The 70,150-nt window shown below is 43.9% G+C and overlaps 7 protein-coding genes and 1 pseudogene across 7 annotated transcripts; 5 read left to right on the top strand and 3 right to left on the bottom strand.

The window, feature by feature from the left end:
* Window positions 1–840: 840 nt before the first annotated feature.
* LOC112984347 (olfactory receptor 5AP2-like) lies at window positions 841–1,748 on the top strand. The gene is made up of 2 exons (XM_064513455.1): window positions 841–1,234; window positions 1,276–1,748. Exons 1-2 carry the CDS (start codon window positions 841–843, stop codon window positions 1,746–1,748), a joined length of 867 nt encoding a protein of 288 aa, XP_064369525.1.
* Window positions 1,749–8,800: 7,052 nt separating this feature from the next.
* On the top strand, window positions 8,801–9,757 carry LOC135328551 (olfactory receptor 5J3-like). The gene has a single exon (XM_064513310.1). The coding sequence runs from the start codon at window positions 8,819–8,821 to the stop codon at window positions 9,755–9,757; it is 939 nt and encodes a 312-aa protein (XP_064369380.1). The 5' UTR covers window positions 8,801–8,818.
* Window positions 9,758–13,921: 4,164 nt separating this feature from the next.
* Window positions 13,922–15,423, bottom strand: LOC135328575 (olfactory receptor 5AR1-like). The gene is made up of 2 exons (XM_064513454.1): window positions 14,503–15,423; window positions 13,922–13,942 (listed from the first exon to the last, which is right to left on the bottom strand). Exons 1-2 carry the CDS (start codon window positions 15,421–15,423, stop codon window positions 13,922–13,924), a joined length of 942 nt encoding a protein of 313 aa, XP_064369524.1.
* A 3,562-nt stretch (window positions 15,424–18,985) lies between these two features.
* On the top strand, window positions 18,986–22,041 carry LOC135328574 (olfactory receptor 5F1-like; annotated as a pseudogene).
* Window positions 22,042–27,545: 5,504 nt separating this feature from the next.
* LOC135328573 (olfactory receptor 5AR1-like) lies at window positions 27,546–29,675 on the top strand. Its single transcript, XM_064513452.1, has 2 exons — window positions 27,546–28,523; window positions 29,604–29,675. Exons 1-2 carry the CDS (start codon window positions 27,546–27,548, stop codon window positions 29,673–29,675), a joined length of 1,050 nt encoding a protein of 349 aa, XP_064369522.1.
* A 6,923-nt stretch (window positions 29,676–36,598) lies between these two features.
* Window positions 36,599–37,546, bottom strand: LOC135328572 (olfactory receptor 9G19-like). Its single transcript, XM_064513451.1, has one exon. It carries the CDS (start codon window positions 37,544–37,546, stop codon window positions 36,599–36,601), a length of 948 nt encoding a protein of 315 aa, XP_064369521.1.
* A 4,672-nt stretch (window positions 37,547–42,218) lies between these two features.
* Window positions 42,219–43,154, bottom strand: LOC135328550 (olfactory receptor 8U3-like). The gene has a single exon (XM_064513309.1). It carries the CDS (start codon window positions 43,152–43,154, stop codon window positions 42,219–42,221), a length of 936 nt encoding a protein of 311 aa, XP_064369379.1.
* A 6,043-nt stretch (window positions 43,155–49,197) lies between these two features.
* On the top strand, window positions 49,198–57,546 carry LOC112981358 (olfactory receptor 5AS1-like). The gene is made up of 2 exons (XM_064513308.1): window positions 49,198–49,785; window positions 56,689–57,546. Exons 1-2 carry the CDS (start codon window positions 49,198–49,200, stop codon window positions 57,544–57,546), a joined length of 1,446 nt encoding a protein of 481 aa, XP_064369378.1.
* Window positions 57,547–70,150: the final 12,604 nt, after the last annotated feature.

Below are 70,150 nucleotides of genomic sequence, written 5' to 3'. Positions count from 1 at the left end.
AACTTTACAACAATTCTCGATTTTTGCTTACTCCAACTCCCAGAAGGCAGCCCATCTCAAGCCTTAAGAAAGTCATAGCTCCAGACCTCTAATTCCCTTGAAATCACTAAGGGAAGTTTCCAATTATATCTGGAGGGGAGGAAAAACAAAAAAAGGGATTGGCCAGGGGTATTGTGACCAACAAGGCCATTGGCAGCTTATGCCAACCATTTAAGCTAGAAAGCAATAAATAGTGGAGAGAAGAGCCCCTGAGAGGAACATCCGTACATGGACATCCAACAGTGTGTAGAATAAAAAAAAAAGAAGAAGAAGAAGAGTGGGAGAGAGAGAAAAGAAAAGGAGACTTGGAATAAATTTCCTTCTCTAAAGCTCTGATTTGCAAGGCAAGCTAGAAAGTGGACAAGTACTTTTTTTCTTTTTTCTGGTAAAGTAAATGATGTTTCTGTGAGAGAGAGTCATCCAGACAGGTAAGAAACATCTCCTGGCTAGAGGCAATGTCAAAGAAAGTTTGTAGCAGTAATGAATACATGACTGTAGAAAAATGTGCAAAGCTTGGCTGAAGTGTTTGAATGGCCAATGTAGTTAAGAGACATGGGTCTGGAAGTCCCAGGTAGCTGCATGGCCTGGTGTTTGTGGAACAATTGAGCAGCCTGCCAGAACACCTTGGCATTTTTTAAGCAAACAGCGTTTGGCTGGGAAATTTCCTCACTACCTACAGAACACAGGATAAACAGCATTAATAATAAGCAAGCAAGCAGGCGAACAAGCCAGCACCTTAAATTAACTGATTTCACCAAAACTGCATTCTTGTCTGATAGCAAAATGTCTCACACATTGACGATGGCTTGGGAGAACTGGACCACAGTGACAGAATTCATTTTCAAGGGATTAACAGATCACCCAGGCTTCCAAGGCACCCTCTTGACAGTTTTCCTAGTCATCTATGTCACCACAGTGGTGGGTAATCTTGGTATCCTTATAGTAGTGTGGCTTGATTCTCACCTTCAAATCCCCATGTACTTTTTTCTCAGTAATTTGTCCTTCTTGGATGTGTGTTACTCCTCAGCTGTCACACCCAAAGTGCTGGTGAATTACTCATTAGAAAGGAAAACGACTTCTTTTGCTGGCTGCCTCATACAGCTGTATTTTTACGCTGCTTTTGCAACTACAGAGTGTTATCTTCTGGCCGTGATGGCATATGATCGGGACGTTGCCATCTGTATCGCGCTACACAGTCATCATGTTCCAAAAGGTCTGCGTTTTTCTGTTGTCTAGGTCATGTGGTTGCTTTTTTTAATCCACTGATACTCACAGGCTCTGCATTGAGGATGTCCTTCTGTGGTCCCAACTTCATTGACCATTTCTTCTGTGATGGGTGCCCACTGTTAAAACTGGCCTGCTCTGGCCCTCACCTCAGTCAAGTGCTGATGCTTGTTTCTGGAGGGTTCAGTGAGGTCTCCACTACATCAGTCGTCCTCATCTCAAACTGCTGCATCCGAGCCACTATCCTGAGGATGGATTCTACAAAGGGCAGGTACAAAGCCATCAATACCTGTGCCTCCCACCTGACAGCTGTCGCCATCTTCTGTGGGACTCTCCTTTTCATGTACCTGCGACCCAGCTCCAGTTACTCTTTGGGCAGGGATAAAATCATTTCTGTGTTTTATGTGGTGGTGACCCCCATGCTGAACCCCCTCATCTACAGCCTGAGAAACAAGGAGGTGAAGAATGCTCTGAAAAGAGCATGAGAGAAAATAATCGCTTCACAGCGAAAGCACTAAGTGGTTTGAGATTTAGACAGTGACGGGAATGTGGTCTGTGTTTTGTTTTGTTTCTATCTCCTGTGCATTATTGGCCATTTTGTATTATGTCTGGCCCTACAATGTGGGATTGGTTTGTTATACCGTTGCATCTAGATGGTGCATTTCATAACAGGAAAAATATACATGTGTGTTCATGGAAGAACTCCAAAGACAGATTTGTGAACAAATGTACTAAATGTCCAGTTTGCTGCTGAATATTGGGAGGCAAACAAAAGCACTAAGTTTCCTCATGGACCTACCATTTGTTAGGCAACCCCAAGTCACCTATATTTTGAAGGGAAACATGAAGACAAGGCCCAGCACTGTAAAACGAAAGCCATTTGCAAAGGATTTCTGCCAAGAACTCAGACCATTTTCTTTACTTCTCAGTCTTCTTCTTTGACCTGAATCTACTCAGGGTCATTCTCTCCTTTCTCTTCTGTGGATGTTGTTGATCAGCGCTGTGGAGTATTCCTTAATGAGTTCTGTATCCATCCCAGTCAGGTTAGGGACTCTACAAAATTAAGGCTAATTTCACAGCTGAAACAAGTGTTTTCACAGCTGCCAAAACTGGCTGGAAAAGTGATGGTAAATGTGTTCTGATACAGGCTCGCCAGGATATCGGTTTACCTGAAAGATGCCCAAGTATCTCTGCTTCAGCTAGGGAGTGAGACCAAATATGCTTTCAAAGTCTTTATGGTCCTTTCAATGGGTTTAAGTCACACAGAAACCTTAGTAGAACGGGACCCAGGTTACTACCAAGGAATCCCTGCTACCGATGGGAGCGTTCAGGCAAACACACAAAGCAGACCAAGGCATTTCTAATGAAAGAGAAGGAAATGTTTCCCCAAAGCTGCAGAAAAATGGGAAATTCAAGAGAAACTTCTTGGTGAATCCTCTTTCCCAATGATCCATGAAAAGCTGTTTAAAGACGTACTTAAAATTACTCTTTCTGCTGCACTTTAATTCTTCAAAATGCTTGTTAGAGTGAATAAACGTTTCAAATGAGGGTTTAATTTTCGAACCCAGAACATTAAGTATTGGACAGTGACAATTCCCAAATGTGCTGCTTAGCATTGTTTTTCAATATATATATTCACATTTGAGGATGGGCATTCAAACCATGGTGCGTTAGTTGCAATAAAATTAAAATTTCTAATGAACTCTTCTTCATTTTTCTCATTAATTCTCTCAAAACGTGTAATTATCTCTATCTGAAAGAGAACATTAGTCGTAGGATTTAGCTGACCAAATTTAAAGTTTAAAACCTAAACATCTACATCTGATCTCTTCGTCTCCCTCCATAGCAGGAGGAAAAGTGCATGATTCTTCTCGTCTTAAAACAGACACATGTAATCACTCAGATGAATTCTAAGGCTTAGCTTTCTTGCATACAGGCTCAGTTCTCTTGATACAAAAAACATAGCATGATTATCTCAGCCTGACATATTTAACTTCAAGACTTCTGAGCTTAGGCTTGCTGAAACCCACCCAGCCTACCTGTCATGTCATTTACATATTTGTTAGACATAAGGATATACTCCCTTTTAGTTGTATGCGAAGTGTTTTCCAGATACTCATTGCAACTCTTCCTTTCCATTTGTACCTCCATTTGAAGGCAGAAGTTAACAGGCCAAAAATACACTTACATACAGCAACACAGCTGTGTAACTGACACAAAGTAGATAATGAATTTAGGGATAAGCATTTCAGAAATTTATATATAATCACCCAATAATTATACATGTAACCATTCTCTACATGCTAAATAAATTGTTCTTCCTCATCTATCACTCCTTATTTTGTAAGAAGCGAAAGAAGAGCATCTTTTATGCAAAACTAGGATGTATATTTTATGTTTTCAAGAAGTAGGGAGTATTTCAAGTTATTTTATCTAGAGGAGGAGAATAAAAAACGTTGAATTTACAGAGGTGTAGGTAATACAATGGGAACAAAGATTCAAAATAATGGTGAAACTGTTATCACCTACAAAATTCCAAAATGGGTCTTCAAGCATGACCAATAGAAACCACTCGGTTACAACTTTGCTATTTGCAGTGCCACCTATCGCTCAGCAAAACCACCAATATCTAGGTCAGCATGGCTATTCACATCGTATGTATATATACTTATAGCTATAGATGTGGTGTCAGTATTTGGGGTCACTGATTTACATAAGTTTTTAGGATTGTGGCTGTGGGAAGAGCTAGAGAAGAGTACTGGTCTTTTTGGAAGAAAAGGAGGTAGTATGGGGAAGGGTTGTTTGCTTAATCTGCCACAAGGCCTGTGTTTGGGCTCTGAGGCTTTGGGCAACGATGAGTTGTTCCTCAAATAGACTTTTCAACTCCCATTACGCACAAGGGAGATCTGGCAAGGCAGCGAGCGGAGGTTAGGTGAGCCATCTAACCAAGCACAGGCATATGCTCTGGGTGAGTTGCTTAGCTCTCTAGCCATCACTGAGTTGATTCTGGTCTCTGGTGCCATTGCAGATACCCGAGAGCGTGCCACCTGGTCTCCAGCTGCTCCTCCAGTAGGGCATGGGTTTCCCACAAGTCCCGTGTCATTTCTATCAGACCCATACCTACGTTTGGGCAACGGAATCACAGCCTTGAACTGCACGAACTAGAAGAGAAGCCAGGACACCTATGGCTCATGTGTAGGTCCCTATCTCATAGACGCTTGAAGCAAGGTGGGCTGATAACCATCCCACTTGTCAACCTCTCAGCCAGTTCTCTGGACTCTCAATAATATTGATGGAGAGCTAGTCCATTTGGGTGGCCAAATGTGGGTGTCTCCTTTGGATGAGGTGAATGACTCTCTGAGCTCCCCTGAATGTACTGACCTGCTTAATTCCATTTGAGATGTCATAGGGCATCCATATAAGACTGCCAGACATGACACATGGCATAGGAAGACTTGTGCCCTTTCAGGCCAGCAGCTGAAGAACAAGAGAGATGTACAAAGGATCTCAAATAGTCCTAGACACCTATGTCTGAACAGCTGAACCAACAGCTACATTTCTACTGACTGTAAAGAGAGTCTAGGCAGTTGTCTCATGTGGAGGTACTTAATGCTGTTGACAACTGACACATGAGAAAAATCCCACCTATGGATGTCAGAAATCCAAATATGCATCTCTATTTGTAGGGTGACTCTATCCCTCTTTTCAGTTTAAGCTGAAAGCACTGGGTTCTATTACTTCAAGGGAAAATTGTTTACGTTGTAAATTCCTGAAGATGTTTCAGACACTGAAAGAAATTCGTATTCGCTGAGGGTGCTGAACAGAGGCAAATACACTGAAATTATTGTGAACATGTTATCAACATTCCTAAGCAGAAAATGAGTCTTTTGGCAGGAAGACTTGAATTCACACCATCTCTTTTCAAAATATCTCATGTTGTGATAAAGTAGTTCTTGATCTTTCAATAGAGATAGAGCAGGAGAATGATCCTGCTGTCCATATGAGGTGGGGGGTGGAAGAGGAAAGACAGCTCAGATATTCCTGGGAATCTCTGGAGTATAGAAAAAAGGTTTAATGGACTATTGCTCTCAGTTACGTTCCAACAGGTGGATCCCCTAGAGACCTCATTGTTCTACTGATAGTTATCAGTAGTATGGAAGCACTTCAGGCTCATTCATTGTCTGGCACCTTGGGTCAGTGTTTATCTCCTGTAATTCCAGCCATCCGTGTTAGGTGCCTAGCTGATTACTACAGCCTAAGCTGCTTACAACATGTGTTGAAGATATGGGGAGTCAATTGCCCTCTGGATGCACCTTCCCATCTCCCCCTTGATTTCCAGGGGGAACTTGTGGAGGCTAACTGATATGATTTTGGATCTCTACCTTTTCTCGCTCTTGAGGTTTGCAATGATGTAAACAGTTTATCAATATTTGTGATAATTTTGCTGTAGGCCAGGAATTAACAAAGAATTTGGCACCATCCTACATACATCACTAAGCCCTTATTGGTAGTTCAAACTCTTATTAGCTCATACAGATTGTCATTCAAGAGCCAGCAGTATACAATCAAGATTCACTTCTCCTCATAGAAAACTGAAATGTAGCCAAAGACATGACAAACACTCGCTCATCATGACATCATTCTCCCAAGCAGGAGGCCTTTTGCCCCCAAAGACCTGCAGACATGCCCCTATAAAGGCAACACATTGCTGTCAGTGAAGAGCCTCACCTGATGAAAACATGCATTAGGCTCTAGAGAGCACAGGAGAGACATTAGTGGTTACTGGGAACCTGGGAGGATGGCTTCAATTCCTCCAGAATTACTGAGCCTGTAGTTTTCTCCGAAATGGGAGGGAGAGACTTCACAGCCAGTAAGACAAGGTGACCTTCACCCACAGGTAGGTGTGACTGTACCCTGAAACTCATAAGAGTGAGCTCTGCTGGGACTCTCCTCATCTGGTATAAATCACTGCAGCAGCATTATTTTCAGTGAGGCTGCTCTGATTTACACCAGCTGTAGGTTTGCTCCCCTGAGTTGGTTAAAGATGATGAAATCCTTCTACCAGACTTGGGATGCACTCCAGTACTGTGAATCCAAAAGTCCTCATGGATCAGGAATCGTGGGGCTTATGGTGTGTTTAGTGAGACTGGTGAGAAAAGGAGGGGAGAAAATCCAGAAAAAAAAGATTAACTCCATCACCACCACTGCCAACTTAAAACAAAGTGCATACACCTATCTGATAGAGAATAGTTCTGCAGTGATTCTTCTGCTTATAGCACTCATCTGATGAGGTAAGACTTTGACTCTAATCTGAAATCCATTAAACATTGAATTGTTTTCTTCTCAACCTTCTTGTTATCAGGAACTGGAACACATGTTTCACACTTCCTTCAGAGTGACCAGCTTAACTAGGTGCCTAACTCCTAGGCAATAGCAATTAGGCTCAGCACAACTCTCGCCTCGCCTGTGGTGTTGACTCCTATTTTAGTTAAAGTGAGAGACAGGAACTGCTGCAGGGAGATGAGTTCTGCCTGCTGAAGAATGGGATGGGAGAAGTCCTTGGGAGTGTCTTGACCGTCAGGATATTTTGCCGTGCCACAATAAAGTTTCCTTTGACCCATGAAAGCTTCCACAGGACTGATTTAGAAGGTTACCTCTTAGAACAGTGACTCCTCAGGGACAGGTTGGTTGTTTTGCCTTGACTATTTCCCTCCTTTATGCCTCCACTTGATGTGCCATCTCCTCACAGTGCTTTTGCTGCCTCTTGCTGCATCCTCAGCTCTGTATGGGGCTGAAGCTGTACCTTGTTTTCACCTGTAGACTAGGTGCAATTCACACGTGGAAACTGCTGTCCCAGCACACCGGGGAAAGCATGAGGTGTCACTTTATGTTCCACCAGGAACCGATAGCCCGTGATAACACTGTGGACTCCACTTTTGCTTCAGTTAGTCAGTACAATACAGAGAGTTCCTATTCGTACACACTCACAGCTACCTTTAGTGGCATTTAAATAAATCACTTCTGTAAATCAGATTTCATATTTCAGTCTATTTCTGAAAATATAAGGCATGATTAATTGATCTTATCCGCATACTGTGAAGATCAGTGCTGCCTGTCATGGCCTATTGAAAGCAGAGAAAAGGGAAGTGATAAACAAGTACAAGGTGGGCTCTGCTGACATGCTGAACTCTGTAACAGCTTGGAGCATTGATTGGAAGGCCTATTTATTCTTTATTAAACCCATGTGAACTGTCTGTACCTGGTACCTTCATACAGAGAATAACGAACCTGCTCTGAATGTCGCAGGGAAATCAAGATAGATTTTGTGGTGTTTGGCTCTTAATTGTACAGCCTCTTCGATCACACTCGGCCACTGAAAACCAAATAGGTTGGCTACAACTTAAACAGTGCTTCAGAGAGATTAAACACAGGCTAAAAAGGATGGCTGGAAGGAGAGATTCAGGGACAGGGAATGACAGAAGAAGGGTCAAGTGCACAAGGGTGAGATGAGCCATCTGGAGAGGCTCGACACAGCTGGACAGTCATGAGTGGAAGGGCAGAGAGGGGAACAAGGTAAAGAGAAAGGCAGGGAAGCTTAGAGGAATTAGATGGTGTGAGGGGTAACGACATAGACAGCAGAGGTAAAGAGAAAAGCTAGCAGCGTGACAGCTGAAGCTTGAAGCTCTCAGCAAGATTTGAGAAGTGGAATATGCCTAAGCTTTCTGTGTGTTGTCATGATCAGTTTCTCTTCTTTTGCCTTCAGACCCAAACTGCCCTCACGGCCTCCCTTCCAGACTTTGTCTTCCTCTCCCCAGTGTTTCTGAGACTCTAATATTAAACTCCTCGTTTTCTGAATGAGTCTTAGGATAGTGTAATGCTCCCTTGCTCTCATCCTCCTTCCTCAGAAAGTCATGACTCTTTCTCTTTACCTCAGGGTTGTTTCCAAAACTAATGAGGGAAAGCTACAGTATTTCTACTCTTACTCTGAAGTATTGCAGTACTGACCAGGAGCGCCTCCTGAAATCAAAGCTATATTCTTCTGGGCACTGTATCATGCTCTGCTTGAGAAAGGTAGAAAGGGAAAGAGATGTGGAGAAAATCTGGATCCCAAGAGGTCAAGGGCAGAGCTGATAATTCAGTCTGTGTCCAATCCCATTAAACTACAGGTACCAAAATGAGATACTGAGATGGAAATGAACCTACCCTAAGCTCTGTCCACAGTCAGGGAAGTGAGACACCTTCAGAAGTGATTCCCTGTATGCAGAGACAAGTGTTTAGGAAAGCTGGGATGCTTTCCGTTCACAGGATGCCTTTCTCCTTCCTCGAACTATAAAGGAAGACTAGCTTAGACTAGACAACTAACTTCTCAGTGGCCAAAGTGCAGTCAGTCCCATTCTAACGCCCTAGAAATGAACGATCAGTGTGCCCTGTTGGCACAAGATGTAAATACACAAATTATCCCATTTCAATTTAAGGAGGGGGGAGGGGGAAGGCATGGTTTCCATTGTCTTAAATTTTAATGCTCTCTTCCTCCTCAATAGACGTGAGACACTGAATGGCACAGGAGAACTGCACCTTGGTGGCAGAGTTCATTCTTGAGGGCCTCAGTGACCACCCGGAGATGAAGGCAGCCCTCTTTGTGGTGTTTCTGTTCATCTACATGATTACCCTTTTGGGCAATGTGGGGATAATTGTAGTCATCCGAGGTGATGCCCGACTTCACACATCTATGTACTTTTTCCTGGGTAGCCTCTCTGTTGTTGATATCTGCTTCTCTTCTGTCATTGCTCCCAGGACTTTGGTGCACTTCCTGTCACAGACAAAAACCATTTCCTTTGCTGGCTGTACAGGGCAAGCCTTCTTCTACATTGTCTTTGTAACAACTGAATGCTTTCTCTTGGCTGTAATGGCCTACGACCGATACGTGGCCATCTGTAGCCCACTTCTCTATTCAGCTGTTATGACTAGGAGGCGGTGCATACAGCTGGTGGTAGGGTCATACTTAGGGGGTGTCGTAAACTCTGTCATACAGATGGCCTTCATCATCAGGCTGCCCTTCTGCAACTCCAGGGTTATCAACCACTTCTTCTGTGATGTTCCTCCCCTCCTTGCTCTGTCCTGTGCCAACACCTACATCAACGAGATGATCCTCTTCTCCTTCGCCGGTGTTATTGAGCTCAGCACCATCTCCACCATCCTGGTCTCTTATGTTTTCATCTCCTTTACCATCCTGAGGATCCGTTCAGCTGAAGGCAGACAAAAAGCCTTCTCTACCTGTGCTTCCCACCTGACAGCTGTGAGCATGTTATATGGGACAACCATCTTCATGTATTTGCGTCCCAGCTCTAGTTACTCTCTGAACAGTGACAAAGTGGTCTCCGTCTTCTACACAGTGGTGATCCCCATGTTGAACCCCCTCATCTACAGCCTGAGGAACAAGGAAGTGAAGGATGCTCTGAGGAGAACAGCAGAAAGAATTGTAATTATGCACTGAGCAGAATAAACACAGTAATGGAGGCACTGAAAAATTGCAAATGCACTGAATATAGCTTCACAAAATGGGACTCAGCTCACCTAACTTTAGACTGTCTCAGACGCCTACATCTCCATTTAAGATAGCCAACTGAGTTCTTTATGTAGTTGCTGGGGAGAAGCTCACCTTCAAGATACCTGGCTTATTTCAGATGTTCACTTCAGGATATAAAAACCTGTGAAAGTGACTCTTGATAAATCACCCATGACAGTTAGTCTCACTGTAGCAGCTGAACTGGGCACTACAGGCATGCCCTCCTCATTATGAATTGACAGAGGAATGCACAAAGTTAGGAGTAACTGGGAATTTTGCTCTCAGAGGTTGTGGAATCTCCATCCTTGGAGATGGTCAAAACGTAACCGGACAAGGCCTTGAGCAACCTGATTTTGCTATGAAGTCAGCCCTGCTCTGGGCAGCAGATTGAACCAGAGACCTCCTGGTTTCCTTTTTGACCAGAATTATTCTAGGGTTCTATGAATGGCAAGCTAGAGCATTATATATCTACTGTAAAATACAAGTTTATATTATACTACATGTTTATACACATTATGCAATATATTATTATGTTATGTGTGTGTAGACATACACACTTATCCTGCTGGTTTCCTTGTCATTCTCTAACCCCAAATTCCTTTAATACAAAGCTAAAGCCATCTGCTCAGTATATTAAAGGATAGGGGACATGCCATTGTTGGTTTTAGTAGATAGATGTCTCTATCAGAGAAAATGCCTCATAGTTTCCCAGAACATACAAACCACTGCCTGTCCGTGCTACAAGGCTTTTTGTTGAGATTAGCACTGCATAGTGAGTTGGGATAAGCCTTTCTTCTTCTTCCATGTTCTGCTTGGATTTGTACTGCAAGCAGTGAGACTGCCTACAAAAATATGCACCTAGACATAGAAATATGCCCACCTGTGTCTGTCTCCTGACAGTTGTTCTTTACAAACTCCATCGATACATGATCATTTGTGCTGGCAAATGGAGAATGGAGAAGTAGAAATGCTCATCACTTTACTCCTCTGTGTGCCATCAGCTACACAATTTGTGGCAGTTTATCCACATGATTCAATGGATGATGGCTCTTGTCCTTGGGACTAACCCATAGGTTGACATTTTTGTGGTAGGCAGGTGAAAACAGCTCTGTTATCCAAAGTGTTTCAAATAGTCTGCACAAGCCTCTTGGCTAAGCCAAACACTACATTTTGCACTTAGGGTCGCAATGATTTCTGGGCCCGGCACCTGAGATCCAGCTTCTCTGAAGCTTTTCCTAGGAAAGATGGAAACACAAGATCTAAATGGATAAACTGTGAAGCTGTCATTTGATGAAAAGGGGATAAGGTGAATAAGCCTACTAAAGAGGAAATACGAATTTTTAAATAAGTCTAGCCTTGAAACCCAGCCATTGATTTGCCAGACCTTTGCAGAGTTAAACTGATCTTTCCTTGTTAGCTCCTTTGAGGCCCCTCCACAATACATCTCTCTCTGTTTTTTCTTTCACAATTTCTGCAATTAAAAGTGTTGAAACAAGGCCTAATTGGCTTTCTAATTTATGCCCACAGTGGTTTGTTAAAAGCAAAGAAAAAAGAAAACACATTACCAGCACAAGCTGCATCCAGAGAATTTGCACTTAGGCATGAGGCAGTGGGGAAAAGGAATTTTAAGAAAGAAAAGAAAAAGAGAACGAAAACCAAAAAATGACTGAGAAAAAGAAAACTTGGCCCTACTTCTTCCTCTGCAAGAGCCAGCTCCTGCCAGAAATTACACCTCCCACCTCTCACTATATTCTAACCAGAAAATTGCAGTTGCTGTGAGGGTTCATTGCCACCAGGAGGAACAGTAGCCAGAGGTTTGAGGTTCTCTTCCCCACCCAAAGAACGTCTATTTCTCCAGCATTTCATCAGTCAGAGGGTAATAGGTGTCCCGGAGAACAGTGTCTTAACAAGCTCCTCTGGGAGGGGATTTAGAAATCATTGCCCAAGACTCAGAAGGCTTGCATGAATCCTGGATGAGGTTTTGTACCTGAAGTTACCTCTTCCACACTGTGGATGGATGTGAGTTTAATTGTCAATATTGGACTGTTTCTCTCTCAAACACACTGAACCTCAAGGGGAGCATAGGCTTGATGGTCCCAGTTCAGCAATTCAGTCTAGCATTTAAGACCAGATCCAAAGGAGAGTTTTCCAAGGGCAAATGTATTATGAATCCAGTGGCTTTAGGGGTGATGATAGGCTTGAATTCTGAGTCACGAAAGGCTGTGGCTTTCATGCTTGTTCTGCTCTAAATTACTGTTGAACAGTTTTCTTGCTGCCATGAGCAAAGTGGACTATTTCCAGTTCTTGAAAGCTGGTCATTCCCCTTCTTCCTAATACGCTCCTGCACTGCTTTTGCAAGCCTAAGAATAAGGCTGTGGACATAGGAAGAGCTGTGGACCATCTGAGTCCTTGATAATGCAGACATTTGAACAAATATTATGGTATTGCCAAATACTGAGATATTAGCAAATGTCTTGAATAATGGTCAATGGGATTTTGAGGCAGGGACAAGTGAGCATGGGATGGGTCTCCCATCTTCCTACTTTCCAAGTGGACTAACCTTTCTGCAGGGCATGCCCTGGGGGAACATCATCCCACCGTGAATGCCGCACCAGCTGAAACCCTGCTAAAACTGCTACCCTCTATTTTGGTGTATGACAGCCACTAACCCAGGATTACCTCCTCCCTCACTGGCTCCCCCTCCCATAAACCTGCACTAACTCTACAGACAGAGGAAGGGAAGGAGGGGAAAAGATTCCCCACCATAATTGTGAGGAGGCAGGTTGGGGAGTCAGGGTGGAGAGACAGAGGCACACGTGGGGGCAGACAGGAGGGAGGATAATGTGGCGTGAGGCACAAAGTCAGCATCAATAGCACAGTCACATCAGCACTTCATCATGTTTTTACAATTGATTATCACTCACATTTCAAATCTATCAACATATTGCACATTTCAGTCTTGTCTTGTTATCAGCATTTAAGAAGTTACTGACCATCAGCTGAGCCAAGACAGCAAACCTTACACACTGTACATGGAAAATAAGACACACACACTTAAAGAAGGGTCAAGGAGCATAAGGATCTGGGCCTAATCTATTGAGTGTATGTAAGAAAGTGGTGTTGCTCCAGCTGGAATGACTTCCCCAGCTAATCAAAATGCCTACCTCCCTAGAATTTAATTGTTAATCACTAAGATATTTGAGGACCAGATGGATCCACTGCCACCACCTTCTTGCAAAGGTTCTTCCACAGGCTGGAAGCCACTGTGCTCTGCTTCAAACCTCAAGCAAGCCCCAGGTCTCCTAAAACGTATGAGGCAAGAGGGCAGTAGGGAAATGACGACAGATACTAATATCTGAAAGTTTCCTAATATCTGATAGTTTCCTAAACTGGGAGCCTAGTCAGTCCAGACTCCCCTGTAGCCAGTTGAGGAGAATGGATCAGATGCGTTGTCCCTTGGAGACACCCTGGTCCTGAATCACTCTCTGGAAGCACCTGTGATTGCATTGAAATGATGACATACTTTAACAGGGGGACTGCCTGTAAACATAAAGCAGATACACAGAGAGAAAGAATATGAATGGGTAGTTGGACAGAAGATTGAGGGTGTGGAAATGCATACACAGACAAACATCTCAAAGATAGTTCTATTCTTTTAATCTTTGCATTTTTTCTTTGCATTTTATTTCATTGCTCTTCCCATATGTTGCTGCTACCAGAAGAAAATAAGCCGTTGTCACACATGAAAGAAATCAAGACTTCCAGAGGTCCTGAAGTCTGATAAAGCATCACCAAACCCAGCAGGGGATCACCACTTCTTCAAGACAGAGACATATATGACCTCCATTATGATGCGATAAAAACAGTCTCCCTGGCTGCAAAAAGTGGTTGAATTGTATGGCCGACACTTGGTTTCTTTGCAACAGCTTTTATGTAGCTATGCAACAAGGATGCTTCGCAATTCTATGCACAATACATTTTTGGAATACACATGAAACTTAGATGATTGTTTGGAATTGTGATAAGGCAAACTTTTAACTTGAAAAACAAAACACACTTTGTTTCTCTTTTTTTGCATTAATTTCTTTAAAGCTAACTCAGGCAGCTAGGGATAATGCAGTCTGGAATTCAGTTCACCCTGTTTTCTCTTAAGAGATCTACCAAAGGCTGGGGTGAATCAGCCACTGCAGATGTCTGTGTCTCTCTGCTAAGCAGAGTAGAGGTAAACTGACAAATGTAGACTGGCTGTCTTATTTTGACATGGTTTTGATTAGGCACCCCAAATTCCAGTCTAAATGCAAGACTTAACATTAAAACTGTATAGTGTAGCTGGAAACCCCAGTATGCAAGGGCTATTGTCTCAGCTGATGTCTACATTAAGGAAGGTGGCATAGCAACTCCACAGAAGAGTCAAGCAGCCACTGTCTTATACATATATTTAACATAGAGAAAAGTCACTGTATTCAAGACCCTTCCTCTGTCTTTCATTTGCCATTGTTCTGTGTGAGAGAGATATTGGACGTCTTTGCCACTGAAAGTTCTTCACACTTGTTTGTGACATTGTGAATCATAAGGGTGCATTTCCAGAGGTCTGGATACTTCTCTTCCTCTCAGATTTGTGTTATGAGTGCTCTAAAACCTAGCGACATGTACAGTCATTGGGAGGAATTTTGTCTCCTCATGACTCTCCCCAAAGCATCCTTCACCTCTGTGTTCCTGAGGCTGTAGATGAGGGGGTTCAGCATGGGGATCACCACTGTGTAAAAGACAGAGGCAATTTTGTCTGTGTCCATAGAATAGGGATGGCTGGGTCGGCAATACATAAAAAGGATGGTCCCATGGAATAGGGAGATGACCATTAAATGGGAGGCACACGTAGAGAAGGCTTTGTACTTTCCCTCTTTAGAGCGGATCCTCAGCACAGCCAGGATAATGACAGTATAAGAGGTGAGGATGATTATGATCGTGCTAGTTTCCACAAATGTAGCAAAGGTGACAAGCAGCACTTCACTGACATGTGTGTCAGAGCAGGCAAGAGCTAACACTGGAGAAACATCACAAAAAAAATGGTTAATGGTGTCAGGTCCACAGAAGGATAGTTGAAAGGCAGAATAAGTGTGTATCAGTGAACATATGATACCACATACATAGGATCCAGCTACCAAACAAATACAGAATTTTCTGGACATAACAAGCCTGTAAAGAAGCGGGTTACAGATGGCTACGTAACGATCATAAGCCATCACGGCCAGTAGGAAAGACTCTGTGACAACAAAGTTGAGGAAAAGAGACATTTGTGCTGCACAGCTGGAGAAGGAAATTGTTTTTGTTTCAGACCAAAAGTTGACTAACATCTTAGGCACGATCGATGATGAATAGCAAATGTCAACAAGGGACAAATGGCTGAGGAAGAAGTACATGGGGGTGTGTAGACAGGCTTCAGCTCTGACCAACAAGATCATTCCCAGGTTTCCCATCAAAGTAGCAATATAGACCACGAGGAACACAACGAAGAGAGGAACCTGCAGTGTTGGATGATCTGTCAATCCCAACAGAATAAACTCAGTCACTGTGGTGTGATTTTGTCTATCCATTCCACTGGTGCTTGTACATTATCTGCTTCTGCATCGCTCAGGAAGACCAAAGGGTCTGCTGCCTTTCATATCAACAGCAGTTAACAGTAGTCCAGAGAAAGGCATTGAAGAAGTTGTTTATGAAATTTCTCTCTGGAAAAGAAAAAAAGGTTTGAAATGACACATTGCATCACAGAAATGCCTGTGTTTCCCTAGTAACTATGTAAGATGAGAAAGTCTAATCAGAAGGATACTGTAGACTGAATAAAATAACTTTGCATGATTTCTTTTGGTACGGATAGCCTCTTACCTGAATGGATAGGGCTGTCTTGCCTGAACAAGATGTGAGTGACTTGAGGATATAAATGGCCTCAACAACAGGTCCAGCCAACCTATCAGGAAGTCATCTTAGTAAGGTGCTACTTCTTAAAGGTCCAATGTGAAATCAGGTGCATCTTTGTTCAGAAAGTCACGACAAATATCCTTTTCCCAGCCTATGTTTTGATCCATGGCACCTCTCTCTTTGTGTTCCTCAACTGCTGTCGCATTTTCCGTGCCTCTTACTCCGGCTACAAGCTGCATGGCCTTCTGATACTCTCTCCAAGCCACCCAATTTGCAAGTTTTCATTAACTGTTTGTTATCTTTATGAACTACCGAGCTTTGTTTTAAGCTGTTTCGCTGACTTGGGAAAACCTGGCACATTCCTTTCTCTTAGTAAGGGAGAAATCCATTTTAAACCTCCTCTGCTGATTTAGAAAAAAAAAGTTGCTAATGATTAATATTGAGGCTTGACTACTGACCAATATCACATTTGCTTGTACTTTTCTGTTTCTGTGAATCACCCCTTGTTTCAGATTTAAAGTTCCGTGTGTCTCTTTCGTTCTCTAGCACCAAGAAAATGGATTCTGCTACACAATCAGGCCTGTTAGGAGTTGTTTTGACAATAAAGTGAAGATCCTTTGAGGTGTGATATTTTTAAGAAGCTAGAATCTAGAAAATTAGATGTCTCACTGATTCCAAGGCTTCCAAAATCCCAACTATAACACCCTCCCCACACACACATCCAAAAAAAGTGTCATGGCTGTTGCTTGCTTGAGCAATTAGAACAGGGCTAAAAAGGAACATGACAAGAATCAAGTGGAAGCTATGATACGCAAGAATTACAAGGACAGGGCTCCAGAACACTCATTTTTAAGAGGTGTTTGGTTGTATCTGCCAAAGACTTAGAAAGGAGTGCCTTTCACCTGGTATCTAGTTTCTAAAAACCTGTGGCTCTGAAAATAGCTTCTACTGTCTGAGACTGTTACGACTCCTAAGAGTTGGACTAACGTAAAAATGTGAGAGACAAGGCAGCCATCTAGTTCCAAGCTAATTTTTGTCTAGATACCAGTTGTCACCAGCTGAGACACTGGAATGTGCTGCCTTGATATTTGTTCGACTTTCTACTCCAAGATGAGAGGAGCTGCATTACAGAAATGCCTGTGTTTCCCTATTAACTACAAAGAATGTCTCGGTAAGTAGTTCAGGTGCAGATGTCTGCCTTACAGATAGGCAGAAATTGATGTTATGAATACCTTGGCCAGGGCTTAGTACTTTGAGCAACTGGAGCTGATTACAAAAATAAGAAAGAATACCAGGATTCAGCGCATAAGGAGAATAAACGCTTGAACAGAAAACTCTCTTGAAGCTACTACAGAGATTGTTTCATCATAAGGAAAAGGTTGTTCTAAGTGGTCTCCACTGAGAAAGAGAACATTTCTTGGCTGAAATACGTGGACTAAGCATGAGCTACATGGAGTGCAAGGTGAAAAGTAATCAAACCCACAGCCTTCTAACTCACCCATGGAAGAAAGGGCAAGCCTCTTTCTCACTTGACTCCAACAGCTCACACAGCAGAGGCACCAGGACTTTTACAGGTGGTTTCAAGACTCAAGGGATCAAAGACAGGGACTTTGATCCCTGGAGAACTTGAAAATAGCCAGGAGGAGGAGGAAGTCAAGAACAGAGGAAGAAATTAGGTACATAGCATGAGGCAGTATTTTGATACTTAAAGCAGCAGCAAGGCAGACTGCACAGTCACTTAAGTTTCACTGTGCTCCCCTTACCTTTACCCACTCTCAGTATTGGTAGTTCCTTCTTGCCGGCATGTCAGTGAAGGGCTGGGCTGCTCACAGGACCCCACAGCCGCAGCAGCTTCACAGCTTTTGTTCTGATGGAAACACAAAAGCTTTTAATTTTTCACTCCATTCAAAAGACAAGGTGTTTGACTTCTCTGCTTTGACTTGCAGCAGGCATAGCAAAAAAGAGCTAAAGTAAGAGCTAATTCACCTAGCTTGACATCTAAAAGCTAGGGATTTAGTCTCTGCCAGGCACCTGTGTTTCCTCTACAGCCAAAGATTAGGAGCAGGCATTTTTTGTACAGCAGTTAAGGCAGAGGATGATTTATACTTCCCATCTTCATCTCAGTGACATTCAGCGAAATGAATCCCTTCTGTAACAGCTCTTTTTGCAGGTAGACATACAAGTTCACGTTTTGCTTTTGATTTTAACTGAGCTGCCTGGGAAGAGGCATCTCACGATCTGAGCTGAGGAGCCAAAGGCAATCGGTCAGGATTGCAAGATCCCCTTGGTGCAATCAAGCATATAACGTGACAAGTTTTAACCATGCTGCCCCAGTGCACCACTTGCCTTGAGACACATTCCCTAGCTGCTGCAGATCAGATTGACATAAAGACCATCAGGAAGGACCAAACATTACTACTTATTTTAAAGAAATATTTGGGTGTTACAGTCTGCTTGTGTCAAATGAAAAATTTCAATCTACAGACTTGTCAGTTCAGTTGAACTCTACCTTGTGTTTGCTGTACAGCTCTCTTAAAGTCTTTAGATTTCTAGCTCACCACCAAATGATCTCAGTATTTTCCACAGGAAATCAATAGTGGTGGCCCCATACCTCTCCCATGACCACAAAAGCACAAAACCCTTCCTAAAACATGTGACCACGTAAGCTTTTATAGGGTCAGGAATGAGGAAAGGAGAGCTGCTGCCTGGACAAATCCATTAATTGGGCAGAGGGGAAAGAGCGGGAGAAGTGACTTCCTCTGTTGTCAAGGGGGTTCTGGATCCACTCAGTAACACCAGTGTGTTAGCTGGAGCCTGGCCTGAGAAATCTGGTGAGGGTATTGAGGAAAGGGCTCATAATGCTGCCAATTAATTTGCTGTTTGTGCAGGGGTGTGATTTTTTTTCCCTCTGTTTTGCTTTCTGAGTTCTTGAAATATGTTGTGCATATTTGTGTTCTTGGTATGCATGCCTAAAGGGAGGTGCGTTTAAGCAAAAATGATGCTTGAACTGTGATTGTGATGTGAGCATGATTTAATTTGAGAGAGTCTGTGACAGATCTGAGGCTATAAAAACAAACCTCACATCGAGGTATTTTTATCGTCTGTGGAGAGAAACTGGCATTTCTGAAATGTGATTATTCCATCCTGTAAAAGTAGGCCAGGTGAACTGTGCTCTAGAAAACTATTTCTCTCCATTGATTATGGCCTCATAGTGTGTTTTTGCTCGGAGGCACGGCTACAATGGAGATGTTCAAAATCAGGTAAGTGAAATGAATTACATTCCTTTATAACTCAGGGGAAATTTTAATGTTGACCTGAACGGAGAGAGTCCTTCACTCGTCTTCAAGAGGCATGGAGATTCATCTTACCCAACTTTACACTTTGAAATCTTAGGCACCTTGGGCTACATAGTGCCAAAGGCTGAGCATTTATCTGTTACTTTCATTTCCCCCTTATTTTCTTTGTTTACATGGAAGTGCACAGGTTTACCCAACAATTAAAGCCATTTTCAGCCTGCTTTCTAGCTTCCGACAGGCCAGCAGGACTTCCTGCATAGCAAGTGTAATACAAGGACTTAGGCAAGCTCCAGTGTTCGATGGAGAGAGGCAAGCAACTCCAGAAGGTGACTCGTTCCCGGTATCACTCTCTACCGAGAGAGCCCAGGTAACTGTCTAAAACGCTGCTCTCCTTGTAACTCTGCAGCAAAATTTAGCTGCTGACTATATTTTTGTGTTCTCTTCCAGCAAAGAAATCACCAGTTATTCTTCCAAAACTTGTCTGCTGTTCCTGTGTGCCTGCAGTAAGTCTGTGTGAGGATTCTCCAAAAATGGGTTGCTGCAAAAGCACAAGACACTGGATTTTAGGACTCTTCTAAAGACATTCGTAAGCTTAAATGATAGGGCCCTGAAACTCCGTTTCTAATTCACCCTGAATCCAGGGATCCTTGCTATCTTTTTTAGTCTAATATGCAATTTTTAAAAATTGTCTCTCTCGCTTCTGCAACAAACTTCTTTATGACATGGGTGACTGTAGAACATTCTTTATGCAGATTTCTCTGCAGTGTAGTTTCAAATTATTTTCAACACTTAGGTTCAAGCAAAGACATGTTCAAAAAAACATTATGCCAACATGTGAAGGTCCCAAAGAAAGCCCAGCTATCACTTAGACAGATCTTTTGCAGAACGTAGGCCAGAAACATTTACTTTGCCAGCACTCTATCTTCTTCTGGAAAGGTTATGCCCTGTTGCTTGAATCAATATGAACTGCTCAGCTCGTAGAAGAGTGTTCGCCCTAAATCCTGAGACTCCAGAAGGTACTTTGCATTTATTTGTTTTCCTTGAACCATAGGATTCATCCCCACGTAGGATCCTTTCTGCAAGTTCAAATGCAAAAGGTTATAACATCTTTCTTGACCAGGTCACAAGACAAGAAGTCACTTAGTCTTCCCAACTGTTATTGTGGAACTCCTGGATTTACAGGTGTAAATGGCTTGAGAGAAGCTAAGAGAAAGCTTTGGAAAGCTTGTATTTGTGCCAAGCTTTTTCAGCATCTCTCAGCATAATCAACTGATGTGGATGAGAAATGTCAAAACAAGAAAACCTTGTTTTGGTATGGTATATCCCACCTTCACCTTCCCCCTGTTTTCTTTCTTTATAGTGTGAAATGTTACTGAAAATTTTTCTGGAAAACTAAGGGGGGAGTGAAAGAAAGGAAGGAACACAATCAGCTGCTTTAAGATACCCTTCAACATCGAGCATATCGCTGATGGTTGCATTGAGCTAAGGCTGAACATGGAGACCGGCCTTGGGAACTTGGAGTTTGCCTCTCTCTAATTTACCTTAGATTTACTGAAAACAGAGATGGAACTGATAGACAGTATTGCCCATTGTATTAATGACTGCCTTTTGATGATATTCCTGGTAATAGGGGAATATTAACTGAATCTTCCAGTAGTTCTGTTTCAGTCATGAAATAACACCACATGACACACACTGTGACAGTATGCTAGTCATTAAAGTACTCATGTTCGATGGGAACAAGCTATATTCAAGCCCACCCTCTGCTGCGAATTTAACTAGGCATGTAAAGAGAAAGAGTGCTAATGGGGGAGAGAACTGTAGGCCTTCCTTCCCCCTGAACAGCCAAGGGCTTTGTGGTCAGGGGTTTCCATAGAGTGGAGATGAAGTATGTGCAATACTGAACTGTCTGGATCAGGGCTTTGAACCTGCATTATTCATAGTGCAGAAGCACATCATATCCAAGCAGGTATCCTTGAGGGCAGTTTTGCCTTGTGCATATTTTTTGAAATAAGCTTTGAAATCTCTTTGTTGTCCTCAAGTCAAAAGAGGGTTTTTTTCCTCCAATAATGTTGCTTTTCCTATTTCACAAGCCTTGGCTTTAGCCCAATGCTGAATAGGGAAAAAAGAAATCAAAAAGCAAGTGGAAATCTTTACCTACCAAGCTTCAGTACATCACCAGGACTAATAATCTGATACCTCCCAGTGGAAAAACAAATTTACACAAAACCATTTAAACCCATCTATATAGCTCTCCATCTTGCTTCCCTACACTTACATAGCTTGGTATTCACTTCCATCTGAAGAGAATCTCTTTCATCTTCCCCAGCTTCACACTCCCATGTATCTTTTCCTCAGCAATTTGTCCTTTATAGATGTTTGCTATGCATCGACCATTACCCCCAGAGCCTTGAGACCTCCCTTTTGCAGATGAGAACGATATCCTGCACACAATGTTTTTTGCAGATGTATTTTTTTATTGCCGTGGCAACGACTGAGTGCATCCTATTTGCATTAATGGCCTATGACCATCATACACCCATTTGTAACCCACTGCATTGTATGAATGTCATGTCTTGGAGTTGTTGTCTGAACATGGTAGTTGGGGCATATGGAGCAGGCTTCTTGAACTCCATGATACATACGGCTTTTACAAGCAAATTATCTTTTTGTCGTTCTAATGTCATTGATCACTTTTTCTGTGAAACTCTCCCACTCCTGAAGCTCTCATTTGCTGATGCCCACTGGAATGAGATCACCGTTTTTGTCTGTGCTGGGCTAGCCATGGTGGGAACACTCCTGGCCATCTTGCTCTCTTATACCTACGTCGTCTCCACCATCCTGCAGATCCACTCTGCAAATGGCAGGCCCAAAGCCTTCTCCACTTGTGCTTCCCACCTGATGGCTGTCATCATATTTTCAAATGGTTCAAATCACCAGACAGCTTTAAATACCCAGTCCCTGTATTTTCAAAAGGTTCAGATCACCAGACAGCTTTAAATACCCAGTCCCCGTTGAACTTGGTGGGGCTTTGATGGCTTTGGTGGGATTCACTTTACCAAGCTTTAGAAATTTACTTTTGAGCAAATCAGCCTGGGAGCCTAGGGCACTCTTAGAGAGCATTTAATCAGATCAATTTTAGGAGTCAGAGTTAGTATGACATACATGGAGCTGAGCATATCATCCACCAAGCCCTCACTGGTTTTAAAAGAACTTGAAGTGACTGGCTGAGCTGTAATCTAAACATTTACCTTCAGCCCTGTTAACTCCGCCTCTATGGGACTATGAGGAGATTTCCGATCATAAGTCAGGAGTAATAAAAAGGAAGACATTTTCTGGAGAGAAACTTGGACTCTATTGACTTGCACACAGAATGAGTGAGTCTCTCTGGTCTGTCAATTTACAAGTGTAACAGTTTTTGCTTGTTTATTAAACAAGTGAAAGTTACAGCAAACATCCCCTCCCTGACTTGTAACCCTTTCATATGCATGACTGACATGGTGGGGGAATCATATGGTTTTTTTGTTTGTTTTCCTTATCTTTAAATTAATTTTAAATTAATATTTATTACTGATCACTCACCAGGAATTAAGATACAACTTTTTAGAACAAGGTGCAGCTCTGTTCAAAGTTTGGCTTGCAAGCATGCACAGCCTAGTAACACATATTTTCCCTTGCACCACACTTAGAATTGCAGTAGTATAATCTTTGGTCACAAATGAGGTAAAACAGTGTGTATGTAAAAATCCAAAGTGGTTATTCGTTTCCCACTCTTGGCTGAAGAACAAGCAGAAATTGCACACAGGCAAATCAAAGGACTGTTCACAAATTACTTCCTCCTGCTACCGCTTCTACTTTTGAAAGCCAAATATCCTGAGGCAACAAGTTTCAGAATTCAACCATATGCAGTGTGAAAAATAGTTATTTTGCTTTAAGCCTAATTCAAAGTTAATCTTGAAAAAAGGCTGCCTCCTTGGTACCAGAGCCCATCAACCCGTTTCCTGAGGAATGCACAGCCCTTTTTCGCTCACACCAGGCCACATGGCTCTTGCTCTATAAACCATCATACCTTGGATCCCTGCCTCATTTTTCCTCTTCCTTTCTCCATGCCCAATGGAGGACTCACCCCAGGATAAACAGGGCTTCTGGGGTTCTCTGGATATGGTGGCACTCTCTTCAGGAGTCAAAGGAAGTCTCTCAAAGACGGCAAGCACGACCTGCTGTCCTGAGGCCCCATTTGTGCCCAAGAGACTGTAAAGAGGTATCCTAAAGAGGCTGCCAGAAGAAGACTAGGCGGACATGGCAATAAGGGGCAATGAAGGAAAAAGGCAAAACCCCTATCGCTAAACAAAACAAGACCAGAGCATGAGCCAGCTTGTGGCAGTGTATGCCAATTGTTATCTCAGTCGCTGGCATGGTTCTAGCTTATGGCAACTTGCTGCCTTCCAGGGGATGCTCAGATGTCGTTTAGGGAATAGAATGGAGCAGGGCCATTCCCCAGTAGGCATAATGGACAAGTCCACCCTGTTTGGGGCTGTAACAGAATTTAGCTGTATGGATGCCATATGTCTTCCTGCCAGAACCACGCAGTGGGCCATCCATTTGTCCCATGCCTCTTTTGTCTACTATGCATTAATGTGGATGTAGCCAGAGAGATCTGAGACCACAGGCACATACTGACCCTAGGCAAACATATCAAGGACAGGAGACAACAATAGAAGAGCATACCTAGGACGTGGTCCACAGGGCACAATACCTGCAAGACCAGGGCATGACACAGTTCTTCTGGGCAGACCAGCAGATCCCAAGAGGAGAGCCGATATTGATGGTGTTAGTGCAGCCAACAGTTTTGGGGAAAAATGAAAAAGGGCTTTTGCTGAGCATATCAGAATTTGTTACAAGCTGGAGGAGGAGAGCAGGGGGTCTTAGTGGTCTGCTGTATCTCTGGGGAGAGGCCCAGTTTCTATGCCCCATAGCCGGTGAACAATAGGCTGCCCCACTCCTGGAGAGGTCCTCCCTCTCTTGAGGGAGAGTGTGTTGCACAAGCAAGTGAGTCATGCTTTGTCTGAGATAAAAATCCATACGCAAGCCAGTCTGGGCAATTGTACTTCCTAAGCAGCTCTCCTCCTACCATGACTTTGAACCACCATATGGTCTTCTGAAGAAACTGTAGGCACTGCATCTACCAACACCTTTCTTTTTAAATAGGCAGGTAAGAAGAGCTTTGACAATTCAAGTTGTATCTGCTCAGGGTCACCCCTGGCACCCCTGGCAGGGCACCTCTCTAACACCCCACCTTTGGGTTGTTTTCAGGGGTCCTGGAGTGTAGCACAGCCAAAATGAGAAACCAGAATTGTGTGTTCTGGCCCACACAGGAGAGCAGAGATGTCTCTGCGAGCAGTTTTCAGACATGGTCTCGAAGTTGGCACATGCAAGACCTGACTGTGGCTTCAAAAGGAGGGTGTTGATTAACAAATTGCAAGAGTTATTTGGGGGGCTGATGAGCTACAGGTACTGTCTTTGGAGGAAGCTTCTTTTGGTAGATCCAAACAAGCATCTTTAGGCCAGTAGCAGGTAACAAAGAGATGACATGAGCTTCCGCTTACTTGTGCCTTACTGTATGTCCTAAGAAGCCATGTTCACACAGGTGATGCTGCACCAACACTCAGTAGGGGCAAAATGATCCAAAGGATACGACGCCACAACTGATTTATGTAGGAGCAAGTCTGACAATCTCATGGATGAGAAAGAGAAGAAAAACGAGGAGGAAAAAACACAAAAGCATGGGGGATATGGAAGAACTGGGTTTGTTAGATGTTTTGGAGTCCTTCAAAAATCACGCCCAACTAAAAGTGAGAATGTGAAACTAGCTGTTAAATAATCATCCATAATTCAGCTGAGCACAGATGCTTTTTGCATGCAGGAAGGTTTCTGGAATGAACAGAAATGCAAAATGGATGAAGGCAGTGTCTGAGCTATGCTTTTTCTTTGATATAAAGGTCACTAAGGTAAGATGCTAACTTCTTGAAGAAAGGCTGATATTTTGTATGGGTGTTTTCCCTAGAAGATCTAACTGCAAATGCCAGAATTGTTTTGTTTTTTTCTTTTAAAAGCAATAAAAGATAATTTTCTCCCCATGAACCTGGCTTTGACTCTCACAGAAGACCTGGATACAACTCCCTAGTTTTTTAATAACAGGATATCTCCTTTAATGTTAAAACAAATTGTAGCAGACGAGTTCATGAATGGTTTTCCCTCCCCTTCTTCCGTTCCTCCCTGACTAGCATGTACAAAAATTCCCCAAATCCTAAACCTATTTCCTAATCCTTGAATCTTTATTTCTTGAATCGATTCTTTTTAATTCTCTATGATTCCAAGAGATAAATTGTACACAAAAAGAAGTAGGAAAAACACCCTAGTTTACACCTTATTTGATGAAAGTCGTTGTGTTTACTTAGCATTTGTATATGTCTCCTCCTTAAGGAGCTATTTCCAAAATTATGAACTCCCAGGAGAAATTTCTGCATGACACAATTAGGAAGTTACTGGTGAAACCCTCGGTATTGTAATGAAGGGATCATATAAACAGTGCTTTTTCTTGGTCAGGAATTGATGCCCTTCATGACTGGCAAATCATTCTTGCTTTTAACACAAACACTTGGAGAAGAAGGGGCTTATTTCCTACATGAAATTTTTGTCTAGGAGACATCAAGCGACGCCTGTGTGCCTCTGGTAAGATGAAAAGGTCCCTGGAATGTGAGCAAACAGGTGAGTTGGGGAGCACCTCTCAATTTTAGCCTAAATCATGCCATGAAGAGCTGGTCTGTTACAAAGGGCGTACTTCAGATAGGAACCTGTTTGCACATGAAATAGTCACCCAAGGTTAGGATATGCCTTGCTAAAGCCGGGTATTTAGATGTTTATCCAAGTCTCAGGTAGATGCTAGCTTAGGCTCTATTTAAAGTCAACAGAGTTACATAGGCACTGTCAGAGGTTATCATCCCCAGGATCTTAGCCGATTATTTTAATTAAGACTGCTGGGATTCAAAATTATTTTCTAGTGACTGGTGAGGTCAGCTGGTTTGGCCAAGGTGATGCAATGGCTCTACAAAACACTGGTGGTCTAAGATGTGTTAAATAGCCAGCAGCTACTTAGCAGACACTTAATGACCAGGAACTTCACACTGCTTTTACATGCTGTGTTAAAAATTCTCTGTATGATCACTGATATCTATCTCTGATATCGTTAATATTTACAAAGCAGGTTAATATGACAAGGTGGGGAGAGAGCACAGAAGAAAACTAAATAGAAAGTGTGTGATATATTTGTTTCTCACTGGGTGCCTTTTTACCATGCTGGAAAAAGCATGCAGTCTTGCTCTTGAGCTCTTTTTTGTCTCACACTTTTCACATGAAGCAGAGTAAGAGGACTGGCGTTGTATGGCCTGGTGGATTTCTGCTGCTTGCTATACTTTGAACATCACTGCATGGAAACCTTCATGGTGGGCTATTTGGCAAACTTCAAATTGTTTTAGAGTGGTGTGAAAGTTTTTGTAACTGGCTTGAATCCTAGAATGAAATATAAATTTTGTGAAGTCCCAGTTTCACAAAATCCAGATTTAAGGGGGACTTCTGTGCAAGTCAAATAAGGGCATATGCGTTACATTTTCCATAGATTATTGCATGCAGAATGGTCCTTTACAATGACGTAATTCAATATCTTGTGTAACACAGTTCACAGACCCTCACTGAGGGCTTTCTGTAACTAGCTCTAACTTCTGTTTTAAAAAGACATAGGCTTTTGTCATTCTTTTTCTAAATGATATTATCAGTATCTTACTCCCCCTGTTTAGTAATGGAACTGTAGTATTATTGGGGTATCCATTGGCACTGATCTTTTACAATTCTTTTCATTGTCTTTCTCAATTCAGTGGCATCACAAGAATGATACAAATATCACCACGTTTAAAAGGATGTTACACTTCCACTAAATCTCCTGGTTCAAACTTAATTTCAAAGTTGCTCCCACCTTCGCCATCATAAGGAAGGGAAGAAAGGAGAATTTTATTCTAACTTTCCTAAAGATAGTTCCCTAAGAAATCCCTCTCTCTCTCACCAGTGCTTTCCCTCTTTCTATCTTCTCAGACAAGGATTTTTTAAAAATACAGACTTAGTTTTCTAAAGCCAGAAGAAATTGCTGTGGTTGTTTCTTTGATAATAACCCATTATTACCACTGGTAATAACAAATTTCATAGCTTCTTCAGGAGATGGAACAAATCTTCCTATTGGGAAGTGACATTATTAAACCAAATTAGTAGTGACTGGAAGAGAATACTACCTTTAGAAATACATTCCATCATGTACCTTGTTTTCCCTGAAATGTGTTTTGAGGCAAACCTTCAATATGTTGTTCTACAGTTCCTGCCTCTGAGCTTTGTGCTTCCTAATAAAAAAGTCATGTATTTATCTACCATTTATATGGGGGGGGGGGAGGGGAAGGAATATGTTGACTTTGTGTTTCTCTATGTCTCTGCTTTCATACAGCAACTGTGTTGTGATGATGGACAAAGGAAATCACACCCTCTTTGCTGAATTTGTTCTCTCTGGATTCTCAGAGCATCTGAATGTCCAGGCCATCCTCTTTATGGTGTTTCTAGTCGTCTATGTGATCACTCTATTAGGGAATCTGGGGATGATTGTGTTAATCCGAATAGATTCTCGGCTTCACACCCCAATGTACTTCTTCCTAAACTGCTTATCCTTCTTAGACATCTGCTATTCTTCCTCAATCACCCCCAGATTGCTCAAAGATCTTGTAGCAAAGAGGAAAGTAATTTCTTACTCTGCATGCCTTACACAATTTTATTTCTACGCTACCTTCGCCACCGCTGAATGCTACCTCCTGGCTGTTATGGCGTATGATCGCTACATGGCCATCTGTAGCCCATTGCTCTATGCAGTCTCCATGTCCAGCAGAGTGTGTGCCCTGCTGGTAGCTGGCTCATATATTGCTGGGCTTGTGAATGCCACCATCCATACAGGGTTTGCATTTCGACTGTCCTTCTGTGGTCCCAACGTCATCAATCATTTTTACTGTGAGGGGCCCCCACTTTATGCCATTTCTTGTACGGACCCAACCATCAATGAGGTTATGATGTTTGTTGTGGTTGGCTTCAATTTGTTGATCACCAGCCTGATCATTCTTCTCTCCTACACTTACATCCTGGCCACCATCCTGAGAATGAGCTCGGCTGTGGGCAGGTACAAAACCTTCTCCACATGTGCTTCCCACCTGGCAGCTGTGACTCTCTTCTATGGATCTGCTGCATCTATGTACTCACGGCCTAGCTCCAGGCATTCCCAGCACCTCGACAAAGTGGCCTCTGTGTTTTACACCATGGTGACCCCCATGCTGAACCCCCTCATCTACAGCCTGAGGAACAAGGAGGTGAAGGATGCCCTCAGGAGACTGATAGATAGGACACATTCATCTGAAAGCTAATTTTTCCTGATGCTTCGGAAGAATCGAGAGGTCTCTTTAGAAACATTTATACTCTCCTGTGTCTGTAGGACTATGGTATGAAAATAGCACTCTCCTGTGAACTAGTGGTGAGCAACTGGACACATGTATTGGGAAATTTCTGCCTTGTTCCTAAACATTTGGTCATTAACTGCTCTTGGATTAAATTGTTTATTGACCTGTCTCAGTCAGGTATGCATTTGCCATTCTTTCCTTGGTGTTTACAGTCTTTATTAGTAATTCCAGGAATTTAGCCCTTTTGACCACTTGTGGTTTGAGAATACATTAGCGGTTATCTTCAGTAATGACGATTAATAATAGCTATTGCTGTCAGTGTGAAAATGATTATCAGAGCTCCTTTCATATGAAGAAATGGGCAGGTTTCTGGTGAACACATCAAAGTGTTTACAGCTCACTGAGCACTAAACTTGATCATCTGACCAGAAGATCACGGTTCAGTTCCCAGAAGTGTCACAGACTCCTTATGTGACATGAGGTAAGTTGCTTAGGCCCAGGTTTGCCCCATCTAAGTAAAGTGCCTCCTAGGTTCTCTTTCTAATCAGTAGGAAAAAAAATGTGTGGGACTGATTGAACTCATGGGACATTCTTTGTCTTCTGAAATGCCTACCTCCTTCCATAGACTACAGGGGGAACTTGGACTGCCTATGTTGTTAAACTGGGCACCATCTTTTCATGTTAAAGGCAGCTTGGATGAATCCAGCGTGAAAGAGACAACCTATTCAACTCCAGCTTGAATATATACAAATTCATGTATATAAATATATGCATGCGCGCGCACACACACACACACACACACGTTTATTTACTTATAAAATAGACAATATAATATGCTTGCGTGTATATGTATGTACATCATGCGTATTTATTTAGGGTTTTGATGGATTGTCATTTTGATTCTTGGTTCTTCTGACCTAGTTTTAAAATCTGTAGATATAAATGACAGTATGTGCATTTATAGATACATAATGCAATTTTATGTATATAAATTGGGACTTAGGCAGAATGTAGATACCTTTGGTCAGGAAAGTCTTCCCCTCCCTCAAGAAATCCCTGACTCCAGGCACCAAGCAGCTTCCTTTTTCCTTAGCCTGAAAGCTCCTTAGATGCTTAAACATAGACACCTTCATCTCAATGGCAGCTCTCTCCACAGGTTCATGTTCTCAGCTTCTTCCTGCTTTTTCTATTGTCCTTTTTAACCCTAAAATGGGATTGGATATTTCCAGCCAGTATGTTACCACAAGCATTAGTAATACAAGAATGTCTCAGCTGACATGGCTTTTCTCAGACCTGGAGTATGACTGTGGCCATACTCTTGTCTGGATGGCTTAATGGATTGTTCAACTGAGCCTGCACAGCAGTTCACAGTTTAAGCCAATGGAGTTGATGAGGCATGTGCTTGGTTCTGGAACAAAGAACATTCTGATGTATTGTTTAGTACAATGAAAACAACCACCAGGATGAAAAATCATATCTGCTTAGAACAAGTTGTGACATGACTTATTAGGTGGCCAGGATTGAGACTACAGCCTCATCAGTCAAGGTCACTGATAGTCACTTCTTGTGAATCAAAGTGTGTAATATTCACTGAGATAGTAATACAAGCTAGAGAAAAAGTCTATAAATAAAAAAGCTGCTCAAATATTTCCTTTTTTTCTCCCCACCCTTCCTTCCCCGACTATTCACATCAAGGTCACTGAAATCACTCTGTGTGCATTTCTGCTACGCATTTGCCCACACAGGAATTTTGAAAGATAAGAGGGAACAAGCCTGGGGGTCTCTGCATACAGGTCCTGGAAGCTCTTCCTCTTGCTCAAGGGAAATCAATGAGTTCTTCAGAAAAAAATAGCTTCCCTGGCTCTCCACTGACTTTACGTACAGGCAAGGCAGAAGACTTTTCCATGAATCATTTGGTCAGAGTTTGTACTTCAACCCACTGTATGTGTTGTCTTTGTGTCTCAGAAGAAGCAAAAGGTGCCTTTGATCACAAGACGCCGGGTAAGTTCAGGAACCTTCTCCTCTAAATTTTTACAGAAGATTTAATTATCAGGAGGAGAATTATTCCCTCCTCACACTTGTCTTTTAATAAAATATATATTTAAACGAGTTATTTGACTGAAGACACCCGGGAGGCACCCATGAGACTGAAGACACCCAGGAGGCACCCAGGAGAGACTGACTCATATGCTTGATAGTTTTCTTCTTCTCTTCCACAGGCAACATAAACTGCATCATAGAGATGATGTGTGTTATGCTTAGCACAGATCATATTCCCATAGAACAAAAATGAGAAAGCATCCAATTAGGATGTTGTTTTTGCTTACTTTGAACTATGTAATCATTTTGAAAACTATGTTATCATTTCTCTGATTTCTTTTTTGCTGGTGTCACCTCCTCTCTCGTGCATGTTGTGGGTTGTGGGGGTGGGGAGGTTCATGTCACTTAACCTCAGCCATCCATAAGTTAGGCATGAGCTTGGAACAGTTGCCAAGGCTTCCTTTCAAGTCAATAGAGGCAGAGAAGTGGATATTGCCTGTGGATGATTCATCTCGCCTCTCTTAGATAACCATACGGTGATGGGATCACTCGCCCTCCGATGTTGCCTTTCTCTTTGGGTTAGCTGTAAAGGGAACTTGGATACCCAAGTTTTAGATGGTTAGCTGGAAGATGGGAATCCCTTTCAAGCTTTCTTAGAAAGTGTTTCTTATCACCAGTTTTTTCTGAGACCTGTGTTTTTTCTAGCCTTAGAAAAAGCATTGTTTCCCAGTTTCTTATATCTACTCCTAATCACAAACAAAGGACAAAGTGCAGAGATTCTTGATGATTTGTTTCCAGCTGTATCTTTGTCTTCACAGTTATTGGATGATATATCAATGCTTCAAGGAAATCACAGCCTGATCACTGAGTGCATTTTAATGGCACTGACAGACTGTCCAGATTTTCAGGTCCCCATCTTTCTTTTTTCCTTTGTGATCTATACCATCCCCCTGTTGGGGAATTTTGGGATGACCACTCCCATGAAAAATCGGCCCCAGACTTCACATCCTCCACATATTTTTTCCTCAGCAACCTACCCTTCTTAGATATCTGCTGTTCCTCCTGCATTACCCCCCAAATGCTGACAGAACTCTTGTCAGAGAGAAAGGGCGTTCCTTCTGTTGGATGTGTTACCCTGTTTCATTTTTATGCAGTCTTTGCCACTATGACTGTTCCGAGCTAATGCCAAATGTATGGATGGCTGAGGTGAAGTGCCACCTCCTCCTGGCTGTGACGGCGTATGGCTGTTAGGCAGGCATCTGTAGCCTGCTGAACTACAAGGTCACTTTGTCCCAGAGAGCCTCTTACTTGTACCTGGCTCATATCTGGATGGGGCTGTGTACTCCATGGTACACACTGCCAACACCTTTCATCTGTCTTTTTGTGGTCCAAATGTCATCAATCATTTCTACTGTGAAGGTCCTCCAATATTAAAGCTCTCCTGCTCTGATACCAGTGTCAATGACACAGCCAGGCTTGTGTTTGTTGGATTCAATACGATCACCATGAGCCTGATTATCCTCATATCCTATGCTTACGCTCCGATTGCTATCCTGAAAATTCACTTTAAGCAGGACAAGTACCAAGCCTTTCCCACCTGTGCTTCCCATCTAACTGTGGTCACTGTCTTCTATGGGAACGCTACATTCCTTTTTTTTCATGGCCTAGTTCAAAACATTTGCTGGATCAGGAAAAGGTGGTGTCTGTTTTCTCTATGGTGGCGAGCCGCATGCTGAATCCCTTCATTTACAGCCTGAGGAACACAAGGGTGAAGGACAGCCTGAGGGCACTCCTGAAGGGGAAGGTTTCTTTCTAAAATGAGTGTCTAAAACTAACTGGAGTACAGCAAATGGATTTACCTTTAAAACAGGTCTTCTGGAAGGCACAGAGAGTGGAATTCACATAATCTAATTTCAATTAGGTGTACAAAACCAGTCTTAGCTTCCTGTATAGAATATGAAGAGAAAAAAGGACCTCCAGAAGGTGTTTCCAGATGGGGTTACAATACAGGCAAGATGAGGTGACAGTTTCTTTCATCTGCCTATAAAGGGAGCCTAGATAACTGTCTTATTTGTGCATAACTCAACATTTAAGTGTCAGTGAATCAAATGTAGTTTTAAAAATAAAAATGGAACTGACATATTGCTGTGTATTTCCCTCTGTGTTAATGTCCTGCTTATCTCTAATGGATGAGCTCTAAGGCTTACCCTTAAATATAACTGATACTGATTTTCAAGAGCAATTTTGAGTGATTTGCTTGCAGTGAATCCCATTTTGCACACAGCTTTTTTTTTCTTGAACCAGTCAACTTCTTATGCAAGTGGCAGTTCCACTGTTTGTGACAATTCCTTATTATTTTGTGTCCTAAAATTCCGGCTTCTGAAACCAATAATTGACAACAATAATAAAAATTATTAGTACAAAATTAATAATTTAGCCAACCCATTAATTAACAATTAAATTCAATAATAATTAACAATAATTAATCATGCTTGAGGCAGAACGTGTAGGGAAATAAAGAAAATAAGAGTGTTAGTAGCATTGCTTTTTGACTATGATGTGCCACTTGCAACACAGCAGAAGACATCAGCATGCAATCGTATCTCCCACATGTCCCTCTGCAGTGAGGGCTGAGGCATCACCCCATGCTCACGTGCTGCCCTGCCCTGACAGAGAACTGTCCAAACAGCTTCTAGAAAAAACAGTCCCTCCCATACCAGCAGGGGTAGAGAGGCTCACCACCATCCTCACAGAGGCTGAGGAAGGCAGGGCCCTAAGTGCACCAGCTGCTTCTGCAACCTCTTCTCCCCAGAAGGGCTTTGACTGCTCACAAGGCCAGCTGTGATATGGGGCAGCTGTGTGACCTTGGATCAGGCTGCTAGGAAAAGATCTGTGCAAAATCTTGGTGGGGGTCTCCTCCCTCTCTTTGCTTGAGGGCTGCATTTAAGCTCAGCTGCCTGCTCTGGCCCTTATGTGAGCTGTGTTGCAGCTGTGCCTGATCAGGTATGCTGCTGGTCTGCATCCAGATCTGATTTCCTGGCTGACCCTGGTTACTCTTACTGGACCTGCTCTGCCCTTCTTCTTTGGGTCCTCTGGTACTGCCCCATTGCTGGTGTGGTCCCTGCCCTATGTGCCTTGCTGTCAGATGCTTGATCAGCTGATGGTAAGAGATACGTAGCTTTGATTCCCTTCAGACTCTTGCAACAACTTCTGTACCAGCAGAGCAGCAGCTGCTGTGATAACAGAGTGGAGGACTGGAGAGGTGTGGAAGAGGGAGTCTGAGGCTCCTTAAAAAAACTGTTAGCATGCTGACAGTTCAACTCTGTGGTCACTGACTTCAGGGCCTGGGCTAGCTGTGACCAACCTGCTTGAGAAGAGTTCCTTGCCATTAACACAGAAGAAAGTTTCTTTCTTGTTAGTTTCTGCTAATTAGTCCCTCATGGCTTGTTAAGAAGAATGAGTAAGTTGACTACAAGCTCACTAAGAAGGTTTCAGGATCATTAGGATAATTTCTTCATGAAACCCAGAAAGACTTGTTAAGTGGATGCCTCCTGGGAGGGTGGCTGGCCTCCAAAGTGCATTTCTTGCTCTGGGAGGAGAGCAGTGTCGTTTGTGATGGCAACAGATTTAACCTCTATATGGTGAGAGCTTTGTGTTCAGGCCAGCTGAAAGGCTTTCTGTGGGTCCAGCTACAACTGCTACCACTGTTTGCACTGCTACAAACCTGTTCATAGAGCAAAGGCATCCCTGTTTTCATGACATGTACAGTTAACAAGCTTTTGCTGGTTCTCACTAACTGGACAATTTGTTCTTGCCTGCTTTTCACTAATGGAAAGAAAATTTAAAAAATAGTTCAAAAGCCCTTTAAATACTGTGAAACTTAGGGTTAGTCTAGAAAGAGTCTAGAAAGAGGTGGTATTTGCTCATGGATATACTCCCCCTTTTTCTGATTTGCTCTGCACTAAGTATAAGGGAGGATTTTGAATTTGTCTTTGTTTATACCCAGTAAAGGCTTCACCTGCTTCAGCTACTCCCAGGGAGCCTGTGGTATATGCAGGTATGTCCAGCAAGTCACCAGATCTGGACTTAATGTACCGAGGCTTGCTTGGCTGACATAAGTCAAGGCTTACTGATGCTGGCTGCTGCAGTGGCTAACTGGATCCTCTTGCTTGGGTAAGGAAGAGATCCTGGTGAGAAGTGAGAGCACCTGCCATCATAGTGTATCTCTGTCAAGGCTGCAAAGAACAGCTCTTTGGCAAAAGAGGCAGCAAGACATAACCCAGCAAGGTTGGTGCTTGTTCTGTGCCAGCTGTCATGCTCAGATTTTTCACTTGGCTATCTTTGCACACAGCAGTGAGGGCAGCCATTTGACGTGTGATCTGCCATCGGGGGATGAGGGTCTGCCCAGAAACCCAAGCATGGGGTAGCCTTGTTTCACTCGGCAAGCTAAGCCACGAGTGGGAGAGCAAAAATGTTCTTAGTGAGGTTGATGTCTCCTGATCCTGCTTGAGCTGGATCACAGTGATAGGCAGGCAGTGGTTATTTCAACACTCCTGCCTACAAGTAGAAGTGTGGAGAAAAGAGTAGCTGGTCAGTGAATCTGTATCATGGATAACATTCACTATCAGTTACTCGAGGCAATGGAAACTAGAAGTACTCACCCTTACCCCGGACAGGAAGGGACCAGCCAAGTGGCAGTCTCAACCCTGGCTCTTAATGGTGTATCGGGCCTCATAAAGAGGTTGCTGAGCCTGTTGGCGCACTCAGGGCCCTGACAGAAGGAACCAGTGAAGCTTGCTGGACTTCTGCAGATCTCTTCAGGAACACCATAGACTTTGAGTTTCTCGGTGTTAATGGGCCCTGGATAGATTCTGCCCCCTCCCCCCCTTCATTCTTAGAATGCGAAGCAAATTGAAATACACTGCATATGAATACCCATCGGATGTGGAGGATATAGATCTGTGTTTCCTCCTATTAAGACTTTGTGACTGGTGAATTAGTCTCAGCTGACTCTGGACATCTAAAAATTCATTGTCTAAATCTGAGTTAATGAGTCAGGTTCCTTCCAAAATATGTGAGAAGAGAGGATATTTCATCCCATCCTAAAATGGATAATTAAGAGAGGTGGGATGAATGGCGTAATTGGAGCAGATCTGTATAGCAGAACAGCAGGTGCAAGGAGATGATGTCTATGGCTTATACATTTCAGGACAGTTTCCTTTGGACTGAACTTATTTTGGTCCAAGGGTTTGAACAGCTGCTGGAAGTCAAATTGCATTAGATGCACTCCTAAAGCACATCTTCCTTTTAATTTCATCCCCAAAGAGCCCAGTTCAGACTGTCTGATCCTACCCTACCCTGCAATGCAAAGTAGAAAATGTAAATGGAGAAAATTGGAAGATCCTCTTTAAAACAACACTCTTTGTCTGAACAAAAAAATAATAATATAGACACACCTTTATTGATTACAGAAGGAGGCAAGTAACTTGGACTTAAGTAATTAACTTCTATTTATCTGCATTCAAAGGAGATGAATGCACCTCAGCTCCCCTAATCCTCCTCAACAGTCTTAATTACAAGGGGGGAAAAAAAAGCTTTTTCTTTTTCTTTTTCTTTTTTTTTCCCTTTCAGTTGGACTAAAATACTATAGAGGAAAAAGGTAGGTTAAGACCTAAGAAACTCCTTGATCTTTCTCTATATGCTTTCCTACAAGTGATACTAGAAGTGCTCGGGGCTGTGTGTATGTGTCTGTGTGGTGGGAGCATCCAGCTGAAGAAGTACTGAGGACTGGGGGGAGGCAGGAAGGACAGCAAGTATGTTTGCAACAGAGATGCCTCCAGTTTATCAGGAAGCATTTTGTGAACAGAAGAGCTTACACTCTATCAGCCTATAATTCCATATTTATTGTGAAAAGCAATAAAGAACACAAACAAGAAATATAGGTGTGTTTGCTGCTACATACACCTTCAGAGATTTAGTCCCTAATTTTCTTCTACTAAGAAACTTTCTCTCTTCACTAGTCTCCTCAGCGCGTCCTTCACATCCTTGTTCCTCAGGCTGTAGATCAGGGGATTCAGCATGGGGATCACTACTGTGTAAAACACAGAGACCACCTTGTCCCTCCGCAGGACGTAGGAAGAGCTGGGTCGTGAATAAATGAAGAGGATGGAGCCGTAGTAGAGGGTGACGGCTGTGAGGTGGGCAGCACAGGTGGAAAAGGCTTTGCGCTGTCCCTCAGCCGAGCGGATCTTCAGGATGGCAGCCAAGATGGAGGCATAGGAAGCGACGATGAATGCGGAGGGGAGGATGACATTGGAGGCCAAGATGAAATACAGGACCGCATGGTAGTTGTCTGGCACATTGCAGGAGAGCTTCACTAGCGGGGGCAGGTCGCAGAAGAAGTCATCAATGACGCTGGCATCGCAAAAGCTGAGGGTGAACGTGTGGCTGGTAATGATTGTGGAGTTGGCAAAACCACTGAGATAGGAGGCGACCACCAGCCCCACGCACAGCTTCTTGGACATGGCAGCAGCATAGAGCAGTGGGTCAGAGATGGCCATGTAACGATCATAGGCCATTGCTGCCAGCAGGTAGCACTCAGTATAGGCCAAGCCAGCAGAGAAGAAGAATTGAGTTGCGCACCCTTCAAAGGAGATGCTCTTGTCCTCAGAGACACAGTTTGCCAGGATCTTGGGGGTATAGACAGAGAAATACCAGAGATCCAGGAAGGACAAGTTCCCAATGAAAAAGTACATTGGGGTATGGAGCCGTGAGCTGCTGCATATTAACACAAGCAGGGTGATGTTTCCGGTAAGGCTAATGATGTAGACAATTGTGAACACCACAAACAAGAGAAGCTGCAGCGTTGGGTCAGTGGTGAACCCCAGGAGGATGAAGCTAGTGACTGTACTGTGATTTCTTTCTTCCATGGGCAGGGGAAGCTGACTGACCTGGAGACAGGGATCATCATGGTTATTTGATATTTGCAATGCAGGGTCTGCAGGCACCAACTGAGAGAAGGGCTTCCATTTTGCCTGGCATTCCTCTCAGACCCCAAACACTGGTCCATGTGTTAAGGGGCCAGATAGATAACATGGACACGGGCAGGAGGAGGCTACGTGGAAAAAGAAATAATAAGGAATTAACATGTTCAGATGTTTAGTAATGTTCCACGCTTCTAATCAGCAGTTAGAGAGATGCAGGAGTTCCAGCAAGGTGCAGATTGTATCCAAACAATCATCCCACATGTTAGACCTGATGTTAGGAACAAACATACATTACTGCTGTAGTTGTTTCCCTGAGGTTTCTGGAGAAAACAAATAATAAAATTAAAAGAAGTTTTGTCTTAAGAAAGGGTGCACTGTTACGACTGTGGCTAGGACTCAGTAGGAATGTTTGCTGTTTCGTGTCAAATAGAGATTTAACATTTGCATCGCTTTGATAGCTAAATTTGCTGTAAACATAAATACATACCTCCACCCTATGTATAGTGTTATGCATAGGTGTATGCACACAAACTGTTCCTATAAATTGCCTAGTATGCATTGTATACTTAATGAACTCTACACATAAAGAACACAGGATATGAGAATACGAGTGAGTATATGCTTATGTCCTTTGTATGTATTTGCTGACTATGCATTTCCTGACGTCTGTGAATGTAAAACCTGAAAGTTGCATCAATGTACTTGGACATTGAAATGTCTTAATTTGAAGTAGGTAGAATTGGAGATACATGCTTAGGAGCAATGCACGTAGATCTGCCATCTGGTACAAACCAACCTAGTTTCATTAAAATATTTTTGAGTCCTACCAGTAAGAGTACTGCCTCACTAAATTTGGGGGGGGGGGGGGGTTGCCTGAGCAAACACTATGGCATAAAAGTTATAAATGAGTGTATCTGGGAAGATCTCTATTTTTAGGCACATTCCCCAAAATATCAGTCATTCAGTATGAGTTTGGACACCTGAGTACAGGCATATTTGCATCTATAGAAGTTGGAATTCATCTCACCTAACCTTACTCGTCTAAAAACTAATTAATTAGGCTCTTCCTGTAGCCAGTTAAAGTGAGAGATTCTTCCACAGGGTAACTTGCCACACCTTAAAATAGGAGTCTAAATTGTATCTGTTTAGGCAGAATAGCTCACAAGCATACAAAAAAATGCTCTATTCCAAATGCCCATGGCAGCAGTATTTGTACGTTACAGTTTTTCCAAATATATTTTCTTTATTTGTCCCCTTTGAAAACTACAGTGTTGTTAAGGTGGAAGACTATATTCTTAGTTTTTCGTTTGCACATTAAACAACCTGGCAATTTTTAATCTTGGCAGCAGCCTGGGTTTGCTTTTCAAACTGTAGAATTCAGAGAGAATTCCCTCAGTTTTACTGAATGCTGCTATTGTCTAGCAGGTGAATTCCTGAGAAAACAATGGGATAGCCTTTCCAAAATCATATCTGGCACACCAGCTGGCTTGTATGCCTTGCATTCTTAAGTGACCTGCCCTATCCCTCTGATATCTCACTTATCTGAGTACTTAGTGTTTCTCTGCCTGTGGACTAGTGAGGGTGCCTGGAGAACCAGTTTAAAGCCTAGAGAGTTACCTTAGATGTGGATGCTTCACTTCAGACTTCTAGCAACAGCTGAGATGAATCCCACCTTTAGAGAGCATTAGGTGAGCTGTGTCTCGCTGTTTCATTATGACTTTCCCCAAGCATGATCCAGTTTTCTGAGCAGCTCCTTCAGGGGTCTCTGGTGCTATCTGTATGTTGAAGGTGGTGTGGTAGGTGTGATTTTTTTTTAATTTATTTTTTCTTTCATCTAGCCTGATATGGTGATTCTAATATTTCTACTCGGGTAGCACGGTGATGGCGAAGAAGAAGAAAGAGAAGAAAAGGAAAGAGGAAAATTAGTCCCCTTTAAGACGTGTCTTCCTGGATATCCTTTAAAAAAAAAAAAAAAAAAAAAAAAAAAAAAGGGACCAAAAGTTGGAAGCCTTAGAATTTCACTTAATCCCAGATTCTCTTACCTTGCAATGAAGATGCAGGAAGAACTGGCTCTAGTAATGACAAATTTGAGCGCGTCCAAGCCCTCAGGATAAACAAATGGAAAATAAACACACAAATCATTGTACAGGAATGAGAATAAGCAATGGTCCCATCAACCTATCCACAGTACGTACTCTTTATTGTCCCAATTATCCCTCTTACTCATGGTGTTGTCCAGCACAGCACTGACAGGAATTAGAGATCACCAGAACAAAGGGCAATGACGCTTCCCCTGTAAAATCTCTGCATTATCTCATAGGATAAGGCACAGAAAGCAGATATATTCTTCCCACTCCAAACACTGCCAGTTGTGGGTGCCCAGGGGTATTCATCCACTGCCTTGTTGTGCGGTTCCTTAAGGACCTGGTCCCTCACGTCTTTATTTCAGCCGTTCGGCATGTCCTTTTCACAGAGCGAAACATTGCTGTTCCTTCTGTGAATATGCAGTTCCCCATCCTACAGAGATCCCTTTAATTAGGCTTTATATCCTTGAAAAAGTATTTCAGAGCCCTCTTGGCTTTATGTGTTATGTGAACATATCTTTGTGCTCTTTCATATACCTGAATTTTCCAGCACTGTTTTGGGGAAAGATAGCAGAGGTCGATGTTGTGATGGAGGCAAGGAGGCCTTTCATTTGTGTGTCTTATGTAATTTTGGGCTTCAGCTGTTTCAGCTGAAACAGTTTGGCTCTGTAACGGGGTTTGTTGCAGTGACAAATTTTTGGCCAAGTGTCAGACCTGTGCTCAGGGTTCACCCAAATTTCTGAGGGCCTAAAGGGAAGTGACAATCCCTTCAGTGCAATTGCATCCGGTTCCTACATTTTGGAGAGGATTCACCCCACCTCTCTTTGGCTATGTGATATATGGTAAATTTTAAAGTGTAAGCTATTTTCTAGACAGAACTAGGCATTTCTGGGGAGTACTGGAAAGCTTCAGTAGTGGAGGAATGTTGCAGAAAAAGTGATGGACAACATTAGGGCTGCAGAAGTGTAAACTGAACCCTGAGCTGACATGCACATTTCAGTCACAGCAAAGAAGCTCAGCAGCATTTTGGGAGCAACTGCTGAGGAATTGCCTAGCTCTAGCACAGAGAAGTGGCAGAGAAAGTGGGCTGAAAGGATGATTTTGGTTATTTACTCTGCTTTTTAATGATGAAGGTCTCCATCATAGCCATGGGGCCACAGATAGTGACAGGTCACAGAGGACAGGTCACATGTAGTAATCAATACTGATGAAAGGCAAGATCTCTAGGTTCACACCTGCCCAGGCTGAAGGCCTAGAACTCAGCTTTGCCACCCTCCAGCTAAATGCTCTAGTCTCCAGGCTACTATACGCAGGGGGATGTCCCTATTTCCAGTTGGAGCTGAAGCGTCTGATGCTATTTTGGATTTGGGCTTGGGAGACTGAGATTATCACCAGGCAGCCTGAGTAGATGTTTAAGGGACTTCTGCAAGCTTTGTCTGAGGGAATTTAGAACACCTCTTCATTTTTATTGTCAAAATGAATACACACGTTTGTATACAATCTTATTCCCATTAATAATGGCAACAAGTAATAAATGATCTCTTAAGCACAGCTTTTTGAAGTTCTGAAAGTAGCAGCAACCTACTCAAACAAACAGCAATGTAGGGAGGTTACTGAATCTGTAAACGACTAAATCTCTTGGAAAAGGCATTCAGGGAGAGTAACTCATGATTCCATAAATCAAATCCACAGTCTTGTAGACAATACTCAGCATGGCATTTGGACTGAGTGGACAAGTCTCCGCAAAAAAATCTCTTTTAGGTAAGACTGCAATTCTGGAATTGCTTTGAATTTAGATAGTTTCCATTGCCTGGCTCTTTTCATTGGACTGCAAATAGCAAAAGAAAAAAAAATAAATACAAAAGGCTTGATGGGAGGAAAATCGCTGTCTTACCAAACCCATATTTGACTTACATTGCCTAAGACATTTTGAACTTTGATTTGGTGAGAATTCATATGCCTTGTATTTACAAATGAGCGGACCCTCTGGAATCACAGATGCGTTTTCAGCTGAGGGCTTTTCACATATCTCATTTTTGTTTTCAGGGAGTCCTTGTCTGCCAGGAGACCTAAGGATTCCTAGCAAGTATCCACCAGAAGAAAGAAGCTTCATTTCTCTTCATTTCTCAGACCTTGGGAGAAAACAAGTGAAGCTGCAGAATTTTATTTTACAATAAGCAAATGTCAAGATCCTTTCATCTCAACCCAAAGCATTACAGCCTCAAGGTGCACTTGCTTTATGCCTAACTTTTCCACAATAAGTCATAGGTTGCCCAGAAATAGGAGATCTGTGTTCTGAGCCCTTTTTAGTGTGAACTGATTTGAAACTACATCCACCATATCACATAAATGCCAGTCTACAGTAGGGAAGCCCTATTTTTTTTTCTGCATGTCACAGAAATACCAGATTTCCTGAGGTGTCTACTTTTTTGTTCAGAAAAGGTCCAATGAAAGAAATGAGAAAAGTCAAAAGCAAAAAAAGAAAAGGGGGGCTGGGGTGGGGGGGGAGAGTTCCCTTTCTACGACATTATTTAAAACACCAATATTTTATACACTACTTTCCTTAGGGCAGCCTTCACCTCCCGGTTTCTCAGGCTGTAGATAAGGGGGTTCAGCATGGGGATCACCACCGTGTAGAACAGTGAGGCCACCTTGCCTCTGTCCAGTGAATGGTTAGAGCTGGGCTGTAAATACATGAAAATCAGGGTCCCATAGAAGATGGTGACAGCTGTCAGGTGGGAGGCACAGGTGCCGAAAGCTTTCTGCCTGCCCTGAGTAGAGGGGATCTTCAAAATGGTAGAGAAGATGTAGAGGTAGGAGACAAGCACAATCAGAAGCGAGGAGATCATATCAAAGCTGGCAAAGGCAAATATTAACATTTCTTTGGTGTAGGTGTTGGAACAGGAGAGTGCTAATAAGGGGAGGTCATCGCAGTAGAAATGGTTGATCAGATTAGAAGCACAGAAATTCAAACAAAATGTAATTATAGTGTGGAACAAGGCAACACAGAAACTGTACAGGTAAAGGCCAGCCACCAGTTGGATACAGACTTGCTGGGACATGATGGCCCTATAGCGGAGAGGGTTACAGATGGCCACACAGCGATCGTATGCCATCCCAGCCAGAAGGAAACACTCTGTGATCATGAATGTGAGAAAACAACACAGCTGTGCAGCACAGGCATGGTAAGAAATTGTTTTCCTCTCTGATAAGAAGTTTGACAGCATTTTGGGTGTGATGGTTGAAGAATAACAGAGGTCTACAAAGGCCAAGTGGCTGAGGAAGAAATACATTGGAGTATGAAGCTGGGAGTCAATTCTGATGAGTACAATCATGCCCAAATTCCCCAGCAGAGTGACAATGTAGACTAGCAGGAACGCCATAAAGAGAGGAATCTGAAGATCTGGACGACTGGTGAACCCAATAAGAACGAATTCTGTCACTGTTGTGTGATTCCTATCTGCCATTTATCTATCTTTAAAAAAGATATGGATAAGAAAATGGAAAGCACTCCTTAGGCATAAGGTTGTTGATGGAAAATAGAAATTTCACATCCTGATCCTTAAGACCAAAGAAATTTCTCTCCTGGTGTCTGCAAATATTCTGCAATCTCAGTTAATTCAATGATCTTTCATGGTCATTCTCACGTTTCCTCCTGAACTGTATATATGAGATCAAGGAGTCATCTTTAGGCTATTCAAAATGAAAACTAAGTGATGCATGAGGAATGCAGTTGCTACGAAAATGAAGGAATACCATAATACTCCATGAGGTAGATGATATTTCAGATCATCTTTCTAAATGGTATGGAGGAAGCTCTTCTGTACATATCGGAATGACAAGTATTTTCAAAACCGTTATCAGTCTTTTTCCCCTCTTCAGCTACATAAAATACAACAAAACAGTGCCAGGATTTTAATATGCAGTGAAAAAGTTCCCCTCTTCATGTACTGTCTAAATATTAATTGAAGGCATTAAACTGTACTTTCCTGCATTATAATATCACATCTAAACATTTCAGGGTTTGGGCTTCTACTGAACTTACCCAGACAATCTTCAGATGGACTTATCATTGACCATTTGAATTCAGTACAACAGTGACTGATTCAAATAAGGGGTTACACAGCACTGCCAGACTCCCACTACTTGTATTAGTGGAAAGAGATAATAATGGCACCTAATACCCACTCTTGGGCTGGATTCATCTTACAGAACTTCTTTCATCTTCAGAAATTGCTGAGCTGAAGCTGGTGGTGATACATTTCACATGCTAGCTGAGGGGGGGAAAAAAAGTCAAAATTGTAAAAATAAGCAGCACAAGAAAAAATTCTGAAGCCTGGCAGCACTCTGAGGACTTTATTAAACTGCTTGTCTGCTTAAAACTAAACTCATTTGGAAAACTTCATGGTCTTCATAATTTTAACAATTCATATTAATTCTAAAATTATTTGGATGCAGTAAATGACCCAAGCAGAATTGATAATAAGGTCTTCAGTGATTACAGTGAAAGGAAAAAATTACCTCTTGCATTTCAGAAATGCTTTCTTATGGGGATTTACCCCCAGTAGAAGTGGAGCTTAAAATGCTAATTCCACTAAATAAAGTAGACATCTGTTTGTTGATGGCTGAATAATTCTCAAGACCCTCCTAACAGTTATTGCTAAATCTCCATGAACTAGAAAAGGAGCTTAGGTCACATGCAGAGAGTTGTGCTATAGATATCTAGAAGGAAGGTAGGTGCATAAATGCAGGTCTCTAGTGCCAGTTCAGCCCCATCTAGAGCACCCCTTCTTGCTGTCACCCTGGCAGGACATGATCTCTACAGATCCCATCTGTCAGGCCTATGCAGATGTCCTAGGACATCTAAAATAATACATGAACCTCTTTTCTAAGATGAATCCCAGTAGAGAATTCAGTTCCTTATGTTGAGTTTTTAAATGCATGAATAGGGCTTCCTAATACAAATAAAAGGGAAAAAGAAAGAATTTAGGGTTGAAACAGCTGGCAATAAACAGCTTCAGAAGTGAATGCAATCCACCTGCTATGAGAATTAGAGACAGGCAGTCAGAGGACTGAAGGTGGGACACACAGGTAGGTAAAAGGAGGTCTGACAACAGGCAATTATGTCTTCAGAACTATGGGAAGAAGAAAAGAAGTAGCATTTGAATGTCTAACATCCATGCTCATATACAAGACTAAGCTGTGTCTCCTTCCAAAATCATGTGAATATTAAAAACAAAAAAATATAACTGTAGTGGTCTAACCTGCCTGTTCAACAGCTTTTCTTCCTCTCTCTTTCATAGGTCTGCTGTTTTCCTGTTGCTCATACATACATACACATGTATATGTATACATATATAAAACTCTGGGTTCCTTTGGGATGTGTTTTTCTTCTGAGACACATGTTGATGTCAGCACATGACATGGAAGATATATTTAAACCTGAAAAAAAATCTTATATTAATTAGTCAAAATTGTCCCTTGTGAATCCTTTCTAGATACTACTAGGGACTAAAAACAAAACAAAAACAAAACCAAAAAAAACCCAGTGAAACAGGGAACATGATAGGTTTTTCTCATATTCAGTGGTGTGGAACAGAAATTTTTTGAGCACCCGTTTGAATCTGTATCATCCTCCAGAGATGCCTTTTTACTGTATGGTTCCTTCTTCATTGGAAATACACTTCTATGTGTATAATTTTGCTTCTGCATATACCCATAGATGTTTGACCAGCCAAATTCTTGCCTAAGTAAAATTAGGTTCCAGAAATTAGATGGAGAGTTGCCTACATTGCCTGGGTAGCTGTATTTTGTTGACGTGAACAGAGCTTCCTTAACAAGCAGTGACGGTAAAAAGCTTTTTTGCAGAATGGCATTATAGTCTGTATTTTTGGCAGCAGGCAAAAAGTTGGTGTTAGAGATGAGGCTGACATGCAATCTCAGACATCAATAATAATAATCATTAATGATTTACCGCAAATCAGTTGTATCCATCTTACTGCATACATGAGAGGCAGGAAATGTTATTTTTACCCTGTGCATATGAGGTATATTGAAGTGAATCAACCTTTCTGCAACAAAACAGCAAAGATCTTTTGGGAGGACCCAGGTCTCCTGCATCTTTACTCCTTACTTTATCCTTTTGGATAGCAAAGAGAAATACAGAGATGAAGATGGGGAAATTTAAGCCAGGCAATCTGAGTGTTCATAATGATCCGAAAAAAAGATAAAATAACAGTCGCATTCTGCGAATTTGATTTCCCCTGGAAGATATCTGCCAGAAAAGGTATGAACACAGGATTCACCCAACCCATCTTAGAAGTGTGCAATGGAGCACCACATCTGAGCTCACTGTCTAGACTCTCTTGATCAAGGATGGAAAGGAATGGGCACTTTAAGGTGTGATTCTTCTCAGCCTAATATAAATATTTAAAATGGGTTGTGTAAATTCATTTCAGAATTGACTCTTGATCTCAACTGAGTGTGAAAGGAGTCTAGGGAACTGGCTACCTATTAACAGGATCACTGCTTTGAATGTCACTGAGGTGTGGATGTTAATGATCAGAAATTGGCCATTTTCTCCAGCAGGGATGATACAGATATATTACACAAGCGAAGAATGAGCATTAGTTCATATTTGAACAATAAGAGCCCAAAATAAGAAGACTGGACTGAAAAAAGTTGCTGGAGGTGTTACTGGAGAATCAGCCTCCCAATTTTGCTTGTATCCTTGGACCATCATGACCACAACAGCTTCACTGTTACTTTTCATGGGAGCGCTCAAGAAGATGGGGATTTGATGTCTGTGTTTCTAGAGGTCACGATAGGGTAGAAAATAATGCACATCTAATGTGCATTGGTGAAGCTCTATGTGCTGTCAACCAAAGCAATGATGTTTATGCTGATTCTCAGAAGCTGAGGATACACTCTTGCATCTCTACATATTTCTCATGGATTTATTAGGAGGGTGTTGCTAGGAAGGAAAGGTTGCATTGAAGTGTTGCATTGAAGGAAAACACAAAAGAACATATATGGCTGCTAGTCACAGCCAAGTCAAAGAACATACATGGCTGCTAGTCACAGCCAAGTGGCAAAGTCCTGCATTCAGGGAGAGTGTGCATGGCATCATATCTAATCATCTTTTACATTAAAACAAACTTAGTTCAGAGCAATATTCTCTGATTCATTTGTCCAATTTTAGATACCCGGGTTTCTAAATGACAGCCTGTTAGCTCTGAGCTATAGCTCTGGATGCTTTGGTCAGTGGAAAGACAGGGGCAGCTTCGTAGAAGAAGTCATTTCCGCCTGTCCTCAGAGGGCCTTTTTACAATTTATGTTTTCCGTAGTGGGAAAGGGGAAAAATAGTGGTATAACAAGACTTCAGATGATCACAGTAATGCTTCTAAAATCTTCTTTCAGCCATTGTATTTCTATAAGCAGATATAGATACAGCTTTCCTAATCAATTGTAACAGAGGTTTGTGCTGTAGTCCTTATTTTCACACGTGAAAACTGAGGCAGGGTGAGATGCAGTGACATGCTGAAGGTCAGCTAACAGGATTTCTTTCAGCTTCCAATCTGATTCCAGGGCACTGGGCTCAGAGCTCTGCCTGCTGCGTCATGTTGTTTTCTGAGAGTGTTGAATGGAGTGAGGTGATGTTGAAGGAAATATTGTTGCACTGCTAAAAGCTAGCTTGCTTGTGATACTAAGAGAGATACTCAAGAAAGTTAGATAGTAACCAGGGATGACTGTGGAAAAAAGGTTGTTTTTGCTTTTGGTGAATCCTTTATAAGTGTAGATGTAAATGCCCATATTTTGTCCACTCTCTCTCTTCAGCATCGGAGATGGGGGAGGATATCTACTTAAATCCAGACATTCATAACAAATTGTTCCTGGGCCTCATTAATGAGGCTATAGGTTAAGAAATTTGTGTCCCGGGTGGACTTTGCTTGTTTTCAAGCTTCTATTCTCCACAGAGTGGAATACCTCCAAGGTCACAGAAATTAATATAAATGCAACACGAATACTAAAAGCTACAGAGAGGTCTTGTCTGCACTCTGGAAGCTGCGGAAACAAATGGTTCTCAGTACTTCGTTAAAGGAACAAGTACTAAAAAACACTCCTGACACTTGTTTGAAGGTGAATTTTAGCCATGCTCATATGCTCTGGAGGAAGAGCCAAACCCACCACAGCTCCTGAAAGTGCTGCGCTGACCTGTCTATGCTGGCTGCAGACCCTGACTGCCTGAGTTTTATGGAAGAAGTCACATCCAAGATGAGAAGGTATTTTGTATTCTGTTCAGTCCTCAGCCTTCTTGGTCTGAACAGATGCGACATGAAAGAGCATCAGGTAGCTAAGATAAGTGAGCCTTTTCTTTGTTTTTTTTCCTTATGAACTTGAAGGCATTAAGATAGTTGAAAGAAAGGACCAGAGGTTTAAGATATCTCATTTATAGCAATGAGGCTGAGAATGGCAGAAGGAATCTAACACAGGGAGAGGGCTCTGCTGCTTGAAATTATAGATGACATGAAACAGGGAGATGTGTAGATGTTCAGTCTCTTCACAGCTGCCATTGCAATGGCAAGGGATGATCGTGGTGGCCAAGGCAACAGGAGCCACATTACACTAATGTGTGTATGATTTTCTCTGTCTGCCCCGCTCTGCTCCTCACATGTATTCTTTTATGGCTTTGGTGATGCATCCAAGTTAGTTCCCCAGTCATTATTGTACTGCTACGACTTCTTTTTCTATGGAGTAGTCAAAGCAGTGTATACTGAAAACTGTATTTTCATGTCAGCTTAAAAAGAAAAGTGCACACGCTTTTATTTTGCTTTGATTTGCATAGGGAAAACAAAAATCAACAGGAAATACTTGTGACACTAAGAAAGATACTCAAGAAAGTTAGATGGTAACCAGGGATGCCTGTGGAAAAAAGGTTGTTTTTGCTTTTGGTGAATCGAAATACAGCAAGTCAAAATGTTTCACATTGTTTTATTTTTCAAAAATGTTGTTTTTTTCCCCCTTTATTCTTTTCAAAATGTACCTGAAATTCACCAAGGAAAAAACAGCATACATTAAGTATTTTAATTAAAAAAAAAAAAAAAAAAGGTTATCACTGAAAAATGCCCAGTGTATTGACTTTCTACCTGTGCTAAATGTTGCCAGGAATGCACAGATAGAAAGCTACATAAGAGATGAAATGCTGAATTAAGCCCAGGTGGGTATTCTCGCTGTATGTTTGACAGCTAGGTTTTGGCTTTAGTTTCCTTTTAAAGTCATCGGACAGAGGCCTTCCAAGAATGACTCAGAGTCTAACTGACATTTTATGACTTACCTATAGGAAGTACTTTGTCTCCCTTCAGTGATATAGGGGAAGCTGGTCACTGAAGTGCCAAAATCAGATGACTGAAGCGGCAGGATTGTAAAGCTCAGTTTCTCCCACCCCTCTTCTAACCTTGCTGTTTTCTGTCATTTTTTTCTATCCCCTGCAGGTTGAATGTGTTATAGAAAATGATCCCCGAAAATTACACTGAAGTGACAGAGTTCATTCTCTCAGGGCTGACAGACTGCCCAGATCTGCAGGCCCCTCTTTTCTTCGTTTTCCTGGTGATGTACACTGTCACGCTCTTGGGAAACTTTGGAATGATTATATTAATCAGGGCAGACCTTCATCTTCACACTCCCATGTACTATTTCCTCAGCCACTTGGCTTTTGTTGACATTTGCTATTCCTCTGTCATCATCCCCCAAATGCTGGTACATATCTTGGAAGAGGAGAAAACCATTGGTTTCTCAGGGTGTGCAGCCCAGCTGTGCTTCTTTGTTGTCTTTGGGATTGCCGAGTGCCTTTTGCTGGCCGTCATGGCATGCGACAGGTATGTGGCCATCTGTAAGCCCCTCCTGTACCCTGTCATTATGTGCGGGCAGACATGCAGATGGCTCGTAGTTGGTTCCTATGCAATCAGCATTTTGCATGCAGTGACACATGCCACTTTCATCTTTACTTTTTCCTTCTGTCGAGCCAATATTATCAACCATTACTTCTGCGATATTCCCCCACTCTTAGCTCTTTCCTGCTCTGACACCCACACCTATGAGGTCATTGTCTTTGCTCTTGTCAGCATAAATTGTCTCAGCACAATGACAGTCATCTTTGTCTCCTATATTTATATCCTTCCCACCATCCTGAGGATCTGCTCTCCAGAGGGCAGGAGAAAAGCCTTCTCCACCTGTGCCCCCCACCTATTGGTTGTCACCATGTTTTATGGGGTGATTTTGTTCATGTACCTGCGCCCCAGCTCCACCTACGCATTGGCCAAGGACAAAGTGGCCACGCTGTTTTACACAGTCATGACTCCCATGCTGAACCCCTTCGTCTACAGCCTGAGGAACAGTGACGTGAAGGTTGCCATGAAAAGAGCAGTTCAGAGGATGCAATAAATGCAATATGTTAACGAAGGAAGCTGGTGACCAGGAAAGCATTTTCCTATTGCCATTATAGAACTCCCAGTTGCGAAGAAATCCGTATGACGCTGTACTGAAATTTGGTGGAAGAAAATCAAATCCAGGCCATATTGGATGAAGAATTTCAGCTGAAAAATGATGGAAACACTTTGCTTTGACATTTATTAAATACGAGTTTTGCTTGGAAATTCTGGAAATAACTCTAGCTTTTATTTTAAAATGGCATGCTTGGTATTGAAATTGTCCTAAATAAAGTGAGCAAGTATAAAAAAGGAGGAAAATACCCTCAAACTAAATTAAATAATAAAAGTAAGTTAGAGTAATATTTCTGTAACTGATGAGACCACATACACAGGGAAATGTTACCAAAATGAATATCATCCTCTCCTCCTGCAAAGATAAGGAAATAATTAAGTCAGCTTTGTTTAATGCACTAAGAAAGTAAGCCGTTTGGGGGGCTGATGGTAAAGCAAAACGTTGGCTAGTCATCTAGTTCCTATGTGAGTATTTGCTTTGGAATATCTCTTATTGGGAGCAGTGCTTATTAAAGGATATGAAATATCACTTGAGTTTAAGAGAATGTAGCCTGGAGACCCTCTGTGTCTCAACATGTAGGAGACATGGAGACGACTGTGCTGATGTTTGGAGGGTTCCACTCTGTCATCAGGTTGAGCCCCTTGATGGGTTTCCTGAAGAGGCAAGAGGATGAATTCCCCTGTGTGACCTCAAGACAGGAAAGGGAGGGTTGGATACTGGCACAGAGAGACACTCAAGGCATGTGAGGGGTTAGATGAATTAGATTTGATGAAGGACTTGCACTCCAAACTGTGTCGGGTGCCCCAGAGCCATGTGGAGGGGTCGCTGATGGGAGGCTGCTGGAAGGAAGGGTTGGACGCCCAGGCAGGACTCACTTTGTGTATCCTAAGGCCCCCTTTTATCTGCTAGAACTATTTTCTTATCTTGACTATGCAAAGCTTGAGTAGTTACTGGCTGCGAAGCAGCTAGATGTTGTTGAGAAAACAGAATAGGCATGTCTGGCCCTGGCCGGTTTCGGTCAGTGTGTAGAAAGCACATACTGGGGCAGCTATCACGTACTCTGCCGCTCACCTGACTCCTCACCATATCTCCTGCAGGTGCTCTCTCCACACTGCCTCATCATCATCTTCTCTTATTTCTATATCCTCTCTGCTCTGCTGTAGATCTGCTCTGTTGAGGGCAGAACCATAGCCTTTTTTAACATGCTCGTCTCCCCTGGTGGCAGTAACCGTCTTCTGCAAGACACTGCTCTTCGCCTCCTTATGACCTGGATCTTGTCATTCCCAGCACAAGGGCAAGGTGCCCTCACTGCTTTACATGGTGATGATCCCAGGGCTGAACCCCCTCATCTACAGCATGAGGAACCAGGAAGTGAAGGCTGCCCTGAGGAGAGTGATCGGTACAAAATTATTTTTCTGGAAAAAACAATTAATTTGATTTTCAAATAATATGTATTGGGAAAACAATTATTTTGAAAAGTCTGGAGCCAGACTCTTCTCTCTCAGAAGTACAGCAGTACTGAACTGAAGAATACATATTAAAAGGAGAAACACAGGAGGAAGGTGGTGGGCAAGCTGTCAACCTTGAAACAGGAGTCTGGGACAAATGAGAATTTTCATTTGCTTGTGGAGGGGTAAATTACAGCAGTCATTGGCGACAGTTGTTACAGCTCAGGCTTTGTACAGCACCTCACAAAACAGGGCACTTTATTGTGATTTGGACTCTTAACCTGTTTGAAACATCAAACATACTTGTGAGTGTGGATAGCCCACTGAGGCAGGAGGCAGCAATTTCTGTAACCCACAGTACCAAAAGGTAAGATGTGTAAGAAAATTATCTAGCCGCCTTTGTATCCCCTTCTTCAGGGAGTAAATGTCCATTTGCAGAGTGGTTATTTCAAGACTCAGGGAAGGTTAGCATTGACAGTGCTCGTGCTTTATCAACATGCACTAAATTTTCTGCCCTCATGTGTCCACCATCTCTGCAAATGCTGCAATATTGACAGTAGTGCAATTCCTCTCCAAAATTGGTTGTTTTTATAGGCCCCCACACAGCCTGTATTTTTATTCTTGTGTTATTTCTCCTTGCTCAGTCCTGCCTTGGTGAGGGATAGTTACTCCAACTCAGTGACTTCCTCAGCTGCAAGTGGCTGAGGGACAGGATGAATAGTCAAGGAGTGTAACTGCACACTGACCCTATTCTTGTGTATACATGCTTTTTTGTCCACTGTCAGGAGCAGCATACTGTACTGGATGAACCTTTCCTATGACTCATTGAGGGTTTTTTTGTATCATATCTAGAAGGATAATGTTAATGAAAGTTCTGTAAATATTTTCCTCTCTCATCTTAACCCCCAAACACCTAAATTTTCATCAGTTGCCTGTAAGTCACAAGGCTGTTGTCAAAGGCACTGACTATTCATACTTGTGAGAGGTTCACAGAAACCCTGGGTGATGTTCAATATGATGACGTTAAGCTATGTAAGATCTTGCTGTATTTGGTCTAGCTTTTCAATGGCTCTTTTATTTCCAGTGCTTTATGGTTGAATGAATAGTCTATCATGTGTTGTCTTGCACATAAGTGTATTAACTAACTGCATCCTTTGAGACGGATGATAAACACAGAGTTTCTTTTGCCAGTACCATAGAGGCCTTATGTGCTTGGTCTAAGGAACTTTCTCAGTTTCTAAGCAACTCGGAGAGAGAGGGATCTCAGAAAGAAATTCATCATATGTATATTTGACATCTGTCTTAGGAAGAGATCAATGATTGAATACTGGACACAAATTTTAACTAGCTCTTTTTAAGAAGGTTATAAACTGTTCTATAGCTTTTACAAAGGTAAGACAGACACCTTAGCAATGCTTACTCTACAAATAAATTTCTGCAGCTGTAAGCTGCTAATAAGCTTTTTCCAGTGCAAAGTGCCGGTATTTCTTGTGCTTTATTTAATCAGAAGTAAAGCTTTTGCATAAGCTTAGAATGAAAACTCCTCAACTATTTTAGAAGATGAGGAATTCCCAATGCAAAAATGTTATGAAGACATTGCCCAGAATTTTAGACTTCTACTGATCTTGCAGATTCTGGGGTTTCTTCTTTTATCTAACTGTAAGTCTCACAATAAAATTGATGAACAAAGTTTTCCTGACTCCATGCATTGCTTTCACAAGTACACTGGACTTTTGGGAAACACCACATGCAATCAAGAACACATGCTTATACCTTCCTACCTGTTGTGTTGGGGCAGGAAACGGCAAATTCCCTCAGGAAAGTGCACATAGTGGAGCAGAAAGGAATAAGGCATATCTCATCCCTCAGAAGGAGCAGGGATATTTAGTTAGACAAAGTAAAGAGTTACCTCACCCATATTCCCACCTCAGATTTCATTGGGTTTGATTTTAGCTTTTTTGTGTTAAAAGTAATTCTTGGGATGCTAATGAGATTTTATTCTAAGATGGCCTGTACTTCTAGTTAAGATCTAAGCTCTGCTTCCCCTTTTGCAGTCCTTTGTGCTCAGCTTTGGCAGCAAAACCAGTTTTCCCTGTCTGTGGTGTACGCACCTACATACCGGTGTAAAAGGCTGTGTGCCCAGGCTCTTGTTAAAATTAGCAGAGAGAAAGCCATTACAATATATGGAGCCTCAAAAGCAAATCAGGTCACTCTGAAGTAGACACCAGTGAGCACCTACTGAATTGCCTTCTCAGCTACGCTGCTTACATTAATTACACCTCTGTTGATTGTAAGGAGAGCTATATACCTAGCTCACCTGTAGAAGCTTACATTTGCATGCCAATATTGAGATCTCTGAGTCTCTAACTGAATCTTGCCTCTATAGTCAGATGAGCTGAATTCCACCCTAGATTTTCCCTATCTAGTCTTGGCACAAGTACTGTACCATAAAGGAAGTTCACGGTTGCTCAGAGATACAGCTTATGGATTTATGGAACATTTGTGTAATGTCTTACACACAGACACAGTTTTACTGGGTTCCAAGCATGTCATAAATAATACACCTATCATCGCTTGAAATCAGCCATTCTCTAAGGATACCTCTTTCCCTCCATGGACTGTAGATTGATAACTAGCTTAGACTAGATGCCTAATTTTTGGTTGGTTCAAGTCCAGTGAAATTAATTCCTTCCAGACAGAAGACCAGGAGATTGTATATATACTTTAATTAGAATTTTGATTTTCCACCAAAAAAAAAAAAAAAAAAAAAGTCCATGAAGATGATATGATTAAGCTAGGGAACTAATAGATAACTCTTTACCCATGTTATGCAGTTTAACCACTAGATGGAGACAAATCATCGTGATCTTAAGCAGATAATTTTGTCAATCAAACTCTTAGCAAATATTAAAGTTGTGGGAGAAATAAGCTTACAGCTGAATCCTGATAAGGTTATTGCCCATGTTGGGAAGCCTATTCATGATGAAAGTAGGATTTAGCACTATACTAATGGCCTTGAGAAATAGTATTAATCAGTTTGCAGTCGAAGGGAATATTAGAAACATTACCAGCAGTGTGTAAAATACCTATACAGCAAATTGTTTCATGAAGGCAGTTCATGAAACTGAGACAACATTTCAGCTGTTTGTTCTACTCTCTCTCCCTTGAGAAGATCAGGGTCTCCTGTGCCCACAGCATAAGTATAAAATCTCTGGCAGCTCCCAGCAGCAGTATTTTACAAATCATGGAAAAGACCATTTCTTTCCCTGGTAGGTGAGTTTCATGATAAATTCAGTTCCCTCACATTTTCCCTCAGTCATGTAGCAACAGTTTCAGATCAACTGCCTTGTTAGAAGGCTTAATTTTAGGTGCACTGAAGGAAAAGTTTTATTCATCAGGATAAAACAAAAGAAAAAAATATGAAAATGTCTTTGAAAATAAAAGTGGAGCTTAATTTTTAAAGGTACCTAAAATATTGATCTGGAAATACAAATCTCTTGCAGTTATACATCAGAAGTCTGTTAGAAGGTGTTAAGGTTCCCGTGCCTTCTTGTATGAGGATGGTCAACAAACTGCAAATAGGAAGAAACAGCAAGGTCTACGTAACCATGAGATATTTCTTTTAGGGCAGAAACAGCCTTTTTCTCTTCTACCAGTATAATCTAGAATTGTCTAAGCTCAGTGATAGTTTGTAAATAAATTGCAGTGTTACTCTGTCTCCATGTAACTCAGCTTGCCTAACTTTAAAATTCCAGGAATGGCTGCTTGTCACCTAATGTAAGGGACATAAGTCATGACCTTAGTCAGTCTACGTGCCTGTAGAGTGAAGGAAGAGGCATATCCAGGAAATGATGTATCCTGCCTATCGCTCTCTAATGATTACAAATGGACTTGAGATGCCTTAAACAGACATTAGGCAGCTAAATGTAGGTGCAAAGCCTTCCAGCTGCAGTGTCTGGGAATACAGTTGGGAACGGAAGATTTATTTTTCTGAATCCCCAAATTCAGCCTGAACCATTTGGCTGCCTATCCTGAATGGTTCAGAGTTTTTTGTTGCTGTTGTCTTTTTTGGGGAGGGGGTGTTTTGCAAGAACATATACATTTATAGTTTCATTTGTCTACATAGTACTGAAATTTGCAGTTATTTTAGTGATTTGTACCAGCATGTCTTTTGTTAGATCTCCTTTGTAAATAAAAGGGTGGACAAGATAGAGCTGTCCTTACTAGAGTTCATATTGGCACAAGCAGAAATGAATCTTTACTTTTACGCAGTTAAGTTAAACTCATCATCTTTTTAGAAATATGAAACTAGCACTCAAAACTCAATTTCTAGGGATTATATTTGGGGGAATGTATTCTTGGGAATGTATTAGAAAATATAATTTAAATAAATCAATTTAGAGTTTCAACCAAAAGACGTATGTGAGGATTTTTTTAATTGTTCCAATATTTAAAATAGTTCTTTTTGCTTTCATAACTAACTTTCAGCTTAAAAATTGATCTACTTCAGAAAAGAACCTCCTCTCCCCCAGTACTTTGGAAAGAATTAAGAAAGAAAATAAAAGAAAAAAAAGATGAGCAACATGCAATAGTAAATCAAAAAAAGTCATTCTAAGCCCAAGTTCTGCCTGATCTTCATACCTTCTGCTTCACTCAGGTGAATATCTAGCGCTTACTGTATGTTAAGCAGTATGTTTTCCCTGAGTGATGCATCATATAAAACACTCCTAGATACCCATATTATGCTCTGTGCTCTGAGATGAAAATGTTACTTAAGAACCTATTTCATATGCATGTCACTGAGTATATCTGCTTTATAAGGAAGATTTCCTTATATGGAATTCTCTTTACTAATCTCTCTTTGAATGTCCTCCTAAACTTTTGTGGATGGTTATGCTCTAAGTCACTGCTTTCCCCCCTGGATATTATGTCAGATACTCATGTTATCATTCTCTTGAACAGGGAAGGATGAACTGTGTTTATTCATTGCTTAACCAGTAAGACTTGCTGATCCCTCCAGCAACACTTACCTAAAGGGTAAACATGCAGTAAGGAAATGTCTGAAGAAAACTGTACTGCAGTGACCGAGTTCATTCTCTTGGGTTTCATCAACCGTCCAGAGCTGGAGTTACCTTTGTTTGTGCTCTTTCTATTCATCTATGTTACCACTTTGGTGGGGAACATTGGCATCATTGTGCTCATTCAGTTCAATGCCTGCCTTCATAGCCCCATGTACTATTTCCTGAGCAATTTATCTTTCTTGGACCTTAGCTATTCATCTACCATTTGTCCCAAGATGCTGGTGAATCTGTTAGCAGAGCAGAAGACCATATCTTTAACTGGTTGTGCAACACAGATGTTTCTCTTTGCTGCCTTTGCTGATGCTGAGTGCCTCCTTTTGGCTGTGATGGCCTATGACCGCTATGTGGCCATATGTCATCCTCTTCTCTATGCAGTTGTCATGTCCCGCAGGGCCTGCACCTTCATGGTAGCTGGGGCTTATCTCAGCGGGGGTCTGACCTCACTGATACACACATGTTTCACATTCATGCTGTCGTTCTGTGGGCCCAACACCATCGATCATTTCTTCTGTGACATTCCCCCACTGCTGAAGCTCTCCTGCTCCAACATACATGTCAACGAGGTCCTTCTCTTTGCCCTGTGTGGCTTCATACAAACCAGCACCTTCCTGATCATCGTTGCCTCCTACGCCTGCATCCTTTGCACCATCCTCCAAATCCATGCAGTGGAAGGCAGACACAAAGCCTTCTCCACCTGCACCTCCCACCTGATGGCCGTTGTGTTATTCTATGGCTCCCTCCTCTTCACGTATTTACGGCCTCGCTCCAGCTACTCGCTGGACACAGACAAAGTGATTGCTGTATTTACACTGTTGTCTCTCCCATGCTGAACCCTCTCATCTACAGCCTGAGGAACAAGGAAGTAAGGGAAGCCCTAAGAAGATCAACAGAGAGAAAAGTGTTTTCTCAGTCATCTGCTTAGCTGGAAAAAAAGAGAATGAAGAGACTATAGGGTAGTTGTGGTGCAGCACGCCACAAAAACACATACAAAAGTCCACTCACTAAATGCAGGTATCTATGTTACTTGTGTTTCCATCTAAACTAATTTCCCTAGGTTCGCATTGTAGTTACTGGAAGAAAACAGTTTAGGGGATTATTCGTCTCATCCTAAAGCAGAAAGCTAAAATAGGTCAGATGAATTGTATCTCGAAAGAACACATTTCTCTGCATGCCTACAAAAGAAATCCATCCCAGATGTGTACATCTACATTTTTGGTGCTTAACCTTAGTGAGATTGCTCTCAACCCATTTATTTTAAAGTAGGGTCCAATTGATATGTCTACTGTGTAAGAGTGCGTTGTATGTTTTTAAAAACAGCACACTTGAACCTTGCATTTTGGAGAAATCTTTGGTTGATTTAACAGACAGCTCTGCCATACATTTTGCAGAGTTATTTCATAACACTGATTCAGAAGCCTAAGTGAGATCCCCTTTTCTCTTTGATTATGCTACATTATTGATTACACACTGTAATAGATGTGTGTAGGAATTAACCCTCCAACAAGTGCTGATGACAGCTGATGGGAAGGATCCTATTATGGGATTTGAGACTAGCCCACATTGAAGGTCTTCTGGAATATGATCTGTGTATATTTTTGATTGCATATGTCTAACTTCTGAATAAAGGGAAGGCAAACTTTCAGGGCATTTGTCTTCCTTCTTTGATGGAGTGAATGCCATCATATTCTTTTTTTTCTGTTTTTTGAGGAGTCAAGCATGTTTCTCTTAGCTTGCGATGAAGAATGAGACTAAACTTACAATTTCAAGGTCTCTCTGGCTTTTAAAGCGTTTTGTCCCTGTGGTTTGTGCTAGTGCTAAATGAAAACACTTTATGCTGAAAAGATGGTTGTTCACTATCATTGCTTACAGGTTCTCAAAGGGAATCAGCAGAGGTGCTTAGGACTCTATGAGTCTTCGAAGTCAGTGGCGTGACTGAGTGGATATTTGAGGCAATGCATCTTGCCCTGTTCTACAAATGGGAGCAACACAGGCCTCTATATCAAGGAAGTGAAGATGATGAAAGGAGACATACACTAAAACAATGTTTGTAACCATGACAATGATGCTGCCTAACTTCAGTTATCAATCTGAAATTTGTCTCACTTAAATTTAATAGAAATGTTTTCACTGGCAAATGCAAAATCTAAAAAGTAGACATCTACATCTGAGCTGATCTTTCAGAGTCCCTTTAGAGTTAATGGAGAAAAAAATATATTTTTAGGGGCATGACTCATTTGTAACTTATATGGACATGTAATACACTAAACAAATCATGCTTTAGAAGTGCCGATTTTTTCCCCATTGCATAGAAAGTCAGTGTAGGGATCACTACTTCAAAGGCAGATATCTACATTGTAGACCTACAACAAACCCCACTCAAGACATTTGGAACAAGGTATCCACTCTGAAAAAGTCTCATAGTCTCTCTACAGTCAGTGCAGAGTTACAGGTTTCTGAGAAACTTTAGCTGAATCATCTGTAAAAATGGTCATGGTCAGTGAGGTGATTTGAATGACTAGTCTATACCACGTGGCTGGTCAGATGACTAGTGCTAGGGAAGCTGGGATCCCAGATTCTCATACACCAATTGGGAAGGGCATCCAAGCGTGATTTGGGCAGTAGGAAGATTAGGGCATTCTCTGGGGGCATTTCTCGCTCTGCATATATACAGAACAGGAAGGGTTAGGTCCTAATTAAGCCACGTGAATTACTTCTAAGATAGTTTAATGAGGCTCTATAAGAATAACTCTGCCTGTCTCTTTTTCTCTCTCTCTCTGTGTTTGTCTTGCCTCCATGGAGGGGAGACCATGGTGGAAATCCTGGCCCTGCTTATGTGGAGGTTAAGTCTATCCCTCATTTCAGTGGGACAAGGGTTTTATCTTTGAATTTTATGCAGAGGCTTCATGCTCTTTCTTGTTCTCATGCAGAGACCTTGATGAATGACTCAAAAGAATGTGTTCCGTGATGGTGCGATGTCCCAGGCAAAGGACAGTAACTTCATGCAGATTCGTGGGGACTGAAGAAGGAGTGGCAGATGACTACTATATACATTGCTTGTCTCAGTTTTTTAAACCTTCTGAATTACATGTTCACAATTGACTAGTGGTTTCATACGTCCCGTATTTATAGGACTTGGACAGGGCAATGGTACTATCTCTCTTTCGTAAATACAGAGCCGAGGGAGAAGGCGGCTAAATTCAACCTCCCTCAAGTATTTATGCAGCTAATTTCTACAGAGGTGCCTGAATCTCATTGAAATTAGTGACTTTTGAAACCAATAAGCTTTTCAGTGGGCATAGGGTCTAGATCTCACCTAACTTAAACACAGACGGCCAATTTTGAGCCCACCTGAGAAGCTGTTGCAAAGACCAGTTCCATTCCATCTTAAAATAGGAACCAAAGAGAGGCTTGGATGAACAGACCTCTGTGGTTATGCCTTGCTTTTTCAAAGATGACATTTTCTAAATTGGTATAAGCGATTAAGACTGAAAATGTTTCCACAGGTAGCAATCATTTATGACATCGGTCAGTCAACAAAACATCTCAAGCAGGCAACACAAGGCATCAGAGACGTCGCATATCTTTTCAAGACGATGGGATGTGGTTAGCTCCTGTCCCTCAGGAGATGTAAAGCACAGTATAATTGCCTTTTTTGGTGTGTCTGGGCTGTTAAATATGTAATTGCTTCAGATTTTCCTGTGTGTATTAACACACAGGTCCATCTAAATGGGTATATTTTGGAATTAAGAATAAAAAATGAGGTGAGACAGTTGAGGCATAAATAAGATGGATAACTCTTTTTATTTGTTCCTGTAGAAACTAGATTTAAGCTTACTTTGATAAAAAAAAGTATTCACTGAGTATTGCATGTTGATTATTTGATTCGCATGAGTTATAAAGGGATGTCTCTGCATTAAGGAGGATAACATAACAGAGGAGAAGAAAGGGGATTTGTCTGATTCTGCTTTTTGCATAGCTTTTCTTGTATAACTGTGAACCTTCTGGGTTTTCTTAACTGCTAGCTTGGACTGTTCGATCACTTCTCATATGCAGCTACCATGGACAAGCACAGGACAAGCACAATCAGTGAAAATCATGTCAGCAGTCTCACTTGGGCTGATTCTAACACACAGGACTCTAGAAGCTTTTCAAACCTTTTTCTCTTCTCACAAAATATAGCAAAATTCTTTTTAGAAGAAAAAGGATGCCCTGAGCCATGTATCAGCCAAAGATTTCCACCCAGAAGAAGGAAATTGAAAATACTTTCTTAGAGCTTTGGCCTCTGACGATAATTCTTATTGGAGCTCTTCCACATCTCTGTGTTAGCTTTGGCCACCTAGTTACCTCCAAACTAGATTAATACCAGAGTCCTATTTAAGGCTGCCTTGAAGATCAACCAGCAGCATCAGTGAAATGAATATTCCTCAGCATCACATCATGCTTGCTTCTAGACACAATTCCAGACATTCTTTCCATTTTAAAAGTTCAGGTTGTCTGTGTTCTTAGGCAGGTAGAAGAGTACGCATTCACCTCTCTACCAGAGTATCAGGTATGACTTCCCTCTTGCCAGGTCACTACTTTGTCCAACATGAGTCTTGGTGGAGATATTCTTGTTGATGAGTCACTTTCCTGTTTAATGCAATACAGATCAAATTTGCCTGTGCCCTTTATATGTCCCTGGTATGAAGAGAATTAGAGGATGTCAAGATCATAAATATTTTTTTCTCAGCACAGCCCTGTGAAGGAGAGATGTGCTGTAAACCACTATAAACGCAGCTAAGATGTAAATGGAGATGAGAAACAGAGACCTCATGCTGGAGATACAGAGAAAAGCGAGCAAAGAGAATAGACCCACACAGATGTTGTATTCATTTGTTTCTGCTATAATTACATTGCCCTGGCAACGCTAGAATATTCCTCAAACAAGCAATCTCATCCTACTCTAGGTATTTCAAGAAGGTGGAATGAATGAGCCTGTGCAGGGGGTCAACCCCCCTTTTTACATTTTACCTAAATGGTAAATTTAGGCTTAGAAAACTAACACTCAGGTTTGTGAAGGCGGTTGTTTCTCCGTTTGCTTTGGTTTTTTTAATGGCTCAGTTTGAATCTCCTACCAAGACTCTTGGTAAGATTCATCAACTTTATTTTGGCCTTTGGCATGTTCGATTCCATTTTGTTCTTGAGACAGAGCTACAAACAAAGGAAAGACTATAATGCTTGTGGTGCTGTTCAGGGAGCAGCTGTATCTCTGCTTCAGATGCCCTGGGAATCATATGTAAATACCCTAAAAACCCTTCCCATAATCCTTCAAAATAGGACCATGGACCAGTCAGGCAGCTTTCAGAGCACTGAAGGCAGATGCCAGTATGAGCCGGGGGAAGCAAATGTGCGCAAGGCCGGGCAGCCCAGGCAGCGCGAGCAGCTGTGGGAGATGCGGCGAGGCGGCAGGGCCCGGCAGCGTCCCGTGGCGGCCCCAGCCTGCGCTCCGCACACCCCCACCGAAACCGGCCGGGCGCCATGTGCCTCTGGCGTTTGGTCGATGCCGTCTAGCTGCCTCGCAGCCAGCAACTCCTCCCGCTCAGCGCCGCGGAGATAAGCACACGGGTCTAGCAGATGGCCCCGAGCCCCCGCACCGCGGCGGCTCCCGCCCTGGGGCTGCCCCGCTCCCCCGCCACCCCCGGGGCGCTGCCGGGCCCCCTCGCCCCTTCCCCGCCCTCCCTGCCTGCCCCGGCCCGAGCGGGAGCGCGGTGCCTGTGCCCGGCCCTTCCCCCGGCGCAGGCGGCGCCGCCTCGGGGCCCTGCTGGGGCCTGTCAGCGTGGGGCCGGGGGCTCCGCGGGCCTCTGTGGGGAGCTGGGGCGAGGCCGTGGTGGGGCCGGGACCGTTGTGGGCAGCCGGGGCGGGGCCGTGGTGGGGCCGGGACCGTTGTGGGCAGCCGGGGCGGGGCCGGGGCTGCTTCGGGGAGCCGGGGCAGGAGCCAGGGCCAGCCGGGACTGGGGCCCGCAGCCGGAGGGGGGCTGGCTGCCCTTGGGGGCCGAGGCCGCAGCGGGCGCCCTGCGCCTGCCTCCCCCTGCCCCCAGCCGTCCCCTCTGCCGGGGGGTTCTGCCGTGCTCGGGCCCCACCACGCTGCCCTGGCGGGGACCCCCAGCCCCGGCCCGGCCCCAGGGACGGCAGCCCCTGAGGGCTGCGTGTGGAGGCGAGGGCGGCCCCCAAGGGCTGCGTCGGCCCTTGTCCACCCGCCGCGCGGCTGGGCCCTGGGGGGCTGCTGGGGACTGTAGGCCGTGGTGCTAGAAAAGGTCTAGAGCTGCACCCCAGTCCCCAGCCACCCCTTCCATGGCATGGGGAAGCCCTGCGCAGCGCGGGGGCCTGCTCTTGCCCTAGCCCCCGTCTCTGCAGAGAGCTCCCCGTGGCTGGCAGGGGTTGCCCTGCCCCAGGCGGGCAGGACACACGCGGCCCACGCTCTGGAGGCCCTGTGCCCCCCATGCCACCTCTCCAGGATGCTGCTATGGGCTGTGCTGCCCAGTGCCCGCAGTGCGTCTGGTGCCCCCACGCAGGGGCCATCCAGGCCCCCAGGGCTGTACAAAACGAGGAACAAACACGCTCCTAGGGCTAAATGCGCTGCCTGAGGAGAGCCCGCCGGGTGTGCCCAGCCCCAGTGTGACCTCGCAGCCACCACTGTGACCCATGGCGGGGCCTGCTGTGAGGTCAGGGCCAGCCGCCCCTCGGCAGCTGGAAGCAGCCTGTGGCGGCCTTGCAGCTCTCTGCTCTTGAGGGTCGGGTCGGTGCCTTGCCGGGTGCCAGCCGACCTCCTGGGCCTGAAGGGGACGAGCTGAGCTGAGAGCTTGGCCTCCCACAGCAATGGCAAGGGGGAGAGCTCCTCGTGGAAGGGTGCGGAAGGCACCGACAGCCTCCTCTGGCAGCAGAACTGCCAGCGACACGGCGGAGGATGCTGCAGGGCCCGGACGGTGCCTGGAGAATCGGTACGAGGCCGCTTTCTTCTCCCTGGGTGTCTGGCTGGGTTGGCAGCGCAGATGCAGCCTAATGCGGGGTGCATTTTGGAGGGGCCAGGCGGCAGCACGACACCTCGCAGATGTGTCTGGACAGCAGGCTCTGGCAGAGGAGCCATACAAGGCTCCTGCTCTTCCCGTTGTGTGGAAAACACCCCCGCCAGAAAGGATCCTGGGAATCTGCCAGCAGCAGGAGACTTCCAAACTTGCTTCTCTGCAGCCTGTAGAGGAAAATGCACCTGGGAAGAGGTTTGCCCCAGACTTGGAGCATTCATAACAACAAGGCTCCTCCCTCTTTTTCAGGCAAGAGATCACCCTGCGCAAGAGAAGGCTCTTGAAAATCCTCCTCTTGTTGATCCCAGTCACTCTTGGTGAGTTCTTATGAGCAGACAGCTGTCAGCGGTAGCACCAACAGGCTGGATGTCAACTCTCAGGGTGAGGGAGAGGCACTGGGGTGCCTTCCAATTTCCCATTTCAGAGATTCAGGGTGCTCCTGAGGTGCTTGCTCTCTGCAAGTGGAGCCCACCCTGCCTAAGAACTGATATCGATGCACACAGCGTTAGGAAGTAGGACCCCTCTTGGACAGAAGTCCTGCCTATTTTGCAGCTTGCCCTTTTGGGCGGTCTCTGTAGAAACTCCCATGGCCCAAGTGCTTCTTGAGGATGTCCAAATCAAAGGAAGATTGGTGGTCTCCCTGCCAGGCAGGCAGACAGAGAGAGAGAGGGAGAGAGAGAGAGGGAGAAAAAGCTTTGCAACTGTGAAGGGGAGGCTAGAGAGAGTCCTTCTCTCTTGTGGAAATGAGTTCCAGGTGGTGAGCCCATCCCTTGGATGGGTGCAGCTCTGCATTGCTCCTCACTGTGCTGCTCCAGTATCCCAACACTGCTCAGAGATGTGTTGTGCTGTGGAAAGCAGAGGGAAGGACAGGCAGCCAGGGTCAGACCTAGGCATCACTTTGGAAGCAGAGCCCAGCTGAGCTGGGGCTTCTCAGAAGGGCAGTGCAGGTGGCATGATGGAGAAGTAGCTCTTAGAAGGCCCATGGAGCCTGGTTTTGGTGCTCACTGGAGCAGTAAGGGGAAATGGGGAGGAGCTCTGGGGCACCAAGCAGGCCTGGAGATGACGACTGTGTAGACCCCTGAGGCCTGGGGTAATAAGGGCTCCCAGCTGGAGTCGCGTCCTCTCTCTGCATCAGGTCCTGTTGCCACCCCAGTCTGAGAGGAGACAACGTGACCACAGGGATTTTTAGAAGTCCTAGTAAAATAACTGTATTTATTTTGGTGATGTGAATTACAGCTGGTGTTTACTGTGTGGTGTTGCTGCCAGCACGGACAAGGCAAGTGACACAGGTGAGTGACTGTTGTTGTGGGACAGGAAAGTCCTGCAAAGGAGCACTGCTGGTGGTGCTTGGATGGCTCCCTGACTCGGCCGGTTCCATGCAGAGTGAGCCACAGAAGCAGCAACTTAGGCCGTGTCTTCCCAGAAAAGCCCCTTCTGGGAAGCCCCGGCGGTTCTGGGAGTGCATATTCATTCTAACGGAAAGCCTTTGTCTTTCAGGAGCTGCTAGGGCTGTCTGCAGCAGAACTGGAGTCTCTGCGGTAAGAGACAGTTCCACTGGTTCTGTGGAGCAGCGTCAGCTGACCGCCTGCTCTTTGCACTCACTTGCATAAGGACCAGGGCTCATATCTTTCCCTTGTGTCTTTCCTTTTGCTAAACCTGGCGGTGCTGGGAAGCACTTTCAAAGCAGGGAAAGAAAAGGGGGCCCAGGCCCACATGTCTCTTCTCCTCCCCGAGCTTGAAGGCTCCCAGCAGGGGCTGGGCAGCTCTCTGACAGGATCTCCTTTCCTGTTGTCTTCAGGAACTCACTTGCTCTGCTGAGGGAGCAAGCCCAAGAGATGCAGCTTCTGACGGAGCAGGTGGCTCACCTGAGTGTGGAGATGTACAATGCGAAAAAGGTGATCCTGCATCTGGTGGGAGAAGGCTTGGACGAGCAGGACCCCGGGAAGGCACTTTCCGGGGTGGTTGGTGGGGTTTTCTTGGTCACCCCAGGCACCCATCCCTTGCCAGGAACTTGCTGGTTGAGCTTCTCCTCTATAAAGCCCCTTCTCCAGGCCACCTTTAGCCAGGCCACTTCAGGCAGCGGAGGACTCCTGACAGCCTTCTCTTGGCTCTGTGCCTACTCTTCGCCTCTGGTAGCTCTGGCCTGATCCCCGAAGCAGTGATGAGACATAGGAACACTCGCGGGAGCAGCCAGCACTGGCAGAGTCTGAGTCTGACCTGGAGAGCTGGCGGGTGGAGACAAGGGTGTGGGGAGTCTAACCCACGTCTGCACTATGGCTGTGGGCAAGGAAGCTATTCACAAGTCCTCGCTTTTCACATCAGAAAGTGTTGAGTCTTGCCGCTCCTTGGACTAGGCTTCTCTTGCATTTTCTAACAGACTCGCTGTGCTAGGCTGCAGTAGTCACACTGAACTGCCTGCTGATGTGGTCTTTTCTCATGTTCATTCGTGTCTTTCCTAGGAAGTTCAGCAAACGAAGCAGGCAATGTCTCAGACAAGTTGGGAGGACCACATGCAGGTGTCTGACTGGGCTCTGAAAAGCTCAGGTATGCACACAGGAAGTCAAGTCTCCTTGCCTTGTGCTTGTGTATAGACCTCCTAAAAGGAGGCTGCTCACCAAAGCAGAGGGAGATGAAATGACCTCTTGGCGTCCAAAAGCAAGCTTGTGGCAGAGTGGCTCTCTTGCATTCACTCCCAGGCCTGGGATCAGGCCCCTCACTGGTGCCCCTGGCACTGCCCCTACAAACGTTTTGGTGCTCACAGAAGAGCTCTCTTCCCCTCCAGTGAGCTTACATTAAGGTTATCTGGAGTTGCTGACCTTGAGTTTAGAGGCCCTTGTGCCTGTGGTGCCAGCAACAGGAGTGGTGAGGGCCTTTAACATCAGCCACTGGACTAGCAGCACTCAGCTGCTCTCTCCTCATTTCAGGTGGCACCATTGACAGGCAGAGGACATCCAAGAGCTATGAGTGGGAAGATAATTGGCTCTGCAGGGTGCTTTGGTTCCTTTCTGCTGCAAACCCTCCAGATACAATTTTGCAGGTATCGTAGCAGGAATCATCAGTTTCAGTGCTGGTTTCATTCCTTCCTGCCAAGTTGGGGACAAATGCCAGGGCATCTCCCCTCTGTGCTTTGGTCTTGCTCAAGCCCACAGCATTGATCTGGTTCCTGAAACCTAAGGTCTAATACCGGGCTTGCCTTGCTACAGACCAGTGGTTCCCCTCAGGAGGGACACTGTTCTGAACTGAACTGAACTGTGGCATCCTGCCAGAAGCCTGGTCACAGCTGGCTGAAGGAGTTTCTCCTTAGCCGCCCCCATTTGCCTACCCCATCCCCGATAGTCCCTTCCATTCTTCAGTGGGGTGGGAGGCTTGGGGGAGAGAGCGAGGGGAGCTGCCGAGCTGCTGGGCAGAGCGGTATCTGTAGGACCCTGACTCAGATGTGGGGTGGCAGATTCCATGCTTTCCTAATCAAAAGTTTCCTCTTTTCGGGAATACTGGGAGTGCCCTTTACCGGGCAGGGAAGAAGGCCTTGTGCTTCTGCCCATCTCCTCACACACTATTCATTTATCAGCTGGAATACAGCCCATAGACAAACAGGCACCTGTGCTGCTGCCTACGTGTTTAGTGGTGCTGGCTCTGCCACTCCCTCACTACTCTTTGCTGTTGCCTTTTGCTTGCAGCCAGACGTTTCCCCAGGGCACTGCTGGCCTTTCCAAGGGTCTCAGGGCCAGGTGGTCATTAGGTTGCCTGCACGAATCCAACCGACTGCTGTCACCGTGCAGCACATCTTCAAGGCAGTCTCTCCATCTGGGACCATCAGCAGCGCCCCCAGAGACTTCACTGTGTCTGTAAGTCTTTGCCAGGCACTTCTGGCTTGGCTCTGGCCATGGGGAAAAGCCCTAACAGGGACCTGCTTGCCTTTGTGCATCCTTAGAGAGTCGTGCCCCGGCCTCTCCCAAGCACTGCAGTGGCCTAAGGGGCTGTTTCCGGGGATGGGATGGCTTTATCCCTCTTAAGCCTTGTTTTGGCCAAGCATCTCAAGGCTCTTGATCAAAACTCAAGGAGCAGACTCCGCTTCACCAGAGCCTGCACCCAGCTACTGCTAGCGCCCCAGCAGAGGCTGGGCAGATAACACGTCTGCATGCAGTGTGCACGGTTCCTCTTTGTCAAGTCGCGTCTGACCTGCTCCCCTTGTGCTCGGTCTCTAAGGGAGTGGGTGCGGAAGGAGAAGAGGAAACTCTCCTGGGGACCTTCATGTACGATGTGGAAGAACAAGCCATTCAGACCTTCCCTCTGAAGGTACGGGAAGTGCATGTGGGCCAGATGCCTGGGAGGAAAAGAGGTTTGCCTTCAAAGCCGTGGCAGAAGGACTGTGGATTGTTTCTCCCTGGGCCAAGGGGCCAGTGGGCAGCACCATCAGTCCTGGCAGCAGGGTGGATGGCATCCCCTCTTCCCAGGACACCCTTCTCTGCCCGCACTCCCACTCCTGCTGGCAAGGCAGCTGGAGGAGACAGCGGGCCTTCGCGGGGGTTGCACACTGGGCTGCCCTGCATGCAGGAGCGCCTGCCTGGCCTCTCTGTTAGCACAGAGAAAGCAGCAGAAGGAAGGGGCTGTGGGAAGGGGGACGCGGGCCCAGCTGAAGCAGGCGGTGGCAGGGAGGATGCCAGGTGTCTTCCCCCACAGCAGGAGTTTCCCCATGTCCCTGGCCTTCCCAGCAGCCCTGCTACCAGCGAGCCTTCGATGTCCACAGCTGCTCTCACCCCCTTTGGGGAGCTTGCTCCATCTCAGAAGGACTAGGGCTGGCAGAGGCAGATACCTACTGACTGTACTGTTGCTCTTTACGCTCCGGTCAAGCTGCTGCTTCTTCCTTATTTTCTTTACAGAACGAGCTTCCCAGGGCCTTTCAGTATATAAAACTTCTCATACAGAGCAACTGGGGAAACCCAGAGTACACCTGCATTTATCGAGTGCAGGTTCACGGGAAGATGGCAAACCACAACTAATGCCATTAGCCAGAAGACGGGGCGAGACCTTCTCGGACTGAGAATGAAAAAAAGGAGGCAAGAAGAGAAGAGAAGTGGTGTTTCCCTTTGGTGTGGGTCAATGTCATCTCACAGAGAGTCTCAAAAACAGCTCCTTTCTTGCTTTCACACAGTGAGGTATTTGTTCCTCAGCCTTTCCGCTTTCTTTCCACTGCACAGATGTTTTCCTAATAAAGGAAAAGGAGACAAGGCTTGCATAGCTGTTCTTTTCCTCTAATCCTTGAGCACTAGAGGCTTCATCCACCTCAGCCCAGGAAGGAGTCAGAGCCTGGCAGAGTTTGGGGTGAACGATGCCCACACCACTGACCCCTTCCATGCAGGGTTCACGGTGAGTCTGCTTTTCACCTGCAGAAGCAACTGAATTGAAAGGACCCTGACACGGCAATGTCAAGCACAGCAAAGCTAGGAGAGGGCAGAAGGAGGCTTGCTCTTTCATCTTTCAACATCCCTGTGCCTTATGCTGTAGGGGTTTTTTCAGGATGTCCTCTCCATCTTTGCACAGACATGCCCTAGCTGCTCACTTTTACCTACGATATTCACTTACACGCAATAGAAACTTGTATAGAAATATATATATGAGCGTACAAACATGCAAAAACATATTTCATTCATTCATACATGCACTATACTATATATATATTTAGGTATGTGTACATGCAAAGCACATATATACACATTTATAAGACTAAATAAATTAAGCATATATATTCAAAAGCCTAGGTTTAAATGGATAAAACATTCTTTAATAAGAGCTAATGGAATGAATAATGAAAATTTAAATGTGAATAGAAAGTAATTAAAAGTAATTAAAAAAAGCCTCGGGGCCCTGCTGGGGCCTGTCGGCGCGGGGCTAGGGGCTCCGCGGGCCGCTGTGGAGAGCCGGGGCAGCGCTGGGGCCGTTGTGGGGAGCTGGGGCGGGGCCGTGATGGGGCCGTTGTGGGGAGCCGGGGCGGGGCCAGAGACGCTGCGAGACGCCTGGGTGGGGCCGGAGTCGTTGTGGAGAGCCGGGGCGGGGCTGGGGCCGTTGTGGAGAGCCGGGGCGGGGCCGGAGTCGTTGTGGGGAGCCGGGGCGGGGCTGTGGTGGGGCCGGGGCCCGTTGTGGGGAGCTGGGGCAGGGCCGGAGTCGTTCAGGGGAGCTGGGGCGGGGCCAGAGACGCTGCGAGACTCCTGGGTGGGGCCGGAGTCGTTGTGGAGAGCCGGGGCGGGGCTGGGGCCGTTGTGGGGAGCTGGGGCGGGGCCGTGGTGGGGCCGGGGCCGTTGTGGGGAGCTGGGGTGGGGCCAGAGTCGTTGGGGGAAGCTGGGACAGGGCCGTGGTGGGGCCGTTGTGGGGAGCCGGG

The sequence above is a fragment of the Dromaius novaehollandiae genome, chromosome 5 (assembly GCF_036370855.1).
Source record: "Dromaius novaehollandiae isolate bDroNov1 chromosome 5, bDroNov1.hap1, whole genome shotgun sequence".
Taxonomy (NCBI): Eukaryota; Metazoa; Chordata; class Aves; order Casuariiformes; family Dromaiidae; genus Dromaius; species Dromaius novaehollandiae.
Note: the sequence above shows the minus strand (reverse complement) of the source record. Positions and strands in the feature narration are given on the sequence as shown.

Bases quoted from the DNA above. Each gene is read 5' to 3' on its own strand.
- LOC135328575 (XM_064513454.1), bottom strand. From the start codon at position 15,423: ATGGATAGACAAAATCACACCACAGTGACTGAGTTTATTCTGTTGGGA. The intron at 13,943-14,502 runs CAAAATTCCTCC...CCAGACTGCATT, and splicing joins TGGGGAGAGTCATGAGGAGA to ATCCCTAGCTGCCTGAGTTA.
- LOC135328550 (XM_064513309.1), bottom strand. From the start codon at position 43,154: ATGGCAGATAGGAATCACACAACAGTGACAGAATTCGTTCTTATTGGG.
- LOC112981358 (XM_064513308.1), top strand. From the start codon at position 49,198: ATGATCCCCGAAAATTACACTGAAGTGACAGAGTTCATTCTCTCAGGG. The intron at 49,786-56,688 runs GTCATTGTCTTT...ACATGCAGTAAG, and splicing joins CTGACACCCACACCTATGAG to GAAATGTCTGAAGAAAACTG.
- LOC135328573 (XM_064513452.1), top strand. From the start codon at position 27,546: ATGTTGACTTTGTGTTTCTCTATGTCTCTGCTTTCATACAGCAACTGT. The intron at 28,524-29,603 runs ACACATTCATCT...ATACCTTTGGTC, and splicing joins TCAGGAGACTGATAGATAGG to AGGAAAGTCTTCCCCTCCCT.
- LOC135328572 (XM_064513451.1), bottom strand. From the start codon at position 37,546: ATGGAAGAAAGAAATCACAGTACAGTCACTAGCTTCATCCTCCTGGGG.
- LOC112984347 (XM_064513455.1), top strand. From the start codon at position 841: ATGGCTTGGGAGAACTGGACCACAGTGACAGAATTCATTTTCAAGGGA. The intron at 1,235-1,275 runs GTCATCATGTTC...TCTGTTGTCTAG, and splicing joins CATCTGTATCGCGCTACACA to GTCATGTGGTTGCTTTTTTT.
- LOC135328551 (XM_064513310.1), top strand. From the start codon at position 8,819: ATGGCACAGGAGAACTGCACCTTGGTGGCAGAGTTCATTCTTGAGGGC.